Source organism: Arachis hypogaea, chromosome 19, assembly GCF_003086295.3.
Source record: "Arachis hypogaea cultivar Tifrunner chromosome 19, arahy.Tifrunner.gnm2.J5K5, whole genome shotgun sequence".
Lineage (NCBI taxonomy): Eukaryota > Viridiplantae > Streptophyta > Magnoliopsida > Fabales > Fabaceae > Arachis > Arachis hypogaea.
Window position 1 is genome coordinate 20,601,615 of NC_092054.1, and position 72,089 is coordinate 20,673,703.

Consider the following 72,089-nt stretch of genomic DNA (forward strand, 5'->3'; position numbering starts at 1 on the left):
TGATTTAAAATTGAAAAGATATAAAAGATATTTGAAGAAGATAAATCTGGATTTTGAAAAAGATAATGTGAAGATTTGAAAAAGATATTGATGAGTTGAAAAGATTTTAGAAGGAAAAGAGATAGATTTGTTTTGAAAAGGATTTGAAAAATTAGGATTTGTAACATGTTTGTGCAAGAAATCATGAATTGAAACATAAAAAATGGAAAAATTTTGAATTGAAAACGAAATTGCCTACTCCCCACAATCCTGGCGTTAAACGCCCAACTACTGCATGTTTTGGGCGTTTAACGCCCAGTTGGTGCTTGTTTTGGGCGTTTAACGCCCAGCTGTTGCTTCTAGCTGGCGTTAAACGCCAGAAACCCCCCAGGATGCTGTAAATCTGGCGTTAAACACCCAGAAGCTGCTTCTTTCTGGCGTTTAACGCCCAGATGGCTATCTTTATTGGTGTTAAACGCCCAGTAGATGCTCCTTTTGGGCGTTTAACGCCCAATTGTGCCTCTTACTAGCGTTTTCTTGCCAGTGAGCTCTTTTTTTCTGTTTTGTGCTCTGAATTCTTCTGTAACCCTGTGGACTTATGCAATTGATTCTTTACCTTGTTAATACTAAGCTCATATATTTTAAAAATAAATAAAATGAAGAATAAAATAAAATAAAATAACAGAAAAAGTTTTGCTAATGGCTGGGTTGCCTCCCAGCAAGCGCTTCTTTATTGTCTTTAGCTGGACCTTGCTGAGCTTTTAATCTAGCCTCAGCCTTGAGCACTCTTGCTCAACATTGCCTTCAAGATAGTGCTTGATTCTCTGTCCATTAACAATAAACTTCTTATCAGAATCAATATCTTGAAGCTCCACATAACCATATGGTGATACACTTGTAATCACATATGGTCCCCTCCACTGGGATTTCAGTTTCCCGGGGAATAGCCTGAGCCTGGAGTTAAATAACAGAACCTTTTGTCCTGGTTCAAAGACTCTAGATGATAGCTTTCTGTCATGCCACCTTTTTTATCTCTCTTTATAAAGCTTGGCATTTTCGAAAGCAGTGAATCTAAATTCCTCTAGCTCATTCAGCTGGAGCAATCTTTTTTCTCCAGCTAATTTGGCATCAAAGTTTAGGAATCTGGTTGCCCAGTAGGCCTTATGTTCCATTTCCACGGGCAGATGACATGCTTTACCATACACAAGCTGGTATGGAGAGGTCCCTATAGGAGTCTTGAATGCTGTTCTGTAAGCCCACAGAGCATCATCCAAGCTTCTTGCCCAATCCTTTCTACGGGTACTTACAGTCCGTTCCAGGATTCTTTTTAGTTCTCTGTTAGAAACTTCAGCTTGCCCATTTGTCTGTGGATGATATGGAGTCGCCACCTTGTGGCGAATCCCATACCGGACCATGGCAGAGTAAAATTGTTTGTTGCTGAAGTGAGTGCCCCCATCACTGATTAATACTCTAGGAACACCAAACCTGCTGAAGATATGTTTCTGGAGGAACTTCAGCACTATTTTAGTATCATTGGTGGGTGTGGCAACGGCCTCTACCCATTTTGATACATAGTCAACTGCCACCAGAATATAAGTGTTTGAGTATGATGGTGGGAAAGGTCCCATGAAGTCAATTCCCCATACATCAAACAACTCAATCTCCAAGATTCCCTGTTGAGGCATGGCGTAACCATGAGGCAGATTACCAGCTCTTTGGCAACTGTCATAGTTACGTACAAACTCTCGGGAATCTCTATAGAGTGTAGGCCAGTAGAAGCCACATTGGAGGACCTTGGTGGCTGTTCGCTCACCTCCGAAATGGCCTCCATATTGTGATCCATGGAAATGCCATAAGATCCTCTGTGCTTCTTCTCTAGGCACACACCTACGGATTATTCCGTCTGCACATCTCTTAAAGAGATAGGGTTCATCCCACAAGTAGTACTTTGCATCAGTAATTAATTTTTTCTTTTGTTGCCTGCTGTACTCCTTGGGTATGAATCTTGCAGCTTTATAATTTGCAATGTCTGCAAACCATGGTGTTTCCTGAATGGTAAACAAATGCTCATCCGAAAAGGTCTCAGAGATCTCAATAGAGGGGGGAAACTCCCCTTCTGCTGGTTCTATCCGGGACAGATGATTAGCCACTTGGTTCTCTGTCCCTTTTCTGTCTCTTATTTCAATATCAAACTCTTGCAGAAGCAAAACCCATCTTATGAGCCTAGGTTTTGAATCCTGCTTTGTGAGTAGATATTTAAGAGCAGCATGGTCAGTGTATACAATCACTTTTGATCCTACTAAGTATGATCTAAACTTGTCAATGGCATAAACCACTGCAAGCAATTCTTTTTCTGTGGTTGTGTAATTTTTCTGGGCATCATTTAAAACACGGCTAGCATAATAAATGACATGCAGAAGCTTGTCATGCCTATGCCCTAGTACTGCACCAATGGCGTGGTCAGTGGCATCACACATTAGTTCAAATGGTAAAGTCCAGTCTGGTGCAGAAATAACTGGTGTTGTGACCAGCTTAGCTTTCAGAGTCTCAAACGCCTGTAGACACTCTATGTCAAACACGAATGGCGTGTCAACAGCTAGCAGATTGCTCAGGGGTTTTGCAATTTTTGAAAAATCCTTTATAAACCTCCTGTAGAATCCTGCATGCCCCAGAAAGCTTCTGATTGCCTTAACATTAGCAGGTGGTGGTAATTTTTCAATTACTTCCACTTTAGCTTGATCCATCTCTATTTCCTTGTTTGAAATTTTATGCCCAAGGACAATTCCTTCAGTCACCATAAAGTGACATTTTTCCCAGTTTAAAATTAGGTTGGTCTCTTGGCATCTTTTCAGAACAAGTGCTAAATGGTCAAGGCAGGAGCTGAATAAGTCTCCAAATACTGAAAAGTCATCCATGAAGACTTCCAGAAACTTCTCTACCATATCAGAGGAGATAGAGAGCATGCACCTCTGAAAGGTTACAGGTGCATTACACAGACCAAAAGGCATTCTTTTGTAAGCAAATACTCCAGAAGGACATGTGAATGTTGTTTTCTCTTGGTCTTGAGGATCTACTGCAATTTGGTTGTAACCTGAATAGCCATCCAAAAAGCAGTAATATTCATGACCTGCTAGTCTCTCTAGTATCTGGTCTATGAATGGTAAAGGAAAATGATCTTTTCTGATGGCTGTATTGAGCCTTCTGTAGTCAATACACATGCGCCACCCTGTAACTGTTCTTGTAAGAACCAGTTCATTTTTTTCATTATGAACCACTGTCATGCCTCCCTTCTTGGGAACAACTTGAACAGGGCTCACACAGGGGCTATCAGAAATGGGATAAATAATCCCAGCGTCCAGTAATTTGGTGACCTCTTTCTGCACCACTTCCTTCATGGCTGGATTTAGCCGCCTCTGTGGCTGAACCACTGGCTTAGCATCATCCTCCAATAGGATTTTGTGCATGCATCTAGCTGGGCTTATGCCCTTAAGGTCACTTATGGACCACCCAAGAGCTGTCTTGTGTATCCTTAGCACTTGAATTAGTGCTTCCTCTTCCAGTAGATTTAAAGCAGAGCTTATGATCACTGGAAAAGTGTCACCTTCTCCCAAAAATGCATATTTCAGGGATGGTGGTAATGGCTTGAGCTCAGGTTTAGGAGGTTTCTCCTCTTCCTGAGGAAGTCTCAGAGGCTCTTTCAATTCCTCTGAACCCTCCAAATCAGGCTAAACATCTTTAAAGATGTCTTCCAGCTCTGATTCGAGACTCTCAGCCATGTTGACCTCCTCTACCAAAGAGTCAATGAGATCAACTTTCATGCAGTCTTTTGGTGTGTCTGGATGCTATATGGCTTTGACAGCATTCAACTTAAACTCATCCTCATTGACTCTCAGGGTTACTTCCCCCTTTTGGATATCAATGAGAGTTCGTCCATTTGCTAGGAAAGGTCTTCCTAGAATGAGAGTAGCACTCTTGTGCTCCTCCATTTCCAGCGCTACAAAGTCAGTGGGAAAGGCGAATGGCCCAACCCTGACAATCATGTCCTTAATCACGCCTGATGGGTATTTAATGGAGCCATCAGCAAGTTGGAGACATATCCGGGTTGGTTTAACTTCTTCAGTTAAACCAAGCTTTCTGATAGTGGATGCAGGTATTAGGTTGATGCTTGCCCCAAGATCACATAAAGCTGTCTTGGTGCAATTACCCTCTAATATGCATGGTATCAGAAAGCTCCCGGGATCTTTAAGCTTTTCTGGAAAGCGTTTCAGAATGACTGCACTGCATTCTTCAGCGAGGAGAACTCTTTCAGTTTCTCTCCAATCCTTTTTATGACTCAAGATCTCTTTCATGAACTTGGCATAAGAAGGTATTTGCTCAAGTGCCTCTGCAAACGGAATCTTTATTTCAAGAGTCCTGAGATAATCTGCAAAGCGAGCAAATTGCTTATCCTGCTCCTCTTGGCGGAGTTTTTGAGGATAAGGTATCTTGGCTTTATATTCCTCAACCTTAGTTGCTGCAGGTTTATTTCCTACAGGGGTGGTTGGAGAAGCCTTTTTAGAGGGGTTGTTATCAGCACTTGTGTATGTCTGATTCCTCACTGGCATTTGAATGCCAAGGTTAGAAGCTGGATTGGTGTTGGACGCCAACTCCTTACTTGTTCCTGGCGTTTGAATGCCAGAACTGAGCTTCCATTGGGTGTTTGACGCCAACTCCTTGCTTGTTTCTGGCGTTTAAACGTCAGAGTTATTCTTCTCTGGGCTCTTACTGTCCTCAGAGGGATTTTGAATAGCATTTTGTTCATTTCTTGGCTTCCTGCTACCTTGAAGTAAGGTATTTAATGTTTTTCCACTTCTTAATTGAACTGCTTGGCACTCTTCTGTTATTTGTTTTGATAACTGTTGTTCTGTTTGCTTCAACTGTACCTCCATATTTATATTAGCCATTCTTGTGTCTTGTAGTATCTCCTTGAATTCGGCCAGCTGTTTTGTTAGAAAGTCTAATTACTGATTGAATTCAGTAATTTGTTCTGCAGGACTAAGTTCAGTAGTTACTGTTTTAGCCTCTTCTTTCATAGAAGATTCACTATTTAGGTACAGATGTTGATTTCTGGCAACTGTATCAATAAGCTCTTGAGCCTCTTCAATTGTCTTTCTCATGTGTATAGATCCACCAGCTGAGTGATCTAGAGAAATTTGAGCTTTCTCTGTAAGCCCATAATAGAAGATGTCTAACTGCACCCATTCTGAAAATATTTCAGAGGGGCATTTTCTTAACATCTCTCTGTATCTCTCCCAAGCATCATAAAGAGATTCATTATCTCCTTGTTTAAAGCCTTGGATGTCCAGCCTTAGCTGTGGCATCCGTTTTGGAGGGAAATATTGATTCAGGAATTTTTCTGACAGCTGTTTCCATGTCCTTATGCTAGCCTTAGGTTGGTTATTTAACCACCTCTTAGCTTGGTCTTTTACAGCAAATGGAAATAGTAATAATCTGTAGACATCCTGATCTACTTCCTTATCATGTACTGTGTTAGCAATTTGTAAAAACTGTGCCAGAAACTCTGTAGGTTCTTCCTGTGGAAGACCGGAATACTGGCAACTTTGCTGCACCATGATAATGAGCTGAGAATTCAACTCAAAGCTACTGACTCCAATGGAGGGTATACAGATACTACTCCCATATGAAGCAGTAGTGGGGTTAGCATATGACCCCAGAGTCCTTCTGGACTGCTCATTTCCACTTAGGTCCATGATGGAAAAAAGGGAATTGATGTGAATTGCAATTAAAATATATTTTTATTTTTATTTTATAAAAAGAGAACGAATAAAAAAAATGAAATAAAATAACTAGAACTTAAATATAGATTTCGAAAATTAAGAATAAAAAAATTAAAACTAAAATAATTACTTAATTAAGAAGATTTGAAAAACTTTGGATATGATTTTTGAAAAAGATTTTAAATTTTGAAATAGAAATCTGAATTTTAAAAGCAATTTTCGAAAATTCACTTTAAAATAGAGAGAGAATATATTTTTTGATTTTTGAATTTTATGATGAAAGAGAAAAACACACAAAAGACACACAACTTAAAATTTTTAGATCTAATGTTTCTTATTTTTGAAAATTTTGGAGGGAAACACCAAGGGACACCAAACTTAAAAATTTCAAGATCAAAACACAAGGAAGACTCAAAAACACTTTGAAGACTCACAAGAACAACAAGAACATGAAGATAGAACACCAAACTTAAAATTTTTAGAAACCAAAATAAAATTTTCGAAAACTAAAGAAAAATCAACAAGAAAACACCAAACTTAAAGTTTGGCACAAGATTTATTCAAAGAAAAATTATTTTTGAAAAAGTTTTTTTTAAAAAGAAGGTAGCCAATTACCAAGAACATAAGCACAACGCTCTAACCAATTGAGCTATAAATTTAACGTGTTCTAATAAGGTATTTAATAAATAAAGATTTTTTTTAAATTGATATTTTGAAAAAGCACAAGAAAAACAAAAAAAGACACAGAACAAGAAAAGCTAAAGATCAAACAAGGAAAATAAACAAGAACAACTTAAAGATTAAGAAAGAACAACGAACACAAATTCGAAAATTTAAAAGAAAATAAATAAAAAAAATACAATTGACACCAAACTTAAGATATGAAACTAAACTCAAATAGAAAAACTCAATTATTAGTTTATAAAATTTTCGAAAAAAATTAAAAAGAGAAAATAAGGATTAAAAAAAATTTCAACCAAAAACAATAATAGAAGACTCTAAAACAAAAAGAAAAAATTTTTCCTAATCTAAGCAACAAAATAAACCGTCAGTTGTCCAAACTCGAACAATCCCCGGCAACGGCACCAAAAACTTGGTGCACAAATTGTGAATCACACTTTTCACAACTCGTACCACTAACCAGCAAGTGCACTGGGTCGTCCAAGTAATACCTTACGTGAGTAAGGGTCGAATCCCACAGAGATTGTTAGCTTGAAGCAATCTATGGTTATCTTGTACCTCTTAGTCAGGATATCAATTATAATTTTCAAGTTGAATTACGAAGAATAAAAGAGCAAGAAATAAATACTTGTTATGCAGTAATGGAGAATATGTTGGAGTTTTGGAGATGCTTTGTCTTCTGAATCCCTGCTTTCCTACTGTCATCTTCTTCACGCACGCAAGTTTTTTCCTATGGCAAGCTGTATGTTGGTGGATCACCGTTGTCAATGGCTACCATCCGTCCTCTCAGTGAAAATGGTCCAGGTGCGCTGTCACCGCTCGGCTAATCATATGTCAGTTCTCACTCATGCTGGAATAGGATTCGTTGGTCCTTTTGCGTCTGTCACTATGCCCAACCTTTGTGAGTTTGAAGCTCGTCACAGTCATTCAATCCCTGAATCCTACTCGGAATACCACAGACAAGGTTTAGACTTTCCGGATTCTCAAGAATGCTGCCAATGGATTCTAGCTTATACCACGAAGATTCTGATTAAGGAATCCAAGAGATACTTATTCAATCTAATGTAGAACGGAAGTGGTTGTCAGGCACACGTTCATAGGTTGAGAATGGTGATGAGTGTCACGGATCATCACATTCATCATATTGAAGTGCGAATAAATATCTTAGATAGAAACAAGCGTGTTTGAATGGAAAACAGAAGTAATTGTATTAATTCATCGAGACACAGCAGAGCTCCTCACCCCCAATGGAGTTTAGAGACTCATGCCGTCAAGGAGTACAAAGTTCAGATCTAAAATGTCATGAGATACAAAATAATCCTCTAAAAGTTGTTTAAATAGTAAGCTAGTAATCTAGGTTTGCAGAGAATGAGTAAACTATGATAGATAGTGCAGAAATCCACTTCTGGGGCCCACTTGGTATGTGCTGGGGCTGAGACTTAAGCTTTACACGTGCTTAGGCTGTTTCTGGAGTTAAACGCTAGGTCGTAACCTGTTTTGGGCGTTTAACTCCAACTTGTAACCTGTTTCTGGCGTTTAACGCCAGACTGCAACATGGAACTGGCGTTGAACGCCAATTTATGTCGTCTATCCTTGAGCAAAGTATGAACTATTATATATTGCTGGAAAGCCCTGGATGTCTACTTTCCAAAAAAATTGGGATCCCGCCAATTGGACACTTGTAGCTCCAGAAAATCCATTCCGAGTGCAGAGAGGTCAGAATCCAACAGCATCAGCAGTCCTTTTTCAGCCTGAATCAGATTTTTGCTCAGCTCCCTCAATTTCAACCAGAAAATATCTGAAATTACAGAAAAATACACAAACTCATAGTAAAGTCTAGAAATATGAATTTTGCCTAGAAACTAATGAAAATATACTAAAAACTAACAAAAACATACTAAAAACTACATGAAATTAACCCCAAAAAGCGTATAAAATATCCGCTCATCAATTGTACTCCTGGACTTAATTACTTTTGGAGACTTCATTTAATTTATGCCCTTTTAGGTGAAATAAAATGGTAAAAAGAGGTGATATCAGATTTTGGTATTGGATTTAGGATACACTTGGATTGTTACTTGACAGTAACAGATTTTTTGGATTTAAGATAAATTTATTCTATTTTCACTATTAGAATAGGGCCTTATCATTCTAAGTTTACTTCATTAATATTATACAAGACTACAATAATTTTATTTTTTGAAGTTAACCTCTTATATTGCATTCCGATTGATATTAAATAATATCTACAGATTTTTACCTTCACCTACCGCGCTCATGTAATTTCGGACATTATTAAAGGATATTACTCTCAGCTGTGGCCTTCATGGGAAAAATACCATATGCTACTAGGAAATTTTGGTGGAAAAATTTTGAAGTAGGTTTTAGAGAAACATTTAATCTTTGTTAGTAGATTAAGAATTAGTTCTAAGTTTGAAAAATTTAATATATATCAACTTGTAACTATCTTACTTGTGTTGATTATCCAGAGAAAATATCAATTTGTTCCTCTAGATCTTCATTGGGCTCGAAAAAATTTTGAGAAGCGAGGTGCGATTTTACTAAAAAATTTGTTGGGAAAAGCGCGTGCAAGTCGTGTCAAACATCAATGGATAGGAGAGGTTGTGTGGGATGCTTTCTGTGCTTATTGGAATACTGATGTTGGATTTCTACAAAAGAGTGCACAAGGCAAGTTAAATTGAGCACCTGATTGCAGCGGATTTGGAGCGGCTCTTCATACTACTGGCTCAATTTCCGTTATCCAACACAAAGCTAATATGGTGTGTTATAGAAAAACTTAGATCTTTTATATTATAATTTTATATACTTCAATTGGTAGTTGATACTCATAGATTTTTTAATTTATATGTTTGGTAGAAAAAATCATTAAAGAAGACTCCAACACAGTTAGAATTGTTTACAAAGACTCACAAACACAAATATGAGACATGGGTGGATAAGAAATCAAAACATGTTGAGGTGAGTCTATCTTAATCAAAATGTATATCTTTTCCTCTGTATGTATTAAACAATATTGTATTAGGGCTAGTGTTCCAGCTCATAGGATTGTTCTATTTATATGGCTATGTGCTTGGGGTTACTGGAACTCTAAATTTGAGTGATCTATTTTTGAATAATTGAGTCCTTTTTCAGTACTGTCATTGGATTGCAAAAGATTATTTGTTCGCCTTCTCTAGCAATTCTTGTCTTGTGTCACAAATTTCAATTCTTGATATCAAAGGAGTTATTCCCATCTGTGATTGTGATCCCTTCTCGTATAGAGTTCAAAGTTATCAAGCATTTGAACAATTCAAGTCACTACAATTGATGTGCATATAGGTCGTTCCTAAATCAATTAAAGTCAAACTTACTTGTATTCTTTCATTTTTTTTCCATGACATGTAGACATCCACAAGACATTGCTGGCCTTTTGTGCTAGCATCAGTTAGATGATCTTCCATTATCATATGCTACCCCTTTTCCATATTTGCTAGGAATATATATATATAGAATCCAATTAGCTTGAGAAAAATGTTTAATCTTGCCTTTTTAGTCTGTGGATACGGTAAAAATTCTCAACCCTTATGAAATTCTTGATTTATCGTGTATGGGTATTGAGTTGTTATGTTTGAATGTGATATTGTGGATTAGGTAGTATATATATATATATATATATATATATATATATATATATATATATATATATATATTGGAGCTTGATTGAGGTTTTGGGAAGCTTGGAAGTGGACTTTTGGTGCTGGAAAATCTATTTGGGAGGTGTTGAGCCTTGAAAGCTTGAGGAAAAAGTGAAATGGAAGTGTTTTATATATATATATATACCTACCATTTGAACAGTGACTCATTGCCTTAATTGTAATCATTATTTGATTTTTGGTTACTGCTCATATGGTACATAACACTTTAATTTTTACTCCCAATTAATAGTAATCATTACATATATTTTGGGGTTGTAAATGTCTAAATGATATAGATAGTAATGACATTACATACTGTGATATAAATCAGTTATAATTAGTTAGAAAGCTCACTGACATTATTCTTAGCAAATCATGATTTATTATGTACTATGATGTTGGGGTTACTTTGTAATAATCCCTGCATGCAGAGTAGAGTTTTATATTTTGTGAACTTGAACTGAACTTTGTCCAAATAGAAATTATGAAAATAACTTATAGATTGTTTCATGGCTAATTGTTCTCTTTGGGTTTGGCATGGCTAATTTTGTAAATGATATTGGCAAGATGAATTTAAGAATGCTATAGAACAGGCTACGCAAAAAGTGTCTGAAGAAGGAAGTAATGCACCAAATGAGATGGATGTGTGGTGTGAAATAGCCAGAGTTAAAAAGGAAAGAATTTATGGACATGGAATAGAATCCACTGCAATTGACAAAAGACCTAGTTATCATGGCTCCAGTTCTCAGTCATCTCATTGGTTGCAAAGGTCAGAACATGAAGAAATAATGAAGAAAATGCAAGAAGAGAACGATGACTTGAAAACTAAGTTGGAAAAGACAGAAAAAGAATTTGAAATCAATAACCGTATGCTTCAAGAAATGATGAAAAAGCTTAATTTTAAAATTTCGATTCCTCAACTAAGGTGGAGAAACAAATATAGGAGAGGATGAAGATGGTGAACGTACGTCTGAAGAGTGATTAGTAATTGTGATGCTAGTTAGTTAATAGACTTTAAATGATGTAATTAGTAATATGAGAGTGTTGTTTATTTATTATTGTTATTGTCTATGATACTAAATTGATGAGTTATTTTGATTATTGTTTAAGTGTGTTATATTATTGTGGTTATTGTTAAGTGTTGTTTACTTTTATGGGCTAAGGTGTAGGTTTTGTGTTGATGGTTTTTCAATATTTGATGGCCTAAATGTAAAAATTTAGTAAAAATGATAATTAAAAAATTAGGATCAACCATGAAAATTTGGTCACTAAAATGCTTGGTTGCTAATTAGCAATTGATTTAGTGACTGAAAGTTGGTTGCTAAAATATAGGTCCATACTTAGCGACTGAATTAGAGACTAAAATGTTGGTCACAAATTAGCGACCGAAATAATGGTCGCGAATTGGAGACCGAAACACTAGTCGCAAATTAGCGACCGATTTAGCGACTGAAAAGTGGGTCGCTATTTAGCGACCGATTTATTCAGAGACCGAATTTGCGATGGAAAATTTGGTCACAATTTAGCAACCGATACTCTTTGGTGAGGGTTTGGTGGCCTTGTTAACAAATCGGTCGCTAAAGTATAGCGACCGAAGTTGGTCGCTATTTTCTGATTAGCGACCATGGTTTTAGCGACCATCCAAATCGGTCACTATTCCAATAATTTCTTGTAGTGCATGAAAATTTTAAATATCTATTTTTTAGGATGAGAATAAAAATTTCAAATCTTGCTAATAAATATTTTTTTAGAATGAATTATTCCTCAAATTATATTTTAAAACTTCAAACATAAAAATAGTATTTTCATGGACAATTCCCAATAATAAATTGGAATTCATAGAAACAAACATCAATTAAGAAAACTTTAAATAAATTCTAAAACTCTTAGCTTTCCATTAATTTGGTAAGAAGAATGTATAGTATGGTTTTTCTTATTAATAGGTTGGTTTATATATATATATATAAGAAAAGGTTTTAAGAACCAATAGATTCCAATAAATCCTAATTAGCATTTGGCCAGCATTTGATTTTCAATACTATGTTATATTATGACTTTGTTTGGACTTATATACAAAAATACTAATGCTAATTATTAGAGTATAATTAGGATCAATTAAAATTAGTTAGTATCATTTAAATTTATGTAGTATATTTATGTATTTATTGTAGGATTTTGTACTTTTATTACTTTGATTCTTCTAAGCACCTATATATACCTTTTTACATTGTACCTTTCGATTTACACTTAATAATACACTCTTCATATTACTCTCTTATTTCTAATACGGGATCAAAAACTTAGGTTTTTTTTTTCTCTATGAAAATTAGTCCATGGCCCTTTTGTTTTCTCTTCCGACAGTGTTCTTTGTCCTTGATTTTTATTTCTTTTCCGACGTTTTGGTTCGTCACCGCCTTTACCACCATCTTCGTCTCGTCATTATGAGTTCAACGACTCTAGAACCGTCGCCAAAAACTGTTAGACATGCCACCACAAGTCCCTTCACCACCAATGTTATTCTCCTTTCCAGACTCATCCTACGTAGTCAGATTGGCCCCCAGATCAACGGCCCAGACGCTATCCACGTGTCGCGCCCACACCAGCTCGCACTCAACCTGCCACTGTGTTCGTCCGACCCGTTAGACCCGCGTCTGGACCTGATCCGACCTATTGGTTGACCCGCGTGCTCTGAATCAGCGCTGACGTGGTTTCCTCCTCCGTTCACTACTAGAAAACCACTTATTACATACGGATATTTCCGACATATTTTATCCCACAGAAATACAGACAGATTTTGCGAGGGAATTTTTGTCGGAAATAGAGAAAAATGAATTAGTATGAATTACGAACGGAGAAGAAAATATGTCGATAATTTTATCGAAAAAATTAGTTTTTTCATGGAAAATAGTTACTGACAGAAAATCTGTCTATATTTAAATGAACAAAAATGTTGCATTTTTTAAATTATTACAAACAGAAAATCTGTCTGTAATTTAAAATATTCCATTGGAAATGTTAAAATAAAGGTTTGGGGATCATGTTCTCCTCTTCATTTCGTATCACACTTCCGCGCCTTCACACTCATCCCCTCTAAATGCTCCAACGGCGGCGCCTCTCAGCCTTGCACTGCTGTCACACCGAACCTCCATTGCACTGAACTTCCATCGCACCGAGGCTCTGTAGTACCCCTTCCCGGTTCTTCTCCATCACACCCCTTCCATCAGCCTTGCTCGCGTCGCTCCCTTTCGAACCCTAATTTGCATTTCTCTCTTCGATCTCGCCACTACTTGCTTTTCTCTGTGTGTTGCTGTGTTTCTCTCTTCGATCTCACCTCAGTTGTGCAGGTAACCCTAATCTCCTTCCTCTTTCATCGCTATTTTCTTTCATTCAATTCCATCGCTAACTCTAATTATATTATCCTATGTTCCATCACTAACCCTAAATCTATTTCCTAATCTATGATCAGAACTTGTAACGGTTATAGTTCTTTATTTTGTGTTCTTATAAACTTGTTTGTGAAATCTAGGTTCCTGAATGCATTGACAAGTTAGCACAGGTAGACATTAAGCTATGGGTTTTAACTGGAGACAAAATGGAGACAGAAATCAACATTGGGTAATATTCATAGTTTTGAAGATTCGCAAACTTTTATGTTAGTTGTCGAGTGCCTAACACAATCCTCTGCTTATAAACTTGTTGTACTTAATGCTTTGTTATTTCAAATTGATATATGCTATAGTGGGTTGGGGGCAGGATCATGAAATCAAGCCATTGGTGGAGCAAGACATAGAAACTTTGTAGAAAATGCTTCCTGAGATTCCACTTTGGATAAAAAAATCTAGACTTTAATAGGGTAAGAAGCTATCTTTAACTACTTTCATTTTGGTTGAATTTTTTGGGGTTTAGGATTTTATTGAAGCAATGTTTCTTGTTTTCGTGTTTTTGTTGAAGATTGATTGGCTGAACAAGTTTCTTGAAAAGACTTACCTTGATAAGGTATTTTCATTTTGAATAAGTTTTGACCCTTTTTCATTTTTGCTTTTTACCTTGGTTGTTTGTTTGTCTTAGTGTGTTAATTGTTCTATTGTTTAGGCAATTTGCAAGACTACAAAGAATATTGCAAAGCCCATAATTACTGAGAAGATTCTGAAATACAAAATTGATTCTGTTTAGTTTGAAACTCTAACACTGGATGCCTGCCCCCAAATTTTCAAGTTTAGTAGATCAAGATTCAAGATAAAAGATATAATACTTGATACATTCATGGGTAAGAATCTCTTAGTTTTGTCCATAAGATACTAAGGATCACCAAGTTTTTGTTTTTGTGGGGGAATAAATGTGACAATTTATTAGTTATAATCTTCTTAATGTATCATATTATGTGTTATGCATATGCATTTCCCTATGAGATTCTCTTTTTTATTTCACTTATTATTTTGTGTGCAGTTTGTAAATTAGGTTTAGAAAGTATGGTTTCTTCATTTCTATTTTGTTCATGTGATTGATTATGTCTTGGTAACTTATTTATGATATGGTGTGAGTATTCTAATTCTCCTTTGATAAATGCATAATTGGATATTGATACTTGTTACGGACCGCCACGAGTCCAGCCCAACCGGTTGACAGGTCGGAGCCCCACCTATGACCCAAGCCAGATCCGTCCCTCACAACAGGGAAAACCTGACGGGTCGGTTCCCAACACCCGACCCAAAGCACGCCTGACTCGCCAACTGGGCGGCCCAAGTCACCACGTCTAATGACCGGTCTGGTCGGTACCCTCGGGGCAGCACCCGAAGCCCCGACCCAGAAAACCGGAACGACCTGCTCCCCCCACGTGGATCAGGACAGCTCATGGAAGCTCCCTGGCCAGTGAGCTAGGTCACCTATGGGCCCATCCAGCATAGTATATAAGGGAAGAGGTCAGCTCTTCCCCCAAGGTACGTAACATCTTACCTAATTTGGCTATCACCTCGTACGGACACTAACTTGATCGTCGGAGTTTTCTTGCAGGTGGCCACCCCCCCCCCCGGTCCACACCACCTCCGTCGTCGCCAGCTTTTTGACCCGCATCTCCACACCCGCTCCAAGTTAGCCCAAGGCCTCATCCGCTCATCCTCTCATTGCCCCCCGACCCGTCGAGCACCCGAGATCACTCAGGTCCCGAACATTGGCGCCGTCTGTGGGGACCCTGGAGCAGACATGGAGCGACTCCCCACATCAGAGGAACTTCACAAAGGAGGAGGGGCCCGCCTGAGTAGGGCGAGCTCGACAGCTCGCGCCGGCGAACAACCACGATCCTTCATTCAGGCAAACCAACCAATCTACACCAAGACCCCTGAAAGACGTCCCTTCGGAGGGACGGGAGCCGATAGCGCCAAGATTATGCAGGAGCTTAGACACAGAGTACAAAACCTTGAAAGAGAGCTGGCTGCGAGGAGTCGATCCCACGGAGACATCAGCCGATCCCACGGAGACGTCAGCCGATCCCGCACCCGCTCCCCCTCCCGAAGATACGAGAGCCGAGAAAGGAGTTCAACAAAGCACAAAGATGAAGTGTATACGCAGGCGACCTCCCGGTCTACCCGAGGTAGGTCCAAAAGCCACGGGGAGTCCCAAAAGGGAAAAGCCAAGGAAACGGCCGGAACCCATTATCATGGGAGCCACTCCTTTCCACCCCTCGATCCTCAAGGTCCGGCTTTCGAGGAATTTCGATAAGCCGACGAACATGAGGTACGATGGGAGTAAGGACCCCCAGGAACACCTCACGGCATTTGAAGCATGAATGAATCTGGAAGGGGTAGGCGACGCGGTCAGGTGCCGAGCATTCCTTGTGATGCAGTTCACGACACGCATAGCCAAGGTAAAACACCCGATCAACTTGCTAGGAGTTACCCAAAAACCTGAAGAGCCGACTAGAAGGTTCCTGGACAGATCTAATGATGAATGTTTAGAAATTGATGGCCTCACCGACTCAGTTGCCAGTCTCTGCCTGACGAACGGCTTGCTAAACGAGGACTTTAGAAAATACCTCACTACCAAGCCCGTCTGGACCATGCAGAAAATTCAAAGCGTGGTTAAAGAATACATCAACGATGAGGAGGTAAGCCAGGTCATGGCAGCCAACAAACAGCAGCACTCGAACCCCCCAGCACGGCAGGCCCCTCAGGTCGACAGGTACAGGGAAGCTCCTAGGGGGCGGAACCCCGGCAAAACAATCAAAACAACTCCCACGAGTAGGCAAATTCACAAACTACACGCCACTCACGGCGCCCATAGTGGAGGTCTACCAGCAGATTGCGAACAAGGGAATCCTGTCCAGACCTAGACCATTGAAAGAGAGAACAGGAGGAAACAAAAGTCTTTACTGTGATTACCATAAGGGGTTCGGTCACAAACCCAGGACTGCTTTGATCTCAAAGACGCTTTAGAGCAAGCCATCAGGGAAGGAAAGCTGAACGAGTTCTCCCGACTCATCTGAGAACCAAGGAGGCGAGAACGAGAACGCTCTGAGGAGAACTGCAGCCGAACTGTCAAACCAAGACAAGAGCCCGCAGGGAACGCCGACAACCCCCAACTTTTGTGGTCAACATCGTGGTCGGATGAGATAGCCCTCCTAAGTCCAGATCGGCAGCAAAAAAGGATACCCGGATCCTGTCTATCTCGACGGGAGGCCTCGCCATTCCTAGTAAGGGATCTTCCATGATATCTTTCGATCCAGAAGACCAATGGTTTCATGATCTTCCTGAAAACCCCCCATGGTAATCACAGCAATGGTAGGAACATGCTTAGTCAAGTGAATCCTCGTCGACACTGGGGCCGACTCCAATATCCTGTTTAGGAATGTATTCGACACCATGGGACTCAAGGAATCCGACCTCAAGGGCCACCAGCACGGGGTCATGAGACTAGGCGACAATTATATAAAACCCAACAAGACAATCTCTCTCCCAATCTGCCTAGGAACCGGAGACACCAGGAGGTCGGTTATGGCGGACTTTGTAGTCCTCAGAGACTCCACAGCCTACAACATCATTCTAGGGAGAAAGACCATCAACGAGTTCTCAGCTGTGATATGTACTAAATTCCTAACGATGAAGTTCGTAACGAACAAAGGAACCGTTGGCTCCATTAGGGGGGACTTAGAAGCGGCGGTCGCCTGCGACAACGGTTGTCTCTCCCTAAGGAAGGAGTCTAAGAAGGCAGTCAGCGTGTTCTTGGCAGACCTGGACGTAAGGATGGAGGACAAGCTGAGGCCAGAACCAGAAGGGGACATGGAAAAATTCCAGATAGGAATGTCGGCATAGCGGTTTACCTTCGTAAACAGGAATCTGCCTCACGAACTCAAGGGCCCCCTCATGGAGGTCGTAATGGCGAACAGCGATCTCTCGCATGGACACCATCAGACATGCCAGGCTTGGATCCCGAAGTCATGTCTCACTAACTAGCCGTCAAACCGGACACCAAGCCAGTAGCCCAACAGCAAAGAAATATGTCCCAAGAAAGAGCCGACGAGGTGGCCAAGCAAACAACTGGGCTACTAGAAGTCGGATTCATCAAAGAGCTCGAGTACTCAACGTGGCTGTCCAACGTCGTCCTCGTAAAAAAAAAGCCAGCGAGAGGTAGAGAATGTGTGTCGACTACTCCGATTTGTACAAAGCATGCCCTAAATACTCCTTCCCCCTCCCCAACATTGACACCTTGGTGGATTCGGCAGCAGGATATCGCTTCCTCAGCTTCATGGACATGTACTCTGGCTATAACCAAATCCCTATGCACCGATCTGATGAAGACAAAACAGCGTTCATAACGCCAGGGGACACCTACTGCTACAAGGTAATGTCATTCGGACTAAAGAACACAGGAGCCACCAACCAAAGGCTAATGAGCAAGGTCTTCCACGACCTCATCAGTAAAACGGTAGAAGTTTACGTCGACGACATCCTGGTGAAGACAGCAGAACCGAACAGCCTTATAGACAACCTCCAAGCTGTCTTCAAGGCAATAAGGAAATTCAAGATGAGGCTCAACCCACTCAAATGCGCATTTTCCATGGAAGCAGGGAAATTCCTAGGCTTCATGATAAAACGCAAAGAGGGGTAGAGACCAACCCAGACAAGTGCGAAGCCGTCCTCAATATGACAAGCCCAGGATGCGTCAAAGACGTTCAACGACTCGCTGGGAAACTTACGGCTTTGTCCCGATTCCTCGGAGCCTCGGCAGAAAAGGCCATCTCATTCTTCAATCTAATGAAGAAAGGGATCGCCTTCGAGTGGACCCCGGCGTGCGAAGAGGCATTCAGCCATTTTAAAAAGATACTCTCGGAACCTCCCGTGCTCAGTAAACCTAGAGAAGGAGAACCTCTGTACCTATATCTGGTGGTAACCACACAAGCCATGGCAGCAGTCCTTATCCGAGAAGAAGACAAGACTCAGCACCCAATATACCTCATCAGCAAGGTACTCCAAGGAGCGGAGCTGAAGTACACCAAACTGGAAAAATTGGCTTAGCCCTACTAACCTCGTCCAGAAGGCTAAAGCAATACTTCCAAGGGCACGTAATCATCCTAAGAACTGACCAGGCCATACGACAAGTCCTCCAGAAACCTGACCTTGCAGGGAGAATGATGGCATGGGCAGTAGAGCTGTCTCAGTATGACTTGCAGTACGAACCCAAGCAGGCAATTAAAGCCCAAGCAATGGCTGACTTACTAGTAGAAGTCACGGGGGAAACAGCTGACATACCAAGCACACGGTGGAAGCTCTACATTGACGGAGCATCCAACCAAATGTTTGGAGGTGCCGAAATCATCCTCGAGAACTCGGTAGGAGTAGCTTACGAATAGTCGATCAAGTTCGATTTCCTAGTCTCCAACTACCAAGCAGAGTACGAAGCACTGATAAGAGGACTAATCCTAGCCAGAGAAGTTGGAGCATCAAGGGTAGAAGTTAGCAGCGACTCCCAGGTCGTCACCTCCCAGGTAAATGGCAGCTACCAGGCCAGGGACACACTACTACAAAAATACCTAGAGAAGGTAAAAGAGCTATGCAAAAGCTTTAAGGAAGTCGTGATCCAGCATGTCCCTAGAGAAAGAAATGCCCGAGCAGACCTCCTCTCCAAGCTTGCGAGCACCAAACCCGGAACGGGAAACAGGTCTCTAATACAAGGGCTGGCAACTGAACCAGCAATCATCTTGTGCACAACCCAAATGCCAAGCCCCCACTCATGGATGGACCTTATCCTCCGATACTTGGAACACGGTGAAGCCCCCGAGAACGAGAAAGAAGCACAAGCCACCAAGAGAGAAGCTCCCAAATATGTGATCATACAAGGGCAGTTATACAAGCGAGGGCTCCACCAACCCCTACTCAAGTGCCTACGCCCCGACCAAATGGACTACGTCCTAAGCGAAGTCCGTGAGGGGTGTTGTGGCCACCATATCGGGGGAAGGTCGTTAGCAAGAAAGATTGTCTGGGCAGGATACTATTGGCCTACAATAATGTCGGATGCTCAGGAGTTCGTCAAAAAATGCAAAAAATGCCAAGAAAACGCCAACTTCCATAAAGCCCCACCCGAAGAACTCAGTTTGATGATGTCTCCACAACCTTTCGCCCAATGGGGAGTCGACCTCTTAGGGCCATTCCTACCTGGGCCAGGACAAGTGAAATACTTAATAGTAGCCATAGACTACTATACCAAATGGGTGGAAGCTGAACCACTAGCCAGCATATCTTCAGTAAATTGTCAAAAGTTCATGTGGAGGCAAGTACTTACCAGATTCGGAATCCCATAATCCATCATATCGGATAATGGGACACAGTTCACCGACAAGAAGTTCAAAGAATTCCTCTCAGGACTAGGAATCAAGCAAAAGTTTTTCTCAGTCGAGCATCCCCAGAGCAACGGCCAGGTAGAAGCAGCCATCAAAGTTATCTTAAAAGGGCTAAAGAAACGACTTGAAGGGAAGAAGGGCTCATGGGCAGACGAGCTAGCCTCAGTCTTATGGTCTTACAGAACCTCCCCCCCAATCATCTACCGACGAAACCCCCTTCCGACTCACATACGGGGTCGACGCAATCATCCCATTCAAAATAGGGGAGCCGAGTCCAAGGTTACTCCTTGGAGGAGGAGACGAGGCAATCGAGAAGGACCTGGTTGACGAAACAAGACAGATGGCACATCTGATAGAGACGGCAATCAAGCAAAGGATAGCCTTAAGGTACAACAACAAAGTGCTAAAAAGAAGCCTCGAGGAAGGTGAGCTGGTCTTACGACGCAACGACATAAGAACGCCAACCCCAGGAGAAGGCAAGTTGGCCGCGAACTGGGAAGGACCTTACAGGGTAAGAGAAGTCCTCAGAAAGGGCACCTACAAGCTAGAGAGGTTGGATGGAAGCGAGGTACCGAGGACATGGAACATGGCAAACCTAAAAAGGTTCTACTCATAAGAAGAAGCGACCACATGACCTAACAACCCCGCTCCCTCAACACTTTAATTTCTTTTCCATTTCTTTTTTTACTTCCATCTTTTAATTATAGATTACATCATTCCTTTGTTTTAAGTTTTATATATGCATATGCAGTAACTTTGTCTTTCGCAAGATATACGCCAATACAACAAAACAGCAAAACGACGAGCGGTCGACCTAAAAAGGTTCTACTCATCAGCAGCAGTTTCACCACGAGAAGCATTCAAATCTTTCATCAAAGAGAGGTCCCGCTCTACCAACTTGTTAATCTCTTTGGCATCCTCCTTCACCTTCTCCTCCTGCTCAGACAACTTCTTCTTCAGAGACTCCTCCCGAGATCTCGAGTCCGTCAGATCCTTTTGGGAGCTCCGAAGTTTCCCCTCCAAAACATGAATATTTTCCAAGATAGGTTCCACCTTCTTGGCAATGGCGGCAGCTCGGAGAAGGCTGCGATAAATCCATCTTACTTGGCCTGAAAGGTCGGCATCTCGTAAAAACTCCTCGGTACCAGGGAGCAATTGGGACTCAATGAAACCCCCAGCATCGAAATTCTTTTCCATGACAGAAAGAGCCTTCCCTGAGTCCTGCTTTCTCTTCTTTGGGGACTAACGATCTGAAGATCGTCATCACCAGACCCCAGACCCTCCTCCTCAAAGGGGACCTCCTCCTCAACATTTGGGTTCCTCGAAGTGTTCTCAGGAGGGACCTCAGCTGTCTCTACCTGCCCCTGGTCAGCCCCAGCGACCTAACCACTAACCTCGCCAGCGACCTCCTGACCATGATCCACCGAAGAAGTCGTCGAAGAGTCCTCATCACTCCCTTGAATGAGGTTCATCAGATCAGCCATAGTAGTCTTCCCACCAGCCATGGAAACTACACAACAAAAACAAAATGTGAGCAAGCGGAAAAGTGAAACACTAAGTAAAATACAAGAAAACAAAGAAACTTACCAACATACGACCGACCGATCTCCCGATCCCCCATAACCATATGAGGATTAAGATTTTTCTCACCAAAAATGGCCAACAAGATGTCGGCAATATTACGCTCTTCCGAGCTCAACCAATCATAGGATATTTTGATTAAGTAATCAGACCCCGCACCAAAGCTCCAATAGGTCGGGATCCGTCTCTCTCCTTCGACAATTAGCCAAAAAGGTTGATAGCCCTCAACCGGTCTGACTTTAAAGAAAGTCGACTTGTAACCATGAAAGGAGTCCTCGAAGAGGCCAAAGATCCTACGACCTTGCTGAGCCCTGAAGGACATATACCCCTTTTTTGTCTTCCCCTCCCGAGAGGGATTGGTAAGGAGGAAGAGATAGAGGAAGACATGCACGGAGGTCGGGATCTCCATATACTCACAAACCATCTCAAAGCAGTGAATATCGGCCCAGCTATTCGGGTACAGCTGCGACGAGCAACATCGCACCGATTTAACAAACCCATCCCAAAGGGGGAAAACGGAAGGCGAACTCCCAGAGTAGTAAACATGGGTCTGTAAACCCATAACCAGTCGACCACATGAGGAGACACCAATTTTTTTATGGCATATGCGTTCCCGGTCAGCAGGAACGTAGACCTGATAGAACGCCTCCTCGGGACCCCCTCCACACAAGAGTCTAGCCTGGCGAAGTTCATGGAGGCTCTCTCGGGTAACCCCGGATGGGGTATCCTTCACGTCGGAAGTAACCCAGGCATAGTGGTCAACGAAGTCGGCTAGCGGCCGCTGAGCCATGTTTGGAATCATAGGACGCTTGGCCATACCTACAGCAGGGGCACCACTCAGTCAGCACGGGAGGTCGGGAACCCAAAAAACCAGAAAAGCAAGCTACAAACTCCCTGAACCACCCTCTATGCACCCTTATACTAACACTGAGCCTAGGCAAAAGCTAAGAAAATACCTAGTGGCGCCCCCTCTAAAAGAAAACACAACCAAAACAAGCAAAAACCCAGGCATGCATAAGGAGAAACGCACAAAGGGAAAGCAAGCAAGGAAAACCATAAACACAACATACCAGGGAAAGTCGAAGAAATAGTCCGAAGGTTGAAACAGCAACAAAAACTGGGAGAAGATTGAAGCAGCAGCGAAAGCAGAAAAGAGAACGGAAGCAACAGCATTATGAGAAAATAGAAGAAGAAAAGAAGAATGGAGTAATAAGGAAGTTATAAAAATAAAAAGAGGGCAAAAAGCGTAACCGTCGAGGAGGAGCGCCAAAAGGCAGGGGCACAATCATCATTTCACGCGAATTTCAAATCATGAAATGATGGGCATTTAATACCCAGTGCGGAAGCCAAGGAGACAGCACCAGCGAAGAAGCGAACCAGACACGCATGAGGAATACGAACGCCATCAACGAGCTTCCGAGAAGAGGAACACATCTCGACTCGGCGAGTAGGACAAACGCGCCCAGCCACGAGCTTCGAACCTCAAGGCTGGCACGTTGGGGGCACTATTACGGACCGCCATGAGTTCAGCCCAACCGGTCGACGGTCGGAGCCCCACCTCCGACCCAAGCCGAATCCGTCCCTCACAACAGGGAAAACCCGACAGGTCGGTTCCCAACACCCGACTCAAAGCGCGCCCGACTCGCCAACTGGGCGGCCCAAGTCACCACGCCCAACGACCGGTCGGGTCGGTACCCTCGGGGCAGCACCCAAAGCCCCGACCCGGAAAACCAGAACGACCTGCTCCCCCCACGTGGATCAGGACAGCTCATGGAAGCTCCCTGGCCAGTGGGCTAGGTCACCTATGGGCCCATCCAGCATAGTATATAAGGGAAGAGGCCAGCTCTTCCCCCAAAGGACGTAACATCTTACCTAATTTGGCTATCACCTCATACGGACACTGACTTGATCGTCGGAGTGTCCTTGCAGGTGGCCACACCCTCCCCCCATCCACACCACCTCCGTCGTCGTTAGCTTTTCGACCCGCATCTCCACACCGGCTCCAAGTTAGCCCAAGGCCTCATCCGCTCATCCTCTCATTGTCCCCCGACCCGTCGAGCACCCGAAATCACTCAGGCCCCAAACAATACTTTTATAGGAATAAAAGTTTATGTGACTGATGAGAAGGAGTTTATTGGAGTTGATTGGACACTCGAGAGGAAAATTTATCATTTCCAGAAATGAGTTCACCAATTCAATTATTTTTCTTTTGCTTTTTCTCCCTTATTCATTAATTAAATTATTTTCCTTTAGATTTTTTCCACCTGCATCCAACAGATTTTCATAAACTTTCATGATATTCTATTTGAGAATTTTAGTTTTTATTTTATATCAACTTTTAAATGAAAATTTAGCATTAGGCATTCATATTCTTTTGTTCTTTGACTTTATTTAATAATGTTTTGAATACTAATTGAAATAAAAAAAATATTGGATAACTTTATTTAATAATGGTACAGGTATGTTGTTCTCAACAACTCACTATCATTTTCGCTGAAGCAAGCTGTGCTTGTGTAACTTTTAAGTTGTACGTGTATGGTGCTAAGTGTATATGTTATGGTCTTCAATAGAACTAAGCATTTATGATTGAGTAGAGATGGGTTCTGAACATCATTTTCCACTTTTTTTGCATATATTTGGAGCCAAATTGTCTGAAGGTGTTTTCGTTGGCTCATTTCTCTCCATGTCATCAACAGCAGTCGTATGTTTTTCATGTTTCTCCAAACCAAAAAATATTGTATATCCAGGTATTTTTTTTGGTTGACCGTTAAATGATAACTTGTTAGATTTTCATAAAGTAATGTCTAAGGTTTGACTTGTCCATTTCTTAGTCCTTGTTCAACACTTGTATATTCAGGATTGCACTGTGGGTTTACTATGTTGCTTTCTCTTACGCTCTGCATGGATAAGAAAACCATATGCTAAGTTTTCCTTTATTTGTGTGCCATTCCATATTGCTTTTCTAAAACAATTCAAAGCCTAATGGCCTTGTCTAACATCTGTTTATACACAGTTTGTTAGAGTAAACAATTAGTTGTGATTCTATGCATTTTGTTAACTTTCTTTAATATCTTTCCAGTGCAGTGATAATCTCGGCCTTGGTCTTGAGGTGGGTTTATTTATGGTTGCTGTTATGGTTTCTACAACAAATTTTGCTCAACATACTTTAGATCAAGTATCATTCTCGTGTTTATTTACTTTTTGTTTTTGAATTGTGAAGTTCATTGCAGTTTTCTGATTATGCTTTCACATTATATATAGGTGGAACCAATTCAAAACCTATTTACAACTATTTTTCTCTGGAGTATTGGAATGCTTATGCATGTGCAATTTCTATGGAACCATGTTGATATCTTGCTGGCCATTATATTCACTTCCATTAAACATAGTGGAAGAAGATTTGATGTACATAGGAATATGAATTTTGTATTCTTTGAGGAAGGTGTATGTAGGTAATCACATGCCAGTCTTGTTTGTCGCTTACACTGGTTTGCTTACATCATACCTTAGTTAGCCTAATATTTGCTGCCATGAATTGCTGTAGCTAAAATGATTCAACAAAGTGTTTAGAAAAGAATTCACCCTATAACTTTTTTCTGTTTGAAGGTTGTTCTGTAACATGTAAGAACCCGAATGAAGATCTTGGTTAATAGTTACTGACCATTACTTCAAATTATTGGTGCTGTAGCTCAGCTAGGGTTTTCGTAATTAGGGTCTTGTAAAACAATCCAACTATGCATACACTCTTTATTATAGACATTCTTTTGATACTAATATTTTATTTTAGTTTGATAATACGATAAACTTGTTTATTTTTTAAAATATTATAAATGTTCAAATACAAGTTAGATAAAAATTTGTATTCATTAAATTTATATTTATTTTGTATGAAAACAGATTTTTTTGCAATGAAAAAATCTAAAAAAATCCTATTTTACCTTATTGATGAATTTACAGACAAATTTTCTGTCTGTATTTAGAGTTTGAAAATGCTTTCCCAAGACTCTAATTACCGACAAAAAATCTGCCAGAAAATCTGACGCTAGTTATCGATAGAAAATCTATCAGAAAATCAGACGGTTTAAGCAAAATGGAAGTGATGATTAATACGGAAAAATCTGTCAGAAAATCTGACCATTTTTTAGCGAATGGGAGACCATTACCGAGGGAAATTCTGTCGGTATCGGAAAAAAATCTGTCGGTAAATTATCGACGGAAAAAATTTGTCAGTAAGTAATTTCCGATGAAGCTTCTATAGAGGGACAAAACCGTCGGTAATTTCGTTGATAACCAAAAATCCGTCTGTAATGAAGACCAAATCTGTCTGTAAATCCATCTGTAATAAGCAATTTTCTAGTTGTGGTTTAGACGCTGACACGTGTCCTTTATTGGCTGACGTGACTTCTGACGTGGCAAACAATTGGACTCTCCCTAAGGTTTTTTAGTGAGCTCTTTCCAATTTTGCCCTTTATTTTCTCATTTTTTTTGCCCTGAATTTGCATTTTTTTCTCCTCTCTTCGATCTCTGTATCTACTATTATTGAAATATCAGATATTTTTGCTGCCACAGACAGAAAGGGTAAATTCTGTCAAAACTGTAACCGTTCTGGACACCTCTTCTCAGATTGTCCTTCTATTGAATGTCGCAAAGGCTAACAAAAAAGTCACATTAGCTACAATTATCCACAACTATTCTACCATTATTGCAAGCTCTCAGGACATTTGATTACTAACTGTCCTACTTGTCTACCACGTCCTGATCAACTCAAAGTATCATTCTCGTCCTAACTTCTCCAAGAATGTGTCTACTTCTACTGATGCTGCTGCTACTGAATCTACTAACTCTGCTCCTCTCAACATGTCTCCTATCTCTTTATCTGATATTGTATTTCTTCTTAAGCATCTTTTCTCCCTTTCTGGTAATACTCCTACTGCTTGTTCTACTCCTTCAGGTAATTCTACATGGTATTTTGATTCCGGTTGCTTTCATCACATGTCTCCTTTGCATCATCTTTTCTCGTCTTTGTCTACAACTACAAATGCCCTTTTTATCAATACTGCTGATGGTTCCCTCTTGCATGCGACACACAAGGGTTCTATTTTTCAGTCAACTCTTAATCTCCCTGATACTCATTATATTCCAAAATTGAACTTTAATCTTATTTCTATTGGTCAACTTGTTGATCTCAGTTTTGATGTCAATTTTTTCATTTCTAGTTGTCGTGTACAGAATCATCGCACGGGACAAATCATCGGGACTGGACGTAAGATCGGAAGGTTGTTTGAACTTGAGAATCTTCATATTCATCCTGTGTCAAAACTCTGTGTTGCTTCTTCTCCGTCTACCCTTTACTTGTATCATTATCTTGCCCATAGCTCCTTAGGAAAATTACATCCTCTTGTGTTTCATAGAGTTTTGGGTCAGGTTAATAATGAGTCTTTTGATTCATTTCTTGTCAAATTGTCAAACAACCTGCTTTATATTTTCACAATAATTCATCTCTTGCATGCTCTCCTTTTGATCTTATCCATTCTGATATTTGGAATCCTACTCCCACCGCTTCTATGGGAGGGGCTCGATACTTTGTCATTTTCATTTATGATTATTCATGCTTTACTTGGGTTTATTTGATATCTAATCGCCATGAGCTACCTCAGATTTATATTAACTTTGCCACTATGATTAAAACTCAGTTTTCCAAGGTCATTAAAGGTTTTTGACACGATAATGCTATGGAATACCGTGACTCCAAACTTTTAACCTTTCTTGTAGAACATGGTACTTTGTCTGAGTTTTCTTGCCCTGGTACATCTCAACAAAATGGACGAGCTAAACGCAAGCACTATCACATTCTTGACTCTATTCATGCAATGTTTATTTCTTCTTCGTGTCCTGAGCGTACTTGGGGTGAAGCTGTTCTTACTGCTGTTCATGTTATCAATAGACTTTCTTCTTTTGTCCTTGGTAACATTACTCCCTTTGAGCGTCTTTATCATACCTCTCCAGATTACAGTTCTCTTCGAGTTTTTGGTTTGTGTCTATTTTGTTCTTCTTTAGCCTCATGAACATAGTAAACTTGAACCTCGGGCTCACATGTGTTGTTTCCTAGATTATGGCACTAAACACAAGGATTATCATTGTTGGGATCCTCTTTCTAGACATATTCGTATATCTCGCCTTGTTGTATTCTGAGAGCATCACTTATTTTCTAGGTTCTCCTCATTTGAGTCCATTCCTCCTCTTTAGTCACCATTTTTTACCAACCCTAATGTTGATCTTTCTCCTATTGATGATTCTACAGGTTTTATCTCAAGTCAACCTTTACAGTCTCCTACTCTTCTACCTTCTCCATCTCCTGATGATTCCAGACCAGACGATGATCCTGCTCCTGCTGTCATGCCTTCTCCTTCTACTCGTTCTTCTAGGATAAGAAATCCACCTCCTCATCTTTATTATCATTATTTTTCTACTATTCTTCATCACACTATGAACGTATGTCATTCAAAGAAGTATCCACAAATTCAAGTTGGTAGCAAGAAATGCAGGAAAAAATTCAGGCACTTGAAAAAGCACACACTTGGGACTTAGTTGATCCTCCTTCTAATCAGGAAATTGTGGGTAGTAAATGGGTCTACAAGATCAAGACTTGCTCTGATGGTTCTATTGACCGTTATAAGGCACGATTGGTTGCTCAAGATTGTACACAAGAGTATGGTATTAATTATGAAGAGACTTTTGCTCCTGTTGCTCGTCTCACATCTGTTCGAACTCTCCTTGCCATTGCTGCGGTAAAAAAAATGGTCTCTAAGTCAGATGGATATGAAGAATGCTTTTCTTAATGAGGATTTGAAAAAGAAGGTCTATATGAAACCACCTCCGGGTTATCCTTGTCCTTCTAGCAAAGTCTGTCTCCTTCGTAAGGCACTTTATAGTCTTAAGCAAGCTCCTCGTGAATGGTTGACAAGTTCAGCACCGCTATATGTAATCTCGGTTTCACTTGCAGCCCTCGTGAGAATGCTCTCTTTATTCGTAAAAGTGAACATGGAGTTGATCTTCTGCTTTTGTATGTTAATGATGACATGATCATTACTGGAGATGATGTTGATGGTATCTCTGATCTCAAAGCATCCCTTCACCATACTTTTGAGATGAAAGATCTTGGTTCTTTTAGTTATTTTCTTGGTTTAGAGGTCTTATCCATAGATGAGGGTATCTATCTCTCTCAAGCTAAGTATGCTTCAGATCTTGTTGCTCGCGCCGGGATTATAGATAGTCACATTGAGTCTACTTCCCTTGAGCCTAATGTTCGATTTATCCCTATAGATAGCACTGTTTTGGATAATCCTACTCTTTATCGACAGTTAGTTGGAGGTCTTGTCTGCTTGACTGTCACACGACCAGACATAGCCTATCCAGTTCATGTTCTTATGCAGTTCTTGTCATCTCCTCGTAGTATTCACTATGCGGCCGTTCTTCACATTATTCGCTACATCAAAGGCACTCTGTTTCATGGACTTCATTTTTCTGCCCATTCATCTTTATCCCTTCAGGCGTACTCAAATGTTGATTGAGCTGGTGATCCCATTGATCTTCGTTCTACTACTGGTTATTGTTTATTGCTTGGTGACTCTCTTATTTCCTAGTGAGCCAAGAAGCAAATGTTCACTGCTCGCTCCAGCACAGAAGCTGAATACTGTGCTCTCGCTGACACCACTGCTGAGGTTATCTCGATTCGTTGGCTTCTCGAAGACTTGGGTACTCCTCAATCATTCCCGACTGATGTTTTTTGTGACAACCGCGGTGCTAGCTAGACAGATTGTCCATAATGATGTTTTTCATGAACGCACCAAACACATTGAGATTGATTGTCATTTTGTTCAACAACGTCTCTTTATTGATGTTGTTCGTCTCATAGCTATTGAAACTCTGGATCAGACTGCAGATATCTTCACGAAGGCTCATCATCTTACTCATTTTCGAACTCTAGTATCCAAACTCAAGATGGTATCTTTAGCTCCCACTTGAATTTGCGGAGAGATATTAGAGTATAATTAGGATCAATTAAGATCAGTTAGTATCATTTATATGTATATAGCATAAATGTGTATTTATTGTAGGATTTTATGCTTTTATTGCTTTAATTCTTCTAAGGACCTATGTATACTCTTGTATATTATACCTTTCGATTCACACTTAATAATATATTTTTTAAATTACTCTTTTATTTTTAACACTAGTTAACTGATTATTCAAAAAAATAAAAAATGTTGTACCACTAATTATAAACCTTTTGTGGGACGCTTTTTCCAGGTTGCTTCTTTCTCCAACAACCACAACCTTGTCTTATTATCACTCCACCTTACTGTTATATAATTTTTTTACAAGTGTAATTTTAATACAGAAAGTAATTAGTATTATAAGTATTTTATATATTCATTCAATGTAAAAAAAATCATCTGGCCTTTTTTTCTTTTAAATAGCCCTTTAAATAGTATATGAAAAGACAGTTACACCAATAATATATATATATATATATATATATATATATATATATATATATATATTGCTAAAACAGTAAAACTAAACAATTTTCTTGTAACACATTAATATAATACTACAAATCTCTTTTTTAATAAAAATTGTTATACAAAAAACTACTTTCGACTTTGAAGTTTGAAAACTATATAAGTACATAAAATTAAAAAAAAAATGTATATATAAATTCTTAATAATAAACTCAAAACAGATTGTTTGCTACTTTGCTCCAGTGCCTCCTTTGCCAATACTCAACCTTACTCCAAACCCTGAATAATTGCTCTCTCTCCGTGCCCTTCGAACCATCCAATAATATAATTCCGACACCACTGCTCTTCGTGTTGGAGGACCCATCTATAATACAACATCACGTCGTCATTTATTGTTTGGACACAAGAACCTATATAATTTTTTTAAAAATAATTTATTAAAATAATACTCAAAAATTCAATCATTCACAAAAAATAATTTTAAAATATGTTAATGACAGGGACGGACCCAGTAGCAAAGAAGAGGGGGCACTTGCCCCCACAGTGTTTTAATTTTTTTTTTTAAAATATAGTTATATATAATATGTCCCACTTCAAATTTTAAATGACTCCATTATAAATAAATTAAACTCAATTAGCTAAAGTTTTAAATTTACTTTTTTTATTTCTCTATCATTTTGATTATTATTTAACCTAATCAAATTTAATTCTTGTGTCGTCACTCCTTTATTCCCTTAAGCCCTCTTTTTATTTTTATATTTTCAACTTTTTTTTTCTATTCCTTATCTAGTGGTCATCTTTTCTTCATCAAAAAATAAATTTTAAATTTTTTATGTTTTTTATATAGTTCTCCATGACCTTATGTATCTTTCAATTTAATTGTTTCTCTTTTTGATATTTTCAATTGCAAATTTTAATTCAAACAACTGTAGTTTAGGTATTAATCTAATATTTTATTTTCTTCGTAACTTTATATATTTTATTTTATTTTCGATTTATTCATTTTTATTACTTATTTTTATCTTTTGTTCTATTATATGTACCTATGTTACGTATAAAATTTTAAAATAAATTGATTAATTTACTAATTTAAAATATATTTTTTATTTTTAGAAATAGTAATAGAAAAATATTTTAATTACAATACATAATTAAACAGATGTATAAAATCTTTCATCTAACATTATATCAAAATTAAATTAAAAAATATATAACAAATTTAATTATTTTAAAAAGAAAGAAAGAAAAAATTGTGAATTATGTTTCTGTTATTTTATATAAACATACTTTTCGTATACAGATTTAATTTTTTTAGTATTTATATATAATTCTAGTTTCAAATTATAAATATTAGTGTATCATTAGGTGCTAATATACTAATTAATTCAGTATTTTATTATTAAATGTGTATAAAAATTAGTTAGGATAATAAGGTATTTATAATTTAATTAAAATATTTTAAGTTCAAGTTTTAGAAATAAAAATGTTTTTTTATAAATTATATATAATGAATAGTATTTTAAGAATGAAAGTGTTCACTAACTCTTTAATTTTTATATCTCTATATAATTAATAATATTTAATAAAATTTATTTTAGTATATATATATTTTTGCCCCACTCCTAAAATTTTCTGGGTCCGTCACTGGTTAATGATAAATAAACTTTTAAGAAATTAAAAAATAGGATAAAAAAATTAAATATTAGATATATATTTTAAAAAATAATTTTAGATATTAAATTTTGATATAAATTTTTGTAAACATTATTAAAAAAATAAAATCGTTTTATTCTTAAATTTTTAGTAGTTTTATGTCAAGTAATTTTAAAAAAAAAATTATTGTGAATAATCACATTATTTTAAAAAATAAAAAAAATCTAGAGATTAAATTTCGTTCTAAATTTTTTTGTATATTTTTTAAATATTTATTCAAATATTACCACAAAAATTCAGATAATATAGATAGGTCGTTTGTTAAATATGAAATTTTTTTGTCATTTATAAAATATAAGATTTATTGATTATTTTTATCGTATTTTCAAATTATTCAGGGTTGTTTTGTTAATAACATCTTTTAGAGACCTTTTAATAAGCGTTTGAATCTTTCGGATACTGAATTAGTAGTTAACTCTTTTTTTAAAATAAAAATATAATATTCATCCAGAATTATTTAATAGTCATTTTTTATTATCTCAATATATTTTATAATGTAAATTATCTTTATATAAAGTTAAATTGTTATTTTAAATTTTGGTAACTAGTATGTTTTAAAATTCTCCATACTCTTCTCACAACTATTATGATTTTCAAAAGCATGTTTATTGTGAGAATATATCTCAGTTGAAAGTTGAAACCAGTCAAGTTATAAGGATACTGATAGTTCTGATACAATTAATAATTGGACTAAATTTCTATAGTAATTTCTGATATTTATAAGTTTTAGGGGTTAAGTACGATTTCGATCTCTAAGGTATAGGTTGGAAATTTTTTTAGATTCCTAACCTTTTTTGCATACAAAATCGTCCCTAAAGTTTAACTTAATTTTAAAATCGTTATTTTTATTTAAATCTTAAATTTTATTTCCAAATTACCCCTAACCAAAAAAATTATAAAATAAAAAAAAAAGAAAAAAAAGAGAAGAGAGTTCTGGAGTTAAGAGAGAAGCAGAACCACGAGGAAAGCGAGAAGAAAAGGGGAAAGGAAAGAAGAAGAAGGGGGAAGCACTGTTTCTACTATACTTATCCTCGCTAGCTCGTTGATCGTCGCTGCTCCTTGCCACTCACCGCTACTCTTCGTATGTCATCGCTGCTCTGCTCCTCGCCGCTGGTTCGCGTCTGCGCCGCTGCTCCTTGTCACTGGTCCTCCAGAGGGTTTCGATTCTGTTTCTAATTTGTTGATTTTTTTAATTACATTATTGTTGAATTTTATGCTTTTTTTTTTGTTAATTACATTGTTGATTTGTTGATTTTGTTAATCACATTGTTTCTGATTCTGATTCTATTGATGTTGTTGACTCTGATTCCATTCTGATTTTATTGTTCTCCTGCTTCTGATTTTGATTCTGTTTTGATTGTTGCTGTGCTTCTTATTATGATTCTATTTCTTTGATTTTATTGTTATTGTTCTTCTAATTTCATTGTTCTTTGATTTTATTATTCTTTGATTTCTTGTGTTCTTCTGATTTCTTCTGATTGCGCTACTGATGATGAAGAAGAAAAGATGCTGCTATGATGGAGAAGAAGAATTGCGTATTTTGGTCCGAAGGACGATTTTAAAACCAAGTTAATCCTTAAGAACGATTTTGTATGCAAAAAAAGGTTGGGACAAAAAAAAATTTCGGCCTATACCTTAGGGACCAAAATCGTACTTAACCCTAATTTTTACTATTTTAGTCTTTTATATCCAAAATTTATTGTATTGGTTCTCGAGATTCAGCTCTAGGCACCATATTAATCCTTGGACCCTTTTTGACGTATGTTTGACACATGGCTAAACAAAATTGTTTTATTTTGATGCTTAAACAAGACAAAAATGAGGTCATTTTGAAAAAAGAAAAGAGATAAAACGATTTGCACATCATATGAATTTTTCTTGGTTTTTCGTTTTTGCCTTTTTTTTAAGCATCGAAACGAAATTGCTTAATCTTGTGTCCACAGTAGCAGAGCATCCTCAGTATTTTGTTTGCCGACTTAGCACTAGAAAAAATTCAAAAGACTAATATAGTGCATGACGTTGGATCTCGAGAACCAATTTCACTACAAAAAAAAATGCTAAGTGCTGTCAAAGTTACCGTCGGATTTACCAAAAAAAATTCGTCGGTAACCTGTTTAGCGGCGAAATAAATCCGACCGTGTAAATTAAATTAGAAATCGAAAGAACAATACTGATGAACATTATAAATTGAGCTATACTAATACTACTACATTACATAAAGAATAAAAAATACCAAACTATTTATGATATTAACAATTAATTAATTTATCGTCTACAATATCAACCATACATTGTCATAAATTAAGCCAATACAATAGACAAATCAAACACCAATTCATAATCAATAAAAATTTTATTGTCAACTATTATTAATATTAATCATCTGAGATCATTTTAAAATTTGAAATGCAAATAAGTTTTCTTATTTACCCAAGGTTCAGTCTTGATTCTTCAATTAAGTTTGATGGAACTTGATCTGTCAAGTTGTTATTTTTTAGAAATCTGCAACAGTCAAAGAGAGTCTAATAAAGAACTTAAAACAAAAAACTGCACCGTCACCATTAACATTCAGTCATAAGTTCACAAACCCTACATGAACCAAAAACCAAGCAAACACCAAAAGCACCCAAACCATAAAAGCTTTGCAGATCTATTCACCAAATCTAAAATCCACAACATCAGCCAAATACAATCATATACAAAATCAATCAACCAGCCACATCAAACAGTAATTGACATTCAGCCATCATTAATCCAGAAACATAATTTAAATCAGAAACATAACTTAAATCAATAATTAACTCAGAAAATAAACAAGTTAAGATCAACTCTGACAATTAACGACAATCAACTAATTAACTCAGATAATAATAAATTTAAAAAATTAATAACAATAAAAAATGAGTCAATAATTACCTCATAAAATAAAAAAGTGAATATTAACTCAAAAATTAACAACAATCAACTACAAGAATAGAAATTAGAACAATACAGTTGGGGATCTTACACTTGTAGAAAAGTAAACAGAAATCAAAACAATAAACAGAAATCAGAATAATAAACACAGAATTATCAAAACAAAATTCAAAATCAAAATCATAAACAAAATTTTAAACATAGAATAATCAAAATAGAATTTTAAAAAATCATAAATCAAAACAGAATTAAAAAAAAAAACTAAATCTAAATTAATACATGAACTAAATCTGAAAAATAGTTAAATTTCTAATACAGACATCCTAATTGCAAATTTTCTAATAGGAACAAGGAGAAGGACAACATACCTAGAGGGAGGAATGAGGTAGCTCCGGCGACACAAGAAGCAGCGGTGACAACAATGGCAGCAGTGGCGGAGCGACGAAAACGACAGCATAGAGTGACCAACACGACGTAAGGAGTCCACGTAATCTTTGAACGCTGTTGGTAGTGGTCGACGATGATGGAGGGGCTGTTGGAGGTGGTTTGTGGGGGAGAGCGAGTGAGGGAGAGAGAGAGAAAGGAGAAGGTTAGAGAGAGAAGGAGTAGTTCAGAAACGAGAGGGAGAATGCTCATGATTCGAATTTAGGACAAGATTACCGTTGAATTTACCGGCAGAAAAATCCGACAGTAATGCTTTGGGAATGACCAAAATGCAGCGTCCCACTAATTCGAATCCGCCGGTAAATTCGACGGCAATGATCGCGCTAATTTTTCTTTTTTTCCTCCAATTATTACCGCAAATTTATCATCAAAAAGTCAAATCTGACAGTAATTTTTTTACCCGACGAATTTATTGCCAAATTCGCTGGTAAATTCGTTGGTAAACCGCCGCTAATATTCAACACTAAATTCAATAGTAAATTTGACAGTATTCATTATTTTTCTTATAATATTTGGGAATTTAGTCCTAATAATTGAGTTTAAATTAACTAAACAATTCTTTGTTAGTGGCAGAATATAATGACCTAAAATAAGACTAATTCAAAAAGAACAAAACTGAAAGTTAAAAATAAAAAGTAAAATTTACTGTATTAATTTTTTCTTGTTAATTTATAATCAATGATTATATTATATAAAACAATAATATTTTAGAATATTTTCAAAAGGTACATTTTAACTCTATTTATGAATAAATAATTATTTGTAACCATCAAAAAATTTGATCGTCCACAAAATTGACTACAAAAAAACTAACATAATGTTATATGAATCAAAGATAAATTATATTTGACAAAAATATCCAAATATTAAATCTTTACTTATTCGATTAAAAAGCACATTAAATTCTTAAAATACTATTACTATCATCATCTTCAACCTCTTAAAGATTCAACCCGATTGCATTAAAAAATAAGCATTTTCTTGGGGATAAAAATAATCACGTCAAAATCAGAGCAATAATGTCAAAGAATCATAGCAGAGTAAGAGAAATAAAAAAATTTTAAACCGTCATCGACGAACAGTTAAGCACAAAATATGATTATCTAATTCATCTCTGAAAGAAAAGAAAGAAGAAAGGGAATGAGAATAAAATAGGCTTGGATCACAGTAACAACTAAATAGCAACTCAAGTTTTGGAAAAGATAACAATAACAATGAAAATAGAAACTTATGCCCCGATAGATCTGATGAGAAAATAAGAAGCAAAAGGACATAAAATAGCCAAAAGAACACTTGAATGAATATTTCTCCGGTGTGCGTAACAATAGCAGACGCAACAGCAGGAAAGGAAAACGGCAGCGAATCTAGGCATCAATTAAGAAAGAGAAGAGGGAGGAGATGAAGGGAGACAAATATGGATGTATAACAGCTTCATTATGCTTCTACTTGTTAGACGGCGACAACAGTTGTGATCTCTTTTGTCGTTGCCTTTGCCACTTCCCTTTTTTCTGCTTCTTTTTCCCTTTCCTTCAGTTTCTCACTGTTTATTCTTTGCTTTCGCTATGTCTCTCATCCCAACATCCCTTTCTCTCTCTTCTTTGTTGTGGCAAGGACAACCACTACAAGAAAAATGCCGAATACCATTGGATTTAGTGTCAGAGGTTAGCGGCAGGTTTACTGGCGGATTTACCGGCAGATTTGGCACTAAATTTGTTCGGTAGAAAAGTTACCGTTGGATTCAATTTTCCAACAGTAAATTCGTCGGTAATAATTGAAAGGAAAAAAAATTTGGCGCGATCATTACCATCGGATTTAGGGAGAAAAATCCGACTGTAAGGTAATTAAATAAAACGCACCATTTTTGTCACAAGCTATGCATTACCGGCAGATTTTTTCGATGGTAAAATTGACCCTAAATTCAAATTTGCGAACATTTCCCTTCCATTTTTGCAACATCATTAACCTCACTTCTCTCCCCTTTTCCTTTTTCTTTCTCTCTCACCGTCAGCCCCATCGCCACCATTCGCTGCCATTTCGTTGTTGTTAACTGCTTCCCACAACTCCAGCCATCGTCGCCGTTGAGGAGCGTCCACCTGGAGCTTGTTTCTGCCATTGATGAGCTTGTTTCTCTCCTGCGAGTTGTTGCCTCCATTGTTTGCCACTGTTGCCGCTTGCCTCCGTCAGCTGTGATGTTACCCTCGTCCTTTATTCATGTATGTCTTCTTTTCTTCTTTTTTTGACATTGTTGACATTTGCTAAACCCTAACCCTACACTTCTCATCTTCCAATTTTATCATGTTAATTAGTTTCTTAGTTTCTTTAGATTTCATTATGATTCTAGATTTGTAGATTAATGATAAAATGTTGGTGTTTAATGTAATTATCAGAGTCCGTGATTCTTGAATGCATTAATTTATGAAAAAGTATAGGGTACCAACATATTATTTACCAATTTCTGCCAACTCTTATTTATAATTGTGTTTCATGGAAGTGTGTTCGTGGATGTGTCTAATAATTTATATATTTTAAATACATATATAAAGAGACACATCCAGAAAATATATCTATAAAAACATTTCTATTAAACACAGTTATAAAAAAGACATTTTTATTAGACACATCCACGAACACACTTCCATGAAACACAATTATAAATAAGAGTTGGCAGAAGTTGGCAGATATGCTGTTGGTAACGTAGTGGAACCGTTAATTTATTGATATCGAAAGATTTTATCTTAAATTTTTTATATTATTATCAAAAAGATTTTTTATTGATTGTCTTCAATAAACTCATTAATTAACATTAAATAAGTGAAACCAAGATTAACGTTAATTTTATATATATATATATATATATATATATAATCAAATTAATCAATTCAATCAATGATTCAACAGTTGGATAAGCAACTCAATGATATAGTATTTTAGTTGAGTTAATTATCAATTCGATTCTAATAACTATATTGCGAAGAGACCAGTCTAATTCTAATTAATAAATATGCTAATGAAAAGAGTAAAACAATTGAGCAAAGCCACAACAAAGGTTACATGGTACACAGCCAAATATGACAATAATTTTCTGTATAAATACATCCACTCACACATTGACCATCATTCATATATTAAACACACATAACACTCTTCCTTTAGCTCATTGAAACAAAAACCACAAAACCCAAATATGGCTATAGATTTGTTATCCCCTGGCTTAATTCCAACCATAGCAACAATATTAACCACTTTCGTGGTCGTCGACATCCTCCTGCGCCATATTCGTGGCCGCCGGTATAATCTGCCACCAGGCCCAAAACCATGGCCCATCATAGGTAACCTAAACCTCATTGGATCCCTTCCTCACCGGTCCATCGACGATCTCAGCAAAAAATATGGGCCCATCATGCATCTCTGGTTCGGCTCCCACCCTGTAGTTGTGGGTTCATCCGTAGAGATGGTAAGATCTTTCCTCAAAACCCATGATGCCGCCATAGCCGGCCGACCCAAATTCTCCGCTGGAAAATACACAACCTACAATTATTCCAACGTATTATGGTCCCAGTACGGCCCATACTGGCGGCAAGCGCGAAGAATGTGCGTAATGGAGCTCTTCAGCGCAAAACGCCTCGAGTCATATGAATACATAAGAAAAGAAGAGATGCGCAATCTGTTGAGTGATCTTGCCAACTCTACTAACACAACGTTGTTGTTGAAGGACCATCTTTCAACAATGAGCCTCAATGTCATAAGTCGCATGGTGTTTGGGAAGAAATACTTGGACAAATCGGAGAACGCGATTATATCCCCGCATGAATTCAACAAGATGCTAGAGGAGTTGTTCTTAATGAACGGTGTACTTAACATAGGGGACTTCATCCCCTGGGTTAACTTCTTGGATTTGCAGGGATACATAAAAAGGATGAAGGCTGTGGCTAAGAAGTTTGATAGGTTTATGGAGCATGTGTTGGATGAACACATGGAGAGGAGGATAGCCGTAAAGGATTATGTTGTTAAGGACATGGTAGATGTGCTTTTGGAGCTTGCAGAGGATCCTAATCTTGAGGTCAAATTTGAGAGGCATGAGATCAAAGCATTCAGTCAGGTACATACTCCCTTTATCTCTTTCTCTTTCTCACGTAAATAGTAAAAATCACTGCATGTGTATTAATTTATTTTTAGTAATATCAAATAAGTCTCGATTCTTTACTACTTTTTTTCTTGGCTTTCTTTTTTCGTTGTTGTTCACCAAAAAAATACTAGTCTCGATTGTCTCTTCACTTCTTCAGCCAGTTAAATGGTAAAAACTAATTTAATTTATGATTGTATTTTTTATGACTAATTTGATATATTAATCTTTTAACAAATTAATTAACGCACGTGTGATTTTTCAATCACTATTTTTAGCATTTATTCTTTATTTTTTTCTGTACAAGTCAGCAACAGTCCCTCATTTATTTCCTTTTAGGGTACCAACATATTATCTGCCAACTTCTGCCAACTCTTATTTATAATTGTGTTTCATGGAAGTGTGTTCGTGGATGTGTCTAATAATTAATATATTTTAAATACATATATAAAGAGACACATCCAGAAAATATATCTATAAAGACACTTCTATTAAACACAGCTATAAAAAAGACATTTTTATTAGACACATCCACGAACACACTTCCATAAAATACAATTATAAATAAGAGTTGGCAGATGTTGGCAGATATGCTGTTGGTAACGTAGCGAAACCGTTCCAAAAAATAATAATGGACTAAAACGGTAAAACAATAATGGACTCACTTTATCTCCAAAAAATAAAATAATATATCTTTTTAAATCAGAACAAAATTACAAAAAGTAACCAGTTAGCTACATGCCACTAAGTCATATTTCAAATGGTATAATCTCTCTATATTTATTTAAAGGTCGCGAATTTAAGTCTCCTTATCTTTGATAACAAAAAAAAAATTAGCTAAACATTATAGTTTCTGCTAAATCGGCAGCAGCCGGAAGCAATATTTTTAAGTTAAAAATAGAGAATTAATTAGAAATAGTTCAAATAAAAACTAATATAAAATATATTAATTACATAATATTTCTTTTAAAAAAATTGTGCAACTTTTTTTAAAAATAGAATTGATCGTATCACATTTGGAACGATTGAAATTGTGGCCAATATATATTTTTATTTATTGGTTATTCAGAGGCTGATTAAATCTAGTATCTTTTGAAGCCGAGTAACATTTGCTCAATGCAGAATTTTATTTTTTTTGACAATGATACAATAAAAAATTAAAACAAATTAGTATGATCACTGTTCATGCTCAACACGGAGTTGAGTATGCCAAAATAATAATTAAAAATTCAGGTAACGGTTAATAACCGAAAGCGGTTAAATAATTTGACTAAATTTTTATTTAACAGACTCTTAATTATTAACACTATAAGTGAAGTTGACTACACCCGAGTTCTACCGAAATAATAATATATACTAAGATAATTACTTAATAATATAATGAGTTATGCTACTTGTACACTAAAATCAGCTACTAAAATCAACCATCAGTATAAAATACATGCTAGAATATAAATACACATTGAAAATAAATTAAACCACACATATATTTATACACAAATACATTTGTGGCTGATTTTAGTGGCTGATCTTAGTGTATAAATAGCATTTCTCTAATAGGATTTCTTACGACAACCTATCTCATTACTTGCACCTTTGATATTAAATGTTCGAGTGAATAACTTGTTGATCCACTTTAATATATATACTTATCAGGATTTAATAGCCGGTGGAACGGAGAGCACTACAGTTACTATAGAATGGGCAATCTCGGAGATATTGAACAAGCCAGAGATTTTCAAGAAAGCAACAGAAGAGCTAGACAGAGTAATAGGAAGAGAGCGATGGGTTGAAGAGAAAGACATTGTTAATTTACCTTACATTAACGCCATCGTTAAGGAGGCAATGAGGCTACACCCTGTGGCACCAATGTTGGCGCCACGGCAAGCCCGCGAAGATATTAAGATCGACGAATACGATATCCCGAAAGGGACACAAGTGCTAATCCATATTTGGACCGTTGGCCGAGACCCCAAGATATGGGACAACCCAACTGAGTTTCAACCGGAGCGATTTCTTGGTAAGAATATTGATGTGAGAGGCCATGACTACGAGTTGTTGCCGTTTGGTGCTGGTAGAAGAATGTGCCCGGGTCATCCTCTTGGACTCAAGGTGATTCAATCAAGTTTGGCTAATTTGTTGCATGGCTTTAATTGGAGACTACCTGACAATATGAAGAAAGAAGACTTGAATATGGAGGAAATTTTTGGGCTTTCAACCCCAAAGAAATATCCTCTTGAAGTGGTCATTGAGGCTAGACTTCCTAGCCATCTTTATTCCATCTGAGTACTAGGGTTAAGTGTTTTGGAATAATTGTGAGCTTTGTGTGTCTTTATGAAGTTTAATTTCATGATGTCCCCCTCCAAAGAAAAATAGAACTGCTTTTGAGTTTTGACCATATTGTTAGTATGAATGTTTAGTATGATGTAACCTTTATCTAAATTCTATGCCTTAATTCAAAGGTAAATACGCTAACGCACACTATGGATTTTCTGTTAGAATTTTTATTCTAATTGTGGTCCAATTTGTTAATATAGAAATTAGTTTAGGTGGTGTTGTAATTATTCATTATTATATTAATAATTGGTCTGTTTTTTTATGGAAAGAACACGACTATTCATCATAAACTTTATAAAATTTGGGTTCCAATTCTGATCATAAGAACAAAAAAAATACACCTTAATTTCATCTGACTCTCTGTGATTCAAGAATTGGAAGTTTTAAATTAAATCAAAAAATTTATTGGCAATGATTGGAGATACAGTAAGGTTTTATAAAGAAATCTAACATGTGGTATCAGAGCAAAATTGTCTCTGTCTTGCCATTTCAAAATTTAATTAATGTACACTATTTTGATAAATTATTTTCAAAAGAAGAATGTATAGTATGGATTTTGAAATAAGTAAAAAAATTATTGAAATTAAAGTTGACGTACCATAAGAAGAGGGAATAATAAATAATATTCCCAGAAGGAATCTTCTAAATTTGTGTGGTAGTTGTTCTTCATAATAGTATAATTTTCTAAGATTTCCATAAGTTTTCTTATTCTTGAATAAAAAAAAATAAAAACAAAAACAAAAAAGAAAAAAAAGAAGAAGAAAGGAAAGACGGTGGAAGAGAGAAGACACAATGAACTTGTTTCAATGGATGAATTTTGTTTGTTATATAATATTAAATACTTTCTACTTTTACGTTGAAGTTGTTGTGTTTCAAAATTTAAATTTTATTATAAAAATTCAAATTTTGGTTGGAGTGAGGTTTGAACTTGGATCTTCTAAATATTGCCAAAATATTTGTCCACTAAATCATCTCCACTTTGATATTATTTATGCAACACAATTTATTTATTTGATGATTATATTTGCATGCAAATAAATTCTTCCGCTACATATCATATTGTGATTAATATATGATTTATTGAGGAGTAGCCACAACATCCTTGATAATAATTATATTTAAAGAGATCACATAAATATTAATATGATATATTTGTAATTGTTGTGAATTATATAATAAACTTACCCACATAAATTTATTATGTTATTCACATATAATTAGATTGAAATAGAAAATATTTCTTACTTCTTAATTAGCCTACAGGTATTAAGAAGCAGTATTTTATTTTCTAGTTTCAATACTTTAGTTAGTATATTGAATATTATATGTGTTAAAATCTTTGTCCACAGGTAGATTTTAATGACTATGATTCATATTTATTTTGATATGACTTGCATTGGCATGTATTATCATATGTTATGGATTTTGATGTGCCTATTTAAAGTTGAATAATGTTAATTATTGCAGCAGTAATGATATCTGAAACTGTATCTGAAGTTCATTTGTTAAGTGGTGACAACTATAAAGAATGGAAAGATAAGATTCTCTTTCACTTAGGGTGTGCAGACCTTGGCTATGCTCTTCGTAGGGAAGAGCCTACGACATCTACTGATGCTAGTTCTCAAGCCGAGGTAGCATTATACGAACGGTGGGAGAAATCCAATCGTTTAAGTATGATGTTCATTAAGTCTCGTATTTCAACTAGTATCCGAGATTCAATTCCTGATTGTAGGAATGTCAAGAATTATATGAAGGTTATTGATGAACAGTTTGAGTCTTCTAGTGAGGCACTTGCAAGCACCCTAATGGCACAATTGTCATCTATGAGACTTACCGGCGTAAGAGGTGTGAACACATCATGAGGTTGAGAGACATTACAGCACAACTGAAAGCTTTAGAGGTTGAGATCTCTGACTCATTTCTAGTGCATCTTATTCTGAATTCTCTTCCTTCCCAGTACAAACTATTTAAGATTTCTTATAACACACATAAGGAAAAATGGTCCATTAACGAATTACTGGTGATGTGTGTGCAAGAGGAAGGAAGGCTAATTCAGGAATTTGGTGAAAGTGCACTATTAGTGACAAATGAGGGTAGTAAAAAGTAAGCTCATAAGAAGAAAGGAAAGGGTATTATATCCCATCCTATGAAAAAAGAAGGTGCACGGTATTTCTTTTGTCAAAAAAAAGGACACCTGAAGAAGGAGTACCCAAAATTTAAAGTTTGGCTTGAAAAGAAAGATACTAACCTTTGTGATCTTATTCCTTCAGTGTGTTTTGAATCTAATTTTGTTGAAATATGTCATGACATTTGGTGGATTGATTCTGGTGTTGAAATTCATATTTCAAATACCATGCAGCGTTTCATAAGGAAAAAGAAACCGATAGGAAGTGAACTAAGCATCTATATGGACAAGCGGATGCGTTCACATGTGGAAGCTGTTGGAACATTTAGGCTTGTATTAAGTACCGGTTGTATTTTAGATTTAGAAAAAACTTTTTATATTCCAGATTTTTCTAAAAATTTGATTTCTTTATCTAAGCTTGTAAAACAAGGATTATGTATAAATTTTTATGATGATTCTATTGACATTATTAAAAATTCTGGTATGATTGGACGTGGTACTTTAATTGGTGATTTATTATTTTATTTAAAGTCCATTTAGCTAATAATGTTCCATCTAGTCTTATGGTTATGCATGGTAATGGTATGAATGAAAAATCCTCCATGTTGTGGCACCGAAGGTTAGGACACATCTCCATTGAGAGAATAAAAAATTAGTAAGTGATGGGGTTCTTGAACCTATAGAGTTTACTAATTTTGATACTTGTATGGATTGCATTAAGGGAAAGCAAACCAAAAAGTCTCAAAAAGGTGCTTAGAGGAGTTCTGACATATTAGAAATAATTCACACTGGCATATGTTGTCCTGATATGTCGTTAAGTGGTCAGAAATACTTTATCTCCTTTATTGATGATTATTCACGATATATGTATCTCTATATGCTTCATTATAAAGCTGAAGTAGAGAAACAATGCGGAAAGAAAATTAAGATCGTGAGATCAGATAGAGGTGGAGAATTCTGTGGGAGATATACTGGAAGTGGGCAAGCACCTGGTCTATTTGCAAAATATCTTCAAGAGCATGGTATTGTAGCACAATACACCATGCCTAGTACACCAGATCAAAATGGTGTAGCTGAAAAAAGAAATAGGACTTTGCTGGATATGGTGAGGAGTATGCTTAGCAACTCCAATCTTCCTTTATCCTTGTGGAGTGAAGCCCTTAAGACAGCTGCGTATATATTAAATAGAGTTCTAACAAAGGCAGTTTCTAAAATGCCATTTGAGATATGGAAGGGTTGGAAACCTAGTTTGAATCATATACGCATTTGGGGTTGTCCTGCTGAAGTTCGGGTTTATAATCCACAAGAAAGGAAGTTGGACCCAAGGACGATAAGTGCCTATTTTATCATTTAGGCAGAAAAGTCTAAGGGTTACAGATTTTATTGTCTCTCCCATTCAAGTAAAATAGTTGAATCTAGAAATGCAAGGTTTTTAGAGCATGATGTGAAAAGTGAGAGAAATCATCCTCTTAAAGTTGTTGAAAATGATAATGTTTGTCAAACCTCTCCATGTACAAGAGTATTGTTCAATACAATGCCCATACAGATAGGGTCAATGTAGAACAACCTATTACTGATGTTCCACATCATGAAGATAATGTTCAAGTAGATCATATGGTGGAGGATCAAACTCTTCATAATGAAAATGTTATTGAAGAACATATTGCTCAAGAGCAACTTCAAGAAGAAGGAGAACCTGTTATGTCACTACCTTTACAAGAGGTTGATGATGTAACATTAAGAAGATCAACAAGAATTAGAAAGCCTGTAATTTCTATTGACTATGTAGTGTATCTTGCTGAGTCTGACTATGATGTTTGTGATAAAAATGACCCAACGACGTTTTCACAAGCAATGAAAAGTCTTAATTTCAATTTATGGCTAGTTGCTATGAAGGATGAAATGAATTCTATGGCAGATAACGAAATTTGGGATCTTGTAGAATTGCCTGATGGGGAAAAGGCCATTGGCTGTAAATGGGTCTTTGGTATGCGAAATTGTTACTCAGGTTGTAAAATTTGTTGTTCGTTCTCTCCCTGGTAATGGCGCCAACAAACTGGTGCATAATACCATGGTCCAAACATAACTTCACAACTTCACACAACTAACCAGCAAGTGCACTGGGTCGTCCAAGTAATAAAACCTTACGTGAGTAAGGGTCGATCCCACGGAGATTGTTGGTATGAAGCAAGCTATGGTCATCTTGTAAATCTCAGTCAGGCGGATATCAAATGGTTATAGTATTTTCGAATAATAATAATAAATAAACAGAAAATAAAGATAAAAATACTTATGTAAATCATTGGTGAGAATTTCAGATAAGCGTATAGAGATGCTTTCGGTCCTCTGAATCTCTGCTTTCCCGCTGTCTTCATCCAATCAGTCTTACTCCTCTCCATGGCAAGCTTTCTGTAAGGGCATCACCGTTGTCAATGGCTACATCCCATCCTCTCTGTAAAAATGGTCCAAATGCTCTGTCACGGCATGGCTAATCATCTGGAGGTTCTCGATCATGCTGGAATAGGATTCACCCTCCTTTTGCGTCTGTCACTATGCCCAGCACTCGCGAGTTTGAAGTTCGTCACAGCCATCCCTTCCCAGATCCTACTCGGAATACCACAGACAAGGTTTAGACTTTCCGGATCTCAGGAATGGCCATCCATGGGTTCTAACTTATACCACGAAGATACTAATAACTCGGACTCGGTCCCCTGTATTAGATATCTAAGAGATATTCATTCTAGCTTGTTTGCATGTAGAACGGAAGTGTTTGTCAGGCACGCGTTTATAAGTGAGAATGATGATGAGCGTCACATAATCATCACATTCATCATGTTCTTGGGGACGAATGGATATCTTAAAAGCAGAATAAGTTGAATTGAATAGAAAAACAGTAGTACTTTGCATTAAATCATGAGGAACAGCAGAGCTCCATACCTTAATCTATGGAGTGCAGAAACTCTACCGTTGAAAATACATAAGTGATGAAGGTTCAGACATGGCCAAATGGCCAGCCCCCAAACGTGATTAATATGATCCAAAGTTCAGATCTAAAAATCATAAGATGTCTAATACAATAGTAAAAAGTCCTATTTATACTAAACTAGTTACTAGGGTTTACAGAAGTAAGTAATTGATGCATAAATCCACTTCTGGGGCCCACTTGGTGTGTGCTTGGGCTGAGCTTGAAGTTTACACGTGCAGAGACTTCTTCTGGAGTTGAACGCCAAGTTGTAACGTGTTTTTGGCATTCAACTCTGGTTCGTGACGTGTTTATGGCGTTTAACTCCAGACTGCAGCGTAGAACTGGCGTTCAACGCCCTTTTGCGTTGTCTAAACTCGACCAAAGTATAAACTATTATATATTTCTGGAAAGTCCTGGATGTCTACTTTCCAACGCAATTGGAAGCGCACCATTTTGAGTTATGTAGCTCCAGAAAATCTATTTTGAGTGCAGGGAGGTCAGAATCCAACAACATCAGCAGTCCTTCTTCAACCTCTGAATCTGATTTTTGCTCAAGTCCCTCAATTTCAGCCAGAAAATACCTGAAATCACAGAAAAACACACAAACTCATAGTAAAGTCCAGAAATGTGAATTTAACATAAAAACTAATAAAAACATCCCTAAAAGTAACTAGATCCTACAAAAAACATACTAAAAATAATGCCAAAAAGCGTATAAATTATCCGCTCATCACAACACCAAACTTAAATTGTTGCTTGTCCCCAAGCAACTGAAAATCAAATAGGATAAAAAGAAGAGAATATAGTATAAATTCCAAACTATCAATGAAACATAGCTCTAATCAGATGAGCGGGACTTGTAGCTTTTTGCCTCTTGAATAGTTTTAGCATCTCACTTTATCCATTGAGGTTCAGAATGATTGGCATCTATAGGAACTCAGAGTTCAGATAGTGTTATTGATTCTCCTAGTTCAGTATGTTGATTCTTGAACACAGTTACTTTATGAGTCTTGGCCATGGCCCTAAGCACTTTGTTTTCCAGTATTACCATCGGATACATAAATGCCACAGACACATAATTGGGTGAACCTTTTCAGATTGTGACTCAGCTTTGCTAAAGTCCCCAATTAGAGGTGTCCAAGGTTCTTAAGCACACTCTTTTTTTTCTTTGGACCTTGACTTTAACCGCCCAGTCTCAAGTTTTCACTTGACACCTTCACGCTACAAGCACATGGTTAGGGACAGCTTGGTTTAGCCGCTTAGGCCAGGATTTTATTCCTTTAGGCCCTCCTATCCACTGATGCTCAAAGCCTTGGATCCTTTTTATTTACCATTGCCTTTTGTTTTTAAGGGTTATTGGCTTTTTGCTCTTGCCTTTTGGTTTTAAGAGCTTTTGGCTTTTTCTGCTTGCTTTTTCTTTTTCTATTTTTTTTTTGCAAGCTTTGTATTCACTGCTTTTTCTTGCTTCAAGAATCATTTTTATGATTTTTTCAGATTATCAAATAACATTTCTCCTGTTCATCATTCTTTCAAGAGCCAACATATTTAACATTCTTAAACAACAAATTCAAAAGACATATGCACTGTTCAAGCATTCATTCAGAAACAAAAAGTATTGTCACCACATCAAAATAATTAAACTAGTTTCAAGGATGAATTTGAAATCATGTACTTCTTGTTCTTTTGTTTTTAAAACATTTTTCATTTAAGAGAGGTGATGGATTCATATTCATGACTTTAAGGCATAGACACTTAGACACTAATGATCATGTAATAAAGACACAAACATAGATAAACATTTAACATAAGAAAACGAAAAATAGAAAATTTAAGAACAAGGAATGAGTCCACCTTAGTGATGGTGGCGTTTCCTCTTTGAGGAACCAATGATGTCCTTGAGCTCTTCTATGTCTCTTCCTTGTCTTTGTTGCTCCTCCCTCATTGCTCTTTGATCTTTTCTAATTTCATGAAGGATGATGGAGTGATCTTGATGTTCCACCCTTAGTTGTCCCCAATAATTGTGTTGAGGAAAATGTATCCCCTGAGGTATCTCAGGGATCTCTTGATTTGCAGTCAAATGTTCTACCACTGAGCTATAGAACCTTGAGATGAATCTCTCCATCTCCTATGACTTGGAGGTGGAAGCTTTTGTCTTCTATTTCCTCTTTCTAGAGGTTTCTCTGGCCTTAGGTGTCATCAATGGTTAGGGAAAAACAAAAAATAATACTTTTTCCACACCAAACTTAGAATGTTTGCTCGTCCTCAAGCAAAAGAAGAAAGAAAGGATGAGAAGAAGGAGAGATGGAGGTGTGTTGATGGTTTTTGGAGGGGAATTGGAGGTGATTGGTGAAGGGTTCTTGGGAAAGGGTGATATAGGATTATGAGGAGGTAAGGTGAGTGGAGGTATGTGGGGATCCTGTGGGGTCCACAGATGCTGAGATGATCTTGTGGGGTCCACAGATCCTGAGGTGTTAAGGATTTGCATCCCTGCACCAATTAGGCATGCAAAATGTCTTTGCATGCATTTCTGGCGTTTAAACGCCGAAGTGATGCTTATTCTGGGCGTTCAACGCCCATGTGCAGCATGTTTCTGGCGTTGAACGCCAGCTTCATGCTTGTTTTTGGCGTTCAGCGCCAGCTCCATGCTCTGTTCTGGCGTTGAACGCCAGCCAGATGCTCCTTACTGGCGTTTGAGCGCCAGTAAGTCCTTCCTCCAGGGTGTGATTTTTCTTCTGCTATTTTTTTTATTTTGTTTTCAATTTTTTGATTTATTTTGTGACTCCACATGATCATGAACCTAATAAAACGTAAAAGAATAATAAAATAAAAATAAAATTAGATAAATAAAAATTGGGTTGCCTCCCAACAAGCGCTTCTTTAATGTCAATAGCTTGACAGTGGGCTCTCGTGGAGCCACACAGGTGATCAGGTCAATTTTATAGACTCCCAACACCAAACTTAGAGTTTGGATATGGGAGTTCAACACCAAACTTAGAGTTTGGCTGAGGCCTCCCTACACCAAACTTAGAGTTTGACTGTGGGGCTTTAGTTGACTCTGTACTGAGAGAAGCTTATCGTGCCTCTTTTCCATGTTTACAGGATGATAACCTTGTGCTTTAAACACAAGGGAGTCCCCATTCAATTGAAGGACTAATTCACCTCTGTTAACATCTATCACAGCTCCTGCTGTGGCTAGGAAAGGTCTTCCAAGGATGATGCATTCATCCTCATCCTTCCCAGTATCTAGGATTATGAAATTAGCAGGGATGCAAAGGCCTGCAACCTTTACTAGCACGTCCTCTACTTGTCCATAAGCCTATTTTATTGAGTTGTCTACCATCTCTAATGAGATTCTGGCAGCTTGTACCTCAAAGATTCCCAGTTTTTCCATTATAGAGAGTAGCATAAGGTTTATCCCTGACCCAAGGTCACATAGAGCCTTCTCAAAGGTCATGGTGCCTATGATGCAAGGTATTAGGAACTTTCCAGGATCCTATTTCTTCTGAGGCAATCTCAGTTGATCCAATGCATTTAGTTCATTAGTGAGCAGGGGAGGTTCATCTCCCCAAGTCTCATTACCAAATAAATTGGCATTCAGCTTCATGATTGCACCAAGAAACTTGGCAACTTGCTCTTCAGTAGCATCTTCATTCTCTTCAGAAGAAGAATACTCTTCAGAGCTCATGAATGGCATAAGGAGGTTCAATGGAATCTCTATGGTCTCTAGATGAATCTCAGATTCCTTTGGTTCCTTAGAGGGAAACTCCTTGTTGATCACTGGACGTCCCAGGAGGTCTTCCTCCTTGGGATTCACGTCCTCCCCATCCTCTTTGGATTCGGCCATGATGGTTATATCAATGGCCTTGCACTCTCCTTTTGGATTTTCTTCTGTATTGCTTGGGAGAGCACTAGGAGGGGTTTCAGTGATCTTCTTACTCAGCTGGCCCACTTGTGCCTCCAAATTTCTAATGGAGGACCTTGTTTCATTCATGAAACTCAGAGTGGCCTTAGATAGATCAGAGACTAAGTTTGATAAATTAGAGGTATTTTGTTCAGAGTTCTCTGTCTGTTGCTAAGTGGATGATGGAAAAGGCTTGCTATTGCTAAACCTGTTTCTTCTACCATTATTAAAGCCTTGTTGAGGCTTTTGTTGATCCTTCCATGAGAGATTTGGATAATTTCTCCATGAGGGGTTATAGGTGTTTCCATATGGTTCACCCATGTAATTCACCTCTGCTATTGCAGGGTTCTCAGGATCATAAGCTTCTTCTTCAGAAGATGCCTCTTGAGTGCTGTTGGATGCAGCTTGCATTCCATTCAGACTCTGAGAAATCATATTGACTTACTGAGTCAATATTTTATTCTGGGCCAATATGGCATTCAGAGTATCAATTTCAAGAACTCCCTTCTTCTGAGGCGTCCCATTACTCACAGGATTCCTCTCAGAAGTGTACATGAACTGGTTATTAGCAACCATGTCAATAAGTTCTTGAGCTTCTGCAGGTGTTTTCTTTAGGTGAATGGATCCACCTGTAGAAGTATCCAATGACATTTTAGCTAATTCAGATAGACCATCATAGAATATATCCAGGATGGTCCATTCTGAAAGCATGTCAGAAGGACACTTTTTGGTCAGTTCCTTGTATCTCTCCCAAGCTTCATAGAGGGATTCACCTTCTTTCTGTCTGAAGGTTTGAACATCCACTCTAAGCTTACTCAGCTTTTGAGGAGGAAAGAACTTGGCTAAGAAAGTCTTGACCAGCTTATCCCAAGAGTTCAGGCTATCTTTAGGTTGAGAATCCAACCATATTCTAGCTCTGTCTCTCACAGCAAAAGGGAAAAGCATGAGCCTGTAGACTTCAGGATCTACTCCATTAGTCTTAACAGTATCACATATCTGCAAGAATTCAGTTAAGAACTGAAAGGGATCTTCAGATGGAAGTCCATGAAACTTGCAGTTTTGTTGCATCAGAGAAACTAGTTGAGGCTTAAGCTCAAAATTGTTTGCTCCAATGGCAGGAATGGAGATGCTTCTTCCATGTAAATTGGAATTAGGTGCAATAAAGTCACCAAGCATCCTCCTTGCATTATTATTATTTTCGGCTGCCATCTCCTCTTCCTGTTCGAAAATTCATGTAAGGTTGTCTCTGGATTGTTGTAATTTAGTTTCTCTTAGTTTCCTCTTCAGAGTCCTTTCAGGTTCAGGGTCTGCTTCAACAAGAATGTCCTTGTCCTTGCTCCTGCTCATATGAAAAAGAAGGAAACAGAAAATAATAATAGGGATCCTTTTTACCACAGTATAGAGGTTCCCTTGTTGTTAGTAGAAGAAGAAAGGGAATAAGAGTGAAGAAGAATGGATAATCCAAACACAAGGGTGAAGATAGGAGCAGTGATTTGAGATGAAGAGAAGTGTTAGTAAATGAATAAATAAATAGAAGGAGATGGGAGAGAGGGAATTCGAAAAATAAATTTTGAAAAAGAGTTAATGATTTTCGAAAATTAAGATAAAATTAAAATTAAAAATTGAAACAATTAATTAATTAAAAAGAATTTTTGAAAAAGAGGGAGGTATTTTCGAAAATTAGAGAGGGATAGTTAGTTAGGTAGTTTTGAAAGAGATAAGAAACAAACAAAAAGTTAATTATTTAGTTGAAACAAATTTTTGAAAATCAATTTTTAAAAGATAAGAAGATAAGAAGTTAGAAAAGATATTTGAAAAAGATATGATATGAAAAGGTATGATTAAAAAGATATGATTTTGAAAAAGATAAGATAAAAAGATATTTTTGAAAAGATATGATTGAAATTAGTTTTGAAAAAGATTTGATTTTTAAAATCAAAATTAATTACTTGACTCACAAGTAATCACAAGATATAATTCTAGAACTTAAAGTTTGAATCTTTCTTAACAAGTAAGTAACAGACTTGAAATTTTTGAATCAAAACATTAATTGTTGATGATATTTTCGAAAATATGATGTAAAATTAAGAAAAATATTTTTAAAAAATATTTTTAAAATTTTCAAAAATAAATAAGAAAAATGAAAAAGATATGATTTTTGAAAAAGATTTTGAAAAAGATAAGATTTTTAAATTGAAAATTTGATTTGACTCATAAGAAACAATTGAATTTTAAAAATTTTTGAAAAAGTCAATCCAAATTTTCGAAATTTATGAGAGAAAAAAGAAAAGATATTTTTTATTTTTGAATTTTTAATGATGAGAGAGAAAAATATGAAAAATGATGCAATGCATGAAAATTTTGGATCTAAACATGTGATGCATGCAAGAACACTATGAATGTCAAGATGAACACCAAGAACACTATGAATGTCAAGATGAACATCAAAAACTTATTTTTGAAAAATTTTTTATGCAAAGAAAACATGCAAGACACCAAACTTAGAAATCTTTAATGCTTGGACTCTAACAAACAAAAAATACATATGAAAAACAAGAAAAGACACAAAACAAGAAAATTTAAAGATCAAATAAGAAGATTTACCAAGAACAACTTGAAGATCATGAAGAACATTATGAATGCATGAATTTTCGAAAAATGCATAAATTTTTTTGAAAAATTGCAATTGACACCAAAAACTTGAAATTTGACACAAGACTCAAACAAACAACATAAAAATTTTTTTTATTTTTTATGATTTTATTAATTTTTTTTGGATTTTTGTATATTTTTTTCGAAAAACATATAGGAAAAAGAAAATAAGAAATTCAAAATTTTTAATAAGAATTCCAAGAATCTTTCAATGTTAGCCTAAAGCTCCAATCCAAGGGTTAGACATGGCTTACTAGCCAGCCAAGCTTTAGAAGATACAAATCAGGCATATAACAGCTGATACTTCATCCAACTTCATATACTGATAAGTGGAAGCCCCATTCCAAATGAATTAGATATGGTTTTATAGCCAGCCAGGCTTCAATATACTTCATGAAACTCTAGAATTCTTTCTTAAAAAATTCTGAAGAAAATTATATTTTTGAAAATAATTTTTTTGAAAGATTTTTGAAAACAAATTTTTTTGAAAATAAAACAAAAAGAAAATTATCTAATCTGAGCAACAAGATGAACCGTCAGTTGTCCAAACTCGAACAATCCCCGGCAACGGCGCCAAAAACTTGGTATGCGAAATTGTTACTCAGGTTGTAAAATTTGTTGTTCGTTCTCTCCCTGGTAATGGCGCCAACAAACTGGTGCATAATACCATGGTCCAAACATAACTTCACAACTTCGCACAACTAACCAGCAAGTGCACTGGGTCGTCCAAGTAATAAAACCTTACGTGAGTAAGGGTCGATCCCACAGAGATTGTTGGTATGAAGCAAGTTATGGTCATCTTGTAAATCTCAGTCAGGCGGATATCAAATGGTTATAGTATTTTCGAATAATAATAATAAATAAACAGAAAATAAAGATAAAAATACTTATGTAAATCATTGGTGAGAATTTCAGATAAGCGTATAGAGATGCTTTCGTTCCTCTGAATCTCTGCTTTCCCGCTGTCTTCATCCAATCAGTCTTACTCCTCTCCATGGCAAGTTTTTTGTAAGGGCATCACCGTTGTCAATGGCTACATCCCATCCTCTCTGTGAAAATGGTCCAAATGCTCTGTCACGGCATGGCTAATCATCTGGAGGTTCTCGATCATGCTGGAATAGGATTCACCCTCCTTTTGCGTCTGTCACTACGCCCAGCACTCGCGAGTTTGAAGTTCGTCACAGCCATCCCTTCCTAGATCCTACTCGGAATACCACAGACAAGGTTTGGACTTTCCGGATCTCAGGAATGGCCATCCATGGGTTCTAACTTATACCACGAAGATACTAACAACTCGGACTCGGTCCCCTGTATTAGATATCTAAGAGATATTCATTCTAGCTTGTTTGCATGTAGAACGGAAGTGTTTGTCAGGCACGCGTTCATAAGTGAGAATGATGATGAGCGTCACATAATCATCACATTCATCATGTTCTTAGGGACGAATGGATATCTTAGAAGCAGAATAAGTTGAATTGAATAGAAAAATAGTAGTACTTTGCATTAAATCATGAGGAACAGCAGAGCTCCACACCTTAATCTATGGAGTACAGAAACTCTACCGTTGAAAATACATAAGTGATGAAGGTTCAGGCATGGCCAAATGGCCAGCCCCCAAACGTGATCAATATGATCCAAAGTTCAGATCTAAAAATCATAAGATGTCTAATACAATAGTAAAAAGTCCTATTTATACTAAACTAGTTACTAGGGTTTACAGAAGTAAGTAATTGATGCATAAATCCACTTTTGGGGCCCACTTGGCATGTGCTTGGGCTGAGCTTGAAGTTTACACGTGCAGAGACTTCTTCTGGAGTTGAACGCCAATTTGTAACGTGTTTTTGGCGTTCAACTCTGGTTCGTGACGTGTTTCTGGCGTTTAACTCCAGACTACAGCATAGAACTGGCGTTCAACGTCCTTTTGCATCGTCTAAACTCGACCAAAATATGAACTATTATATATTTCTGGAAAGCCCTAGATGTCTACTTTCCAACGCAATTAAAATCGTGCCATTTTGAGTTCTGTAGCTCCAGAAAATCCATTTTGAGTGCAGGGAGGTCAGAATCCAACAGCATCAGCAGTCCTTCTTCAACCTCTGAATCTGATTTTTGCTCAAGTCCCTCAATTTCAGTCAGAAAATACCTGAAATCATAGAAAAACACACAAACTCATAGTAAAGTCCAGAAATGTGAATTTAACATAAAAACTAATAAAAATATCCCTAAAAGTAACTAGATCCTACCAAAAACATACTAAAAATAATGCCAAAAAGTGTATAAATTATCTGCTCATCAGTCTTTAAAACCAAGAAGGATTCATCAGGCAATATTGAGCGCTACAAGGCTCAACTTGTTGCCAAAGGATTTACTCAAAGGGAAGGAATTGACTACAGGAAAACCTTATCTCCTGTTTCAAAGAAAGACTCTTTCCGCATCATTATGGCATTGGTAGCACACTTTGACATGGAATTGTATCAAATGGATGTGAAAACGGCATTCCTTAGTAGAGATTTGGAAGAAGAGGTCTATATGAGACAACCCGAAAGGGTTAATCTCAAGTGCTGGTAAGGAGTTAGTTTGCAAGCTTAAGAGAGCAATGTATGGTCTTAAGCAGGCTTCCCAACAGTGGTATTTGAAGTTTCCCAATATGATTTCTTCATTTGGGTTCATTGAAAATATTTCTGATAAATGTATATATCACAAGGTTAGTGGGAGCAAGATCATATTTCTCATCTTATATGTAGATGATATTTTGCTTGCAACAAATGATTTAGGGTTGTTACATGAAGTGAAACAATTTCTCTCGAGAGATTTTGATATGAAAGATATGGGTGATGCATCTTATGTCATTGGCATAAAGATTCATAGAGATAAACATAAAGAAATTTTAGGTTTATCTCAAGAAGCATATATTAATAAAGTTCTTGAGAGGTTTAAAATGTAAAATTATTCACCAAGTGTTGCACCTATTGTGAAAGGTGACAAATTCTGCTTAGATCAATGTCCCAAAAATGAACTTAAAAAGAAACAGATGCAAAATATTCCTTATACTTCAGCCGTTGGAAGCCTAATGTATGCTCAGGTCTGTACAAGACCTGACATTGCTTTTGCTGTTAGCATGTTAGAAAGATATCAAAGTAATCCAGGAATTATCCATTGGAGAGCTACAAAGAAGGTCTTAAGGTACCTTCAAGGGACCAAGGACTTCATGCTTACATATAGACGAACCGACAATTTGGAAATTGTTGGATACTCAGATTCAGACTTGGCGGGATGTGTTGATTCTAGGAAGTCAACGTCAAGATACATCTTTATGCTTGCTGATGGAGCAATATCTTGGAAGAGTGCAAAAAATCACTTGTAGCCACTTCTACCATGAAAGCTGAGTTTATTGCTTGTTTTGAGACTACATCACAAGGTGTTTGATTAAAGAATTTCATCTCTGGGCTTAATATTATGGATTGTATCTCTAGGCCATTAAGAATATATTATGACAATTCAGCTGCTGTATTTATGGCTAAGAATAATAGAAGTAGTAGTCGAAGTAAGCACATCGATATTAAGTACTTAGCCATTAAAGACCGAGTTAGGTCTAATGAGGTGCAGATAGAGCATATTCGTACCAAACAGATAAAAGCTGATCCTTTGACAAAAGGCATGCCACCAGGATTGTTTAAGGATCATGTTACTAGTATGGGTTTATGTTCTGTAACGTCGCTTATATGACTTATGTTATATTATATGACATATTTGGATATGAAATTCCTATTATTGTTTGTTTCTCATTTGGTCAGTATATATGCACATACATGATTGAGAATGACAAATAAAATTCAATGAAGGACCTATAATAAGCATTGGGCTTATTCCTACAGAAATACCACATGAAGAGTTTATTCAGTTAGGAGATATTATATTGTAATACATAGAAGGTAATACTCGATTAATGAGAAACTACCGCTTTGATTCGTGTAATTTGTCTTAATTGTTTAAGCATAGTATATAATTACAAACTATACGTAACAAATGTTAGACCAAGTGGGAGAATGTTAGAATTTTTATTCTAATTGTGGTCCAATTTGTTAATATAGAAATTAGTTTGGGTGGTGTTGTAATTATTCATTATTATATTGACAGTTGTCTGTTCTTTGATGGAAAGAACACGACTGTTCATCATAAACTTTATAAAATTTGGGTCTCCAATTCTGATCATAAGAACAAAAAAATACACCTTGATTCCATCTGGCTCTCTGTGATTCAAGAATTGGAAGTTCCAAATTAAATCAAAGAATTAGCAATGGCTGGAGGTATGTAAATTACTGGTTTTATAAAGAAATCTAACATTTTCATCTTATCTCTCTTTTTAATGTTTTGTTTAAGCTTGCGACAAAAATAATACCGAACAGGTTGAAGAACATCTTAGAAAGATTGTTGGAGACTTTCAGAGCACTTTTGTCCCTAGTAGTTGCCTTCGAAACATTCCATTATATGCATAAGAAGAAGGTGGGGAATAAAAGATAAATGAGGCTGAAGTTAGACATATGGCAAAGGCTTACGACCGTATAGAATGGCAATTTCTAATGATGGTTCAGCAAGCTATGGTTTTGCAACCTAGACATATATCAGTACTGTGTCTTTTCAAATACTACTCAATGGATGTCTCTCAAAGGAGTTCAAGCCATCAAGAGGTCTTAGGCATGGTGATAGCCTCTCCCCCTATTTATTTATTCTATGTGCACAAATTTTTTCAAGATTAATGATGCAAGCTTAGGAAAGAAAGGCCTTACAATGAATCAAAATTGTTAGGATAGCATCCGAGATTTCTTATTTGTTTTTTTCATATGATAGTATTATTTTTATTACATCTAGGTCAAGCCAAGCAGAGTGGTTCGTTAGGCTTTAGATGTTTCAAAGCTTTCAACTATGCACTTTTATCCAAGAAGGGATGGAGATTAATAAGAAAATGGAATCCCTGGCAACAAGAACTTTAAAGGCTTACCAACTCGGATGTCGGGCACACACCAAGCTATATATGGAGGAGCATCTGAGGCACTAAATGAGTGTTGGAACTAGAAGGATTATGGAGGATTGGCACATGGAGGAACAAAAAAATCTCAGGAGACCCATAAACTCATAAACAAAACAGGTTTAAAGTGTGGAGCTCTCGGACTAGTTTTGGTCAAAAGCCACAGTGGACATCCTAATTGATTTAGAGACCAGAACATAAAAACATGCTTTCATATAGAACATATCCTACCATTTGAAGCATCACATATCCTAACACTACCAATTGATATCCAGACACAACAGACACATTTTACTAGAGACACAATAATAAAGAGTGTTTACTATCTAATCAAAGCAAAATTCCAAGAGGCAACCCAGAACAATGGAGTTCAAAGCTAGGAGGCAATATTTTAGAAATCATTTTGGAAGATAAAAAGAGGGTGGTCAATTGTATCACATTGTGTCCTAGGTGTTAGGAGTGGGAATAATTAGAATCACATCTATTCAGGAACGGTACCTAGACCAAAAAATTTTGGTTTTGCTCCCCTATTACATTGTGAACTCAGGCGGCAGGAGAAACGCTATTGAACCAATGGATCTTCTCCATTTTGGATCAAATTGAAAAATAAAGGAAATGATTATTCTTAGTTTGCTTAAACTTCATTTGGATTGCAAGGAATCATTTAATTTTTGATGCAAAACCTTCGTCGTAGCACCGCTTCTCGGAGAGCCTCACTGCCTTGTCCAGTATCATGCTGGTAGTTGCAGGCTCCCTACCACCACGATCCCACAACCCATTGTTCTGGATCGAGCCTCCTCCTGTGTTTAATAAACTGAATGTTAATGCATCTTTGTTTTTGGGTACAGCGATGGGAGTTGGCATCGTCATTAGAGACTATGATCGAGTAGTTGCAGCAATGGCGACAAAGGAGATCCCAATGGTTCTGTCTATTCATGAAGCAAAGGCTTTCATCTATTTCTGGGTTTGAAATTTGCACTTGAAGGGTGCTTCTTTAACATTGTTTTGGAGAGTACTACTCTATTGTTGTAAATGCACTCTTAGACTCAGATGCTCAACATGATAATTTTAGTCTTCTATTTTCAAATAATAAAACCTTTTTACATAGGTTTAAGTCTTACCATTTTTCTCTTATCAAAAGAGACGATAATGTAGTCTCACATACTCTAACTTTTACCATGCCAAATATTTTGTGGCTAAATGATATCCCACTAGAAATTTGTAATGGGTTAATATGGATATCTTGAGCATCCAATGTCAATAGAATATAATTTCTCTCAAAAAAGAGAAAAGAAAAAAGACAGGACAAGAGTGCAAGACTACAACATGCAATACCATACATAGTTGTTAAAATCGGATCAAATCGGTCAATTCAATCGAAAAACTGGTGAATTAAATTTTAAATTGGTCTAATTCAAGGCTAGAACCATTTCAGATAAAGAACCAATAAAAATTAGTCAAATCCAAAGTGAACCAACAAAAACTGGTCCAACCGAACCGCTCGGATTGCAGATGCAGGCACACCTATGGTGCTTCAGCGTTTCTGCAAGTTCACCGTACTCCAACGCTTGTGTACCACATATTCCTTCAGGCTCCATTTAGTTATATCTTATACATAGACATAAACACCGAAATATATATTATATTAGAAAGATATAGACACAAAATACATGTATACATATTTTATGTTTGACAAAATAAATACACAAAACACACAAAATATTAAAAAATCCATAATCCCCCATCTTCTACCTTCACCACCATCACCACTAAAACTTTTAATCTACCAGCACCTATTTTTTTCTCAATCACCATTCATAAAACCAAAAATAAATTATCCATATATCAAAAAATTCTAATAATTTCAACAACAAATTCAATAATATTCAAAAAAAAAAAAACAAAGATGAATAATAAAAAAAATTAAACTTTGTATTAGAAAAAAAAATTAAGAAAGAGGCAGAAAGAATGGACAAAAAGTAGAATCAGAAAGAGGAAAAGAGTCAGTGATGCGACCCGCGAAGAGGAAGAGAGGGAGTAGCAGACTGAAGAGGAAGAGGGAGAGAGACACTGTTGCTACCCGCGAAGAGGAAGAGAGGGAGAAAGAGAAAGAGACGAGGAGGAAAAAAAAAGAGAAGACAGTGGATCTAGACAAGGAAGGAGGAGGCATGATGGATCTAAATCAAGGTGGAGCAGAGGCGGTAGATCTAATTAATTTATTAATTTTAATTATAAACTCACTTATTTTTTCTTCTCATAATTATATGATATTTATTAATATCATTTTTTTCAATAAATTCTTATAGTATATAATAATATAATAGGCATAAACTAATTAATAAATTATTGAAATTTAAAAATAATTATTATTTTAATATGAAAACAAAATAAAAATACTTATGATAAAGAAAAAGAATTAATCTCTACATACAAGTCATTTAACTAAACAAGTCCAACAAGTCATTTACACTCACGTGCCTCTGCTGCACGTTTTTATTCTTCTCCTTCCTTTTCGTTATTTTTCTCTTTCATTATCGTCGTTACCAGTACCACTTCCTCCTCCTCCTCTTCCTCCTTTTTTTTCTTTGGACTTTCTTCTTCGCCTTCTTTTTCCTCCTTCTCCTCCATCATCTTCATCTTCATCATCATGATCATCATCATTATAGTCATCGTCGTCTTTTTCTTATACATATCGTCGTTATCGTTATCGTAGAATTTTTGCTATATTAATGGTGTTGCTTGATCCAAAATTTTTTCCATAGAATTTTCTCAAGTTTTTTCTTATTTTACTCTTTTAACAAGAATAAAAAAAATTAAACAAAGAAGAAGAAGAAACACATAATGCTGCAAAATTACTTGGAAGAAGATGAACCTATACTCATTCAACTAAAAGAAAGAAAGAAATAAGAAAAAAAAAAGAAAAAATGCAGCATTAAAGAAAATATTTTTGTGTATCTGTAGCAAATTTCGGTGTAAAACTAAGACATTTATGTGTATTGTTAGGAATTTTTTATATATTTGTACTGATAAGTTCTGTATAATTCAAAACTCTTCCTCCTCCTCATCTTCTGCTGCTACTTTTTCTTCTTCTTCTTTTTCATCATCATCATCGTCACTTTCTTTTTTTCTTACTCATCTTTTTCTTCTTGTTTTACCTTCTAAAGTTTCTTGTTGTTTTACTCTCTTAACAAGAATAAAAAAAAATAATCAAACAAAGAAGAAGAAGATATAATGCTACAAAATTACTTGAAAAAGGATGATCCTACATTCATTCAATTAAAAGAAAGAAAGAAATAAGAAAAAAAAGAAAAAAAATACAGTATTAAAGAAAATGTTTTGTGTATTTATAGCAAATTTCGGTGTAAAACTAAAACATTTATGTGTATTGCTAAGAATTTTCGGTGTATTTGTACTGATAAGAAGAAGAATAGCAACAACAACAGCAAGAATAAAAAGAACGATGAAGATGATGAAACACACGAAGAAGAAGAAGGAACGCGAAGAAAAATGAGGAGAAATGCAAAGGAGGAGGAGGAGGAGGAGGAGGAGGAGGAGGGATGCGGGATACAAACATTGGATGAGCGCGATTTCACACGCGCGTTATGTAAGTGAATTTTGTTAGGTTAGGGTTAACTTGTATGGACTTGTCTGCCAAAACTACTTGTATATGTAGCAAACTGAAAGAAAAAATAATAAAATAAAATTATATAATTATTTAACTCGGTCACAAATTATTGATTTTTTTTTATAAAATAGCTATTGTTTTTATATTATTTTTGTTCTAGATTGATTTGATTATTCTTAAAATGTTAGTGAAAATATGTATTTTAAATTTTTGAATATTTTAAATTTTTTATTTACATGAGACCGAATCTACCGATTTATCCAATAAACTAATAACTTGATCGGTTTAATTACCGATTCGATTCAGACAATTATAATACTAGTAGTTCTACCACTTACTGTAATATTTACACTTAAGTAATTAAATAACTAGAACGAAGAAATAATAATAAAAAATAGATAATATTTTAAATAAATCTGTGACTTATTTGTTTAATTACAGTTTAAAAAAATAATATTTTAATAACATATCAAAATTAAATTCTATAATTTATCATCTAATAATAAAAAAATATCTTTACATAAAAATAATGATAAAATCTTTATATTTGTAAACCTTTTGTGAGACGCTTTTTCCACGAAAGCATAATTGGTTCTTTCTGTAACAACCCCAACCATGTCTTATTATCCCTCCACTTTACTATTATATAAACATGTTATTTATAAGTTTAACTTTAATACAAAAGCATCTAACCTTATTTGATATAATTCTCATTCGATGTCAAAAAAGAAAAAAGAAAGCAAAACATAAGCATCTAACCTTATTTTTCTTTTAAATAACCCTTTAAATAGTATATGAAAAGATAGTTACACCAATAATATATTGTGCTAAAATTAAATAATTTTCTTGTAACACATGTTAATATAATACTACAAATCTCTTTCTTAAGAAAAATTGTTATACAAAAACAACTATTCTCGACTTTGAAGTTTAAAAACTATACAAGATAACTACATAAAAATTAAAAAAAGTATATTATAAATTCTTAATAATAAACTCAAAACAGACTGTTTGCTCCAATCTCCTTTACCAAGATTCAACCCCACGCCAAACCTGAATAATCGCTCTGTCTTGGTGTCCTTTTCGGAGTAGCCTCCAATAATAATATAATATAATCCCAACACTGCTGCTCTTCGGGTTGGAGGGGACCAGCTACAGAACAACATGATGTCGTACTCGTTTGGTCACACAGGAATATTTGGTATCTTTTATACTGTCTACATTTTACTGGCAGAATTCAAACATAAAATAGTGTATCTTATCATACTTTATTTTTTACTTTTAGACAAATTAGACACCATTTTTATAAACATCAAGAAGATTTTCTTAAATTTTTTCCCAACATTGAGAAATATTTAATAGTTCTTTTCTCTTTTATTATCTCAATATATTTTATAATGTAAGTAAAATTATTTTTATATAAAGGCTAACTTGTTATTTTATATTTTGGCAACTAGCATATTTGAAAGTTCTCAGAACTCTTCTCACAATTACTATGATATTTTGAAAAGCAAGTTTAAGAACTGCGAGGAAACATCCAAGTTGAAAGTTGAAACTAGTCAACTTATAAGGATACTGACAGTTCCTTTACAACCAAATTTGAGTTTAAATTGACTAAAGAATTCTCTATTTAGGTGGCAAATGTGATCAAAATAAGACTAATTTAAAAAAAAAAGGATAAAAATTAAAATTAAAAAAGAAGTAAAATCATTTAAATCTTCTGCCATTATTTTGGATAATAAAGCTGTGAAAGAAATAAGAAAAATAAAGATGAAGAATATTATACTTTATATTTTTTGATTGATTGAAATTGATGATTACAAAAGTAAAATTATATATATATATATATATATATATATATATATATATATATATATATATATATATATATATATATATATATATATATATATATATATAACATTACTTATAAAAGATAAAAATAAGTAAAAATAAGATAAAGATAACATAAGAACAAGCAGTTTAATACGCTCCGCAAGCGGATGGATGGAAGATGTCAATAATCCACAACTTGGATAAGTTCTGATAAAATGGTTGAGGAAGATGCATGCGACGTGGTAACACGAAGGAAGAGAGAGGCGCGGCGGAGCTAGGACTGCCGGCGACAAAAACAAAAAAAGAGATGTTGGGCTTGAGGGAGAGAGAGCAAGCAGCAATATTCAGAAAGCATGCGTGCAGGCGCGTGCGACGCAGAGGAAGATAAGGAAAGAGGGAGACGCGACAAAATTGGGGCTGCCGGCAGCAAAAACAGATACTATGCTTGAGGGAGAGAGAGCAAACAGTGATCTTCAGACAATGCAAGCTAAGAGTGATCTTCAAAGAGCGCGTGGAGCGCAGTAAGAGTGATATTGAGAGGGCGCGTAGAGTGCGATAAGAGTGATCTTCATAAACGCGGTAAAAAAATGCAGACAGAACTGATGAAACCAAATGAGAGAAGTGTAGACGGAACTGAATGCACAAACGGAACTGTCGGTAATAAATCTCTATTTATTTTTAGAAATTATAGCCATAGTGAATGATCTATTTCATGAATGGTAGTTGTTTCCTGTGAAAACAGGGATAATTAAGACTAGGCAGCATTTTCACTTGAATGTATGTAATAGAGATTCGTCGGATTTTGAGCTAAATTGGAAGATTAATTATTCATTGTGAAATAGGAGGATACAATAGCTTATATATCTTTTTCACGGAGGATACGATAGCTATGATACTATAATAAAATTTAGAGAGAGTGCTCAAAGATATAGAAAAACTGTGAAAGAAATAAGAAAAATAAAAGATAAAGAATATTTTTTTTATTGAAATTAATTGTTGATTGAAATATATATATATAGTATTATCTATGAAAGATAAAAATAAATAAAAATAAGATAAGATAAAAATAAATAAAGATAAGATAAGAACAAACGGTTTAATACTGGATGTCGTAATATTCTTTAGACTGATAAACATTTTAAATATAACTCGATAGAATTGAAGTCCGTTATTCTCCTACAAAGTATGTGTTTATGTTTCAGAAGTCGAGTATACGAATATGTGAGTATTTGTAAAAGATATTGTAAGTTTGTAACACTCAAATCAATTTTATTATATACGAATATGCTAAAATTCTGGTGCATAGGATGCAAAGAGTGATGGATAAAGTAATTAGTGGGAACCAAAGTGCATTTATCAAAGAGCGGTTAATTAGTGATAACATATTAATAGCCCATGAATACATGCATTACTTAAAGACTAAGAAGTACAGTGAGTATGACTTAGTTCTTAAACTTGATATGAGCAAAGCTTATGACCGGGTTGAATGGAGTTTTGTGTAGGAGGTTATGAAGAGGCTGGGTTTTTTCAAAAAATAGATTGACTGGATGAAGGAATGTGTTACGACGGTTTCTTACTCTGTTACTGTGGAATGACACTCTCACGGCTTGTTTAAGCCAACAAGGGGACTCCGACAAGGAAATCCTCTTTCCCCCTATCTATTCCTAGTCTGTGCAAAGAGTTTATCTCATCTGTTTCACAGAGGAGAATAGAGACAACAATTTTCTTGGACTTAAATTAAACCGGAGATGCCCTACAATCAGTCATCTCTTTTTCGCAGACAACTCCATCCTCTTTAGTAAAGCAAATGTTCAGACATGCCAGAAATTAATGTAAATCCTACAAGACTACAGCAGAGTAAGCGGTCAGATTGTTAACCTAAATAAGTCTTCAGTCTTTTTCAGTCAAAATACTCCTCAGCAGGTCCGGGCGGAGCTTGCACAACTCCTTCAGATTCTACACGTTGGAGTCCAAGATAAATACTTGGGTCTACCTGCAATTATGTCACGATCAAAACGGAAAACATTTAAATACATAGAAAATAAGACTGCGAAGAAACTGAGCTTGTGGAAACGATCGCTATTATCAGTGAGCGGGAGGGAAGTGCTGATTAAGGCAGTGGAAACTGCGATTCCTATTTACACATTAAGCTGCTTTAAGATGCCAGAATCTCTCCTAGAGAATATCCAAAGGAAGATGATGTTGTTTTGGTGGGGCCAAAGGGATAATGAAAGGAAGTTGCAATGTGGTTGAGTTGGAACACTGTATATCGAGACAAAAGCCCTGTCAGGTAACAACCCTTCCTGGGCCTGGAGAAGTATGCTAGAAGGCAAACAGGTTATTGAAAAGGGTGTAAAATGACAAATGGGGAGTGGCAATATGATCCTTATCTTTGAAGAGCCTTGGGGTGATAACAAAGAAAAGATTCAGAGATCCCAATTAATTAATTCCAACCATAATCTACATTAGGTGAACCAATTGCTGCTTCCTGATGGGAATTGGAATACACAGCTCATCAACGATAGTTTTTTCCCAATATAGTTCAGCAAATTCTCCAGACTCAAAGAACAGAGCAACAAGATAAACTGATTTGGGTAAAGGACAGAAGTGGTACTTACAAAGTAAACTCAAGATACCGAATTGCATTCCAATTTTTTTATTCGCCAATAGAGTTCCTCCCAGAGGTCTTCAAGCAAAAAGATGTGTGGCAATCGATCTGGTCCTTACATTCCCCAGCAAAAGGTATTTTTGTGGAAAGCTATTCATGGAGGACTCCCAGTTAAGATCAAGCTACAGTTCAGATTTTCTAATGTGAATCCTCAGTATTTTAGATGTATAAATGAACTAGAATCAATTATTCATTGTTTAATTCATTACCCTTAAACTGAGCAAGTATGGAGGAAAATTGATAATTTTGCCTTACCTGAAAATACCACAGTGTTATGGAAATGGTGGAGGGAGATAGTAATTCAATGCGGTGGTGGAAACCAAGAAAAACAGCGATGGAGCCTTGCTGCAATCACCTTGTAGAAGATTTGGTTGGCACGTAACTTGCAAGTCTTCAAGCATAAAACGACCCCATGTGATGAAATTGTCAAAGAGGACAGGAAGCTCATAGAGGATTTCTTCTCCCGCAGGGTCCTCGCTTCTAATTCCCTTTTTTCTAATGTTATTTTTGTTTTGCTTATTTCTTTTTAAAGTTAATTTTATCTCATGTCAATCAATGTAATTGATGAAACCACATTCTCTTAGTGTTATCCTATTTTAGACCGTCTATTTCAACAAATCAATAAAATCCTTCCTTTGACAAAAAAAAAATTTCAAATTTCAAATTTTGATTTATAGACATGATAGTAAATTACCAGTGGTTAAAAATAGCTGGTACAAAATAGATAATTAAGTTATAATGTAAAAAAATACATTTATGTCTGAATATTACTAAGGTCTTATAATGATGAGTAAAGTATCGTTTTTGTCTCCAACGTTTGGGGTAAATTCTATTTGTATCCCTAACGTTTAAATCGTCCTATTTGTATCCCTAGCGTTTGTAAAAGTGATTTAATATTATCCTGCCGTCAATTACATATCATGAGTGCTTTAGTTTGAGTTTTAAAAATCTCTTCTTGAAGTTAGAATACAAATGTTTAGGATAGAATCGATGATCTACTCCGAAAAATAGCTCATCAAATGTTGAAACTAATTCCTACAACATTTATATAATTCATTTTTTTAGGGATATAATTGAATCTAAACACAAATAATGGGTATAATATTAAAATCGAACACATCCAAGTGAGACCTAATTGAGAATGAATACATCCAAGTGAGAATAATTAAAAAAAATATAATCTGATTTGTTAGTATAATTGATAGTAAGATAACATTGAATCACTTTTATAAACGTTAATGATACAAATAGGACGATTTAAACGTTAGAGGCACAAATAGAACTTACCCCAAACGTTGGGACCAAAACCATACTTTACTCTATAATGATTAGATCAACTTTATTTTTTTAATTGTTGTATTCACACTTAGACAAAAGTTGTGTTTATTACAGCCTTATAAGGTCAGTAGAAAGAAAAAAAATTATCCAAAAAAATAGAACTCAAAACGAAAGGACCAGCCAAAGTTGAAGCAATTTCCTACTACTTGCCTTTACTCTTTATTCATGAAGTCAAGGTCAAGCACTTAGACGAAAAGAGTAAAATAATGAACAAGTCCACAAAGAATCTAAGGTTACACAGTACACACATACAACCAAAATTAGTTAATTAGGATTAGCATGCATCACACGGCAATAATTTTCTCTATAAATACATCCACTCACACATGTACCTTCATCATTCATATATTAAACACATAACATTCTTCCTTTATCTCAGTAATCCAAAAACCACGAACCCAAATATGGTTATAGATTTCTTATCTCCTGGCTTAATTCCAACCATAGCAACAATATTAGCCACTTTTGTGGCCGTCGACCTCCTCCTGCGCCATATTCGTGGCCGACGATACAATCTGCCACCAGGCCCAAAACCATGGCCCATCATAGGGAACCTAAACCTCATTGGATCCCTTCCTCACCGGTCCATCGACGATCTTAGCAAAAAATATGGGCCCATCATGCATCTTTGGTTCGGCTCCCACCCTGTAGTTGTGGGTTCATCAGTAGAAATGGTCAGATCTTTCCTCAAAACCCACGACGCCGCCATAGCCGGCCGACCCAAATTCTCTGCCGGAAAATACACAACCTACAACTATTCCGACATAACATGGTCTCAGTATGGCCCGTACTGGCGGCAAGCGCGAAGAATGTGCTTAATGGAGCTCTTCAGCGCTAAACGCCTAGAGTCGTATGAGTACATAAGAAAAGAAGAGATGCAAAATCTGCTGAGTGATCTTGCCAACTCTAATAACAAAACAGTGTTGTTGAAGGACCATCTTTCAACTCTAAGCCTCAATGTTATAAGCCGCATGGTGCTTGGGAAGAAGTACTCGGAGAAATCAGAGAACGCAATTATATCACCGGACGAATTCAAGAAGATGCTGGACGAGTTGTTCTTGCTGAACGGTGTGCTTAACATAGGGGACTTCATCCCTTGGATTCATTTCTTGGATTTGCAGGGATACATCAAGAGGATGAAAGCTTTGGCTAAGAAGTTTGATAGGTTTATGGAGCATGTGTTGGATGAACACATTGAGAGGAGGAGAGCAGTGAAGGATTATGTTGCCAAGGACATGGTTGATGTTCTTTTGGAGCTTGCAGAGGATCCTAATCTTGAGGTCAAACTTGAGAGGCATGGCGTTAAAGCATTTAGTCAGGTACATATTGTACTCCCCAATCTCTTTCATCCTACTTTGTCACCTAAGATAATGGATTAGAAATAAGGAAGAAGGGAAAATGACATTTTGTTGAATTATTAGTGTTTTTAAATCATTGTCATAGTGGTCATTCCAGGAAAGTTGTCCAAGTTAAACTATGACTATCTTAACAATAAATAAATAAAAAATAATATACTTTTTGTAAATAAAAATGTGGTATGTTTATAATAAATTTTTTCTATTTTCTATATGTGTTATTGATTATTGGCATATACTACCAAAATTCCTTACACGTATATTTTTTTTTTATTTCATTATATTTATCTTTATTCTTTGATTTTATAATGTATTTAAATATTTATTATACTGTAAAAAATATTAATGAATATAATAAAATACATATTTGTTAATATTGATGAGTATTTAATTTTTTTCTGGTCTAAAAAATATTATATATTTTAAATTTAATTAATATTAGTGCACTAATACTAGTGAGCACTAATTAATATTGATATTAATATTAATGAATAAATATTTTATTATATTTATTAATATTTTTATAATGTAATAAATATTAAATACATAGTAAAATGAAAGAATAAGAATAAACATATTAAAAAAATGAATTAAAAAAAGTTGAGAATAGGGTATAAAAATTTTATAATATAACAAATTTTTTTTTTATAAATATCCGATAAAAATAAATGATACTTTATTTACAAAAGTATTATTTTATTATTTATCATAGTGGGCGGATATAGTAAACTTTGTCATGAGGTTAAGCAAACTTTTCTATTACCAAAAAAATTAAATCTTAAAAAATAAGGATGGATTAATTTTTTTTTAAATTAATTTTTTTATTTTATTTTAAAAAAATTCCTAAAATCATTCCTTCTAATATTTTACCTATTTGACATAACTTGAACTATATTTCTTTTGACTTCTGATTTGTTGGTCACTGCAAATTTTTTTTGTTCGGAAGAAACTATTCTTCCTCTTCTTTTCTTTGGTACCGAATTAGGCATACCCAACTATATAAATTATATTTTAAATCAGAATAAAAATTACAAAAATAACCAAGTAGCTAAACATTACAGTCTAGTGAAATTTCGAGGCTAACATTTTTAGTAAAAAAAATTGGTTATAAATGCCAAAAAATATAAAAAAATATATATTGATCACCAATTTTTTTTTAAATCTGTAACTTTTCTTAATTACTTTCAAAAAAGGATTGATCGGATCATATGTGGAACGATTAAAATTGTGACTAGTATATATTTCATTCATCAAATATGTAGAGGTTGAAATTGAGACTAAGTATAGCATCTTTTGAAAAAAAAAAAAGGGGGGTAATATCTGCTCAACGAACTTTTTTAACTATGAAACAACAAGAAGCAAAAACAAATTTAACAAATATTCATGCTCAATTCGGAGTTACGTTGAAATATATATATATATATATATATACACGAAGATATTTACTTAATAACACGATCTCTTTGCGCATTGATTAGAATAACCTATTTCATTACTTGCACCTTTGATACTAAAAAGTTTGATTGAATAATTTGTTGATCCGCTTTGATATAAATATTGAGTAGGATTTAATAGCTGGTGGAACAGAGAGCTCTGCAGTTACTGTAGAATGGGCAATTTCGGAGATGTTGAAAAAGCCAGAGATTTTCAAAAAGGCAACAGAAGAACTAGACAGAGTGATAGGAAGAGAGCGATGGATTGAAGAGAAAGACATTGTTAATTTACCTTACATTAACGCCATCGCTAAGGAGACAATGAGGTTACACCCGGTGGCCCCAATGCTGGTGCCACGGAAAGCCCGCGAAGATATTAAGATCGACGGCTATGATATCCCGAAAGGGACACAAGTGCTAATCCATGTTTGGACCGTTGGCAGAGACCCCGAGATATGGGACAACCCAACTGAGTTTCAACCCGAACGATTTCTTGGTAAGGATATTGATGTGAGAGGCCATGATTATGAGTTGTTGCCATTTGGTGCTGGTAGAAGAATGTGCCCGGGTTACCCTCTTGGACTCAAGGTGATTCAATCAAGTTTGGCTAATTTGTTACATGGCTTTAATTGGAGACTACCTGATAATATGAAAAAAGAAGACTTGAATATGGAGGAAATTTTTGGGCTTTCAACTCCAAAGAAATATCCTCTTGAGGTGGTCATAGAGGCTAGACTTCCTAACCGTCTTTATTCCATCTGAGTACTAGGGTTAAGTGTTTTGGAATAATTGTGAGCATTGTGTGCTGCTATGAAGTTTAATTTCATGAACTCCCTCTCTCCTTTCCCCTGGAGAAAAATAAGAACTACTTTGGATCATATTGTTATGATGGTCAATAGAACCTCCAAAACTAGTAAGTGATGGTTATGATTTTTTATCTATGATCACGGTTGTAGTATCTAAATTCTGACACTTTAGGCTATATTTTTTTTATTGTGACCATAGGTTATTCTATGATTACGCGTAAAAATTATGACCATAATCTAATTTATAGTCACGATTTTAGTGTGACCATAGCTTATCTATCGTCACTCTATTTTAAAACCATGAACATAGATTAGACTGTAGTTACCCTTTTAAAAAATTGTGATCATAACCTACTCTATGGTCACTCCTGTTTTAAACCGTGACCATAGTTTATTCTATGGTCACCCTTTTATATAACGGTGACCATAGCCTAATCTATGGTAAGGTTTTAGCGTGACCATAGCTTATCTATGATCATCCTATTTTAAATCCTATTTTAAAACCTTGACCATAGCCTTCTCTATGGTCACAATTTTAGCATGACCATAGCTTATTTATGGTTACCCTATTTTAAAACCATGACTATAGTCTACTCTATGGTCACTTCTGTTTTAAACCGTGATTATAGCTTATTCTATGGTCACCCTTTTATATAACCGTGACCATAGCTTAATCTATGATACAGTTTTAACGTGACTAACTGACTATAGGTTATCTATGGTCATCCTATTTTAAAACATTGACTATAGCCTTCTCTA

General features: G+C 36.1%; 5 protein-coding genes and 1 non-coding gene across 6 annotated transcripts; all 6 read left to right on the plus strand.

The window, feature by feature from the left end:
- The first annotated feature begins 18,755 nt into the window (after positions 1 to 18,755).
- LOC112778067 (uncharacterized) lies at positions 18,756 to 19,922 on the plus strand. Its single transcript, XM_025822434.1, has 2 exons — positions 18,756 to 18,927; positions 19,015 to 19,922. Exons 1-2 carry the CDS (start codon positions 18,756 to 18,758, stop codon positions 19,920 to 19,922), a joined length of 1,080 nt encoding a protein of 359 aa, XP_025678219.1.
- An 8,573-nt stretch (positions 19,923 to 28,495) lies between these two features.
- On the plus strand, positions 28,496 to 29,113 carry LOC112778068 (uncharacterized mitochondrial protein AtMg00810-like). The gene is made up of 2 exons (XM_025822435.1): positions 28,496 to 28,605; positions 28,714 to 29,113. The coding sequence occupies exons 1-2, from the start codon at positions 28,496 to 28,498 to the stop codon at positions 29,111 to 29,113; spliced, it is 510 nt and encodes a 169-aa protein (XP_025678220.1).
- A 9,143-nt stretch (positions 29,114 to 38,256) lies between these two features.
- LOC112780105 (trimethyltridecatetraene synthase-like) lies at positions 38,257 to 41,730 on the plus strand. The gene is made up of 2 exons (XM_025824444.3): positions 38,257 to 39,239; positions 40,920 to 41,730. Exons 1-2 carry the CDS (start codon positions 38,325 to 38,327, stop codon positions 41,547 to 41,549), a joined length of 1,545 nt encoding a protein of 514 aa, XP_025680229.1. The 5' UTR covers positions 38,257 to 38,324; the 3' UTR covers positions 41,550 to 41,730.
- Positions 41,731 to 43,072: 1,342 nt separating this feature from the next.
- On the plus strand, positions 43,073 to 43,462 carry LOC112778069 (uncharacterized). Its single transcript, XM_025822436.1, has one exon. The coding sequence runs from the start codon at positions 43,073 to 43,075 to the stop codon at positions 43,460 to 43,462; it is 390 nt and encodes a 129-aa protein (XP_025678221.1).
- Positions 43,463 to 51,296: 7,834 nt separating this feature from the next.
- Positions 51,297 to 51,404, plus strand: LOC112781891 (small nucleolar RNA R71). Its single transcript, XR_003192640.1, has one exon. It is a non-coding gene; the product is annotated as a small nucleolar RNA R71 (small nucleolar RNA).
- A 16,368-nt stretch (positions 51,405 to 67,772) lies between these two features.
- LOC112775291 (dimethylnonatriene synthase) lies at positions 67,773 to 71,465 on the plus strand. Its single transcript, XM_025818841.2, has 2 exons — positions 67,773 to 69,055; positions 70,657 to 71,465. The coding sequence occupies exons 1-2, from the start codon at positions 68,063 to 68,065 to the stop codon at positions 71,284 to 71,286; spliced, it is 1,623 nt and encodes a 540-aa protein (XP_025674626.1). The 5' UTR covers positions 67,773 to 68,062; the 3' UTR covers positions 71,287 to 71,465.
- The last annotated feature ends 624 nt before the right edge of the window (positions 71,466 to 72,089 follow it).

Coding starts and splice junctions, on each gene's coding strand:
- LOC112778069 (XM_025822436.1), top strand. CDS start 43,073: ATGATATCTGAAACTGTATCTGAAGTTCATTTGTTAAGTGGTGACAAC.
- LOC112775291 (XM_025818841.2), top strand. CDS start 68,063: ATGTACCTTCATCATTCATATATTAAACACATAACATTCTTCCTTTAT. Junction 69,056..70,656: donor GCGTTAAAGCATTTAGTCAG/GTACATATTGTA, acceptor AATATTGAGTAG/GATTTAATAGCTGGTGGAAC.
- LOC112778068 (XM_025822435.1), top strand. CDS start 28,496: ATGGTTGACAAGTTCAGCACCGCTATATGTAATCTCGGTTTCACTTGC. Junction 28,606..28,713: donor GGAGTTGATCTTCTGCTTTT/GTATGTTAATGA, acceptor TGGTTCTTTTAG/TTATTTTCTTGGTTTAGAGG.
- LOC112780105 (XM_025824444.3), top strand. CDS start 38,325: ATGGCTATAGATTTGTTATCCCCTGGCTTAATTCCAACCATAGCAACA. Junction 39,240..40,919: donor AGATCAAAGCATTCAGTCAG/GTACATACTCCC, acceptor TATACTTATCAG/GATTTAATAGCCGGTGGAAC.
- LOC112778067 (XM_025822434.1), top strand. CDS start 18,756: ATGGCATGGGCAGTAGAGCTGTCTCAGTATGACTTGCAGTACGAACCC. Junction 18,928..19,014: donor ATCCAACCAAATGTTTGGAG/GTGCCGAAATCA, acceptor ACTACCAAGCAG/AGTACGAAGCACTGATAAGA.